The sequence below is a fragment of the Salmo trutta genome, chromosome 9 (assembly GCF_901001165.1).
Source record: "Salmo trutta chromosome 9, fSalTru1.1, whole genome shotgun sequence".
Classification (NCBI taxonomy): Eukaryota; Metazoa; Chordata; class Actinopteri; order Salmoniformes; family Salmonidae; genus Salmo; species Salmo trutta.
This window is the reverse complement of record NC_042965.1, coordinates 42,147,802-42,219,890: the sequence shown is the minus strand read 5'-3', so window position 1 is coordinate 42,219,890 and position 72,089 is coordinate 42,147,802. Positions and strand designations below refer to the sequence as shown.

General features: G+C 42.7%; 2 protein-coding genes and 1 pseudogene across 5 annotated transcripts; 1 reads left to right on the top strand and 2 right to left on the bottom strand.

Annotated features, from left to right (window-relative positions):
* Positions 1 to 1,078: 1,078 nt before the first annotated feature.
* LOC115200602 (39S ribosomal protein L1, mitochondrial-like) lies at positions 1,079 to 6,781 on the bottom strand (annotated as a pseudogene).
* Positions 6,782 to 19,484: 12,703 nt separating this feature from the next.
* LOC115200600 (CCR4-NOT transcription complex subunit 6-like) lies at positions 19,485 to 44,242 on the top strand. Of its 4 annotated transcripts, none has more exons than XM_029763774.1 (13): positions 19,485 to 19,709; positions 20,857 to 20,978; positions 30,048 to 30,234; positions 30,479 to 30,564; positions 30,732 to 30,821; positions 31,807 to 31,875; positions 33,746 to 33,903; positions 34,367 to 34,521; positions 34,950 to 35,101; positions 35,698 to 35,925; positions 36,103 to 36,305; positions 38,325 to 38,533; positions 41,276 to 41,690. In XM_029763774.1, the coding sequence occupies exons 2-13, from the start codon at positions 20,867 to 20,869 to the stop codon at positions 41,286 to 41,288; spliced, it is 1,662 nt and encodes a 553-aa protein (XP_029619634.1). In that variant the 5' UTR covers positions 19,485 to 19,709; positions 20,857 to 20,866; the 3' UTR covers positions 41,289 to 41,690. The 4 variants fall into 4 exon arrangements, with proteins under 4 accessions (XP_029619634.1, XP_029619637.1, XP_029619636.1 ...); XM_029763776.1 differs by lacking the exon at positions 41,276 to 41,690 and adding an exon at positions 43,241 to 44,242 and having other exon boundaries at positions 19,488 to 19,709; XM_029763775.1 differs by having other exon boundaries at positions 19,489 to 19,617.
* A 2,127-nt stretch (positions 44,243 to 46,369) lies between these two features.
* LOC115200601 (C-X-C motif chemokine 13) lies at positions 46,370 to 47,685 on the bottom strand. The gene is made up of 4 exons (XM_029763779.1): positions 47,541 to 47,685; positions 47,127 to 47,262; positions 46,730 to 46,810; positions 46,370 to 46,656 (listed from the first exon to the last, which is right to left on the bottom strand). Exons 1-4 carry the CDS (start codon positions 47,602 to 47,604, stop codon positions 46,581 to 46,583), a joined length of 357 nt encoding a protein of 118 aa, XP_029619639.1. The 5' UTR covers positions 47,605 to 47,685; the 3' UTR covers positions 46,370 to 46,580.
* Between the last annotated feature and the right edge of the window lie 24,404 nt (positions 47,686 to 72,089).

Below are 72,089 nucleotides of genomic sequence, written 5' to 3'. Positions count from 1 at the left end.
ATCTACTCTTCCTGGGGTTTATTATGGATCCCCATTAGTTCCTGCCAAGGCAGCAGCTACTCTTCCTGGGGTTTATTATGGATCCCCATTAGTTCCTGCCAAGGCAGCAGCTACTCTTCATGGGGTTTATTATGGATCCCCATTAGTTCCTGCCAAGGCAGCAGCTACTCTTCCTGGGGTTTATTATGGATCCCCATTAGTTCCTGCCAAGGCAGCAGCTACTCTTCCTGGGGTTTATTATGGACCCCCATTAGTTCCTGCCAAGGCAGCAGCTACTCTTCCTGGGGTTTATTATGCATCCCCATTAGTTCCTGCCAAGGCAGCAGCTACTCTGCCTGGGGTCCAGCAAAATTAAGGCAGTGCTACAATTTTAAAAACATTACATTCACCACAGAATTCACAACACATTAAGTGTGTGCCGTCAGACCACTACTCTACTACCACATATCTACAATACAAAATTCATGTGTTTGTATGCATGTGTCTATGTTTGTTGAAAATGCATATGGATACGAGTGATGGACAAACAAGTGTTGCGTTTCTCTTTCCATTTTGGCGACCCCCAAATCAAAATACATCACTCCAAAATGTAACTGACTGACTTCAGCAGGTTGTCCTCTGACCAGTGATGTAAACAATATTTCCAGTTTATTTTTCTCAATATATCAAACTGTTTCTGCATATTTATTATTGATTTGGACACTTCAAAATGGTGTTTTGACATTTGCCTATTTATCAAAAGTTGTTGTCAACAGGAAGCAGCGACAGCATCATTTTCAACTCATGTTTTATGAATATAAAATGGAACTTACAACATTAAATTGCCAATAGTATTCTACTTAAATCAGGTAAAAACTGCTGAATTAGTCCTGAAACGTGCTGTGATTGATTTATACCAGAAATCATCTAAAAACAGGTTGGCTCTGCTTACGTAGAGTTCCTCCAACTCCATAACTGCTGGCATAAACATTTTAAATTATGCACGACTATTGTATTGGCGATTCCCTAATGAACTGCCATTGGCACAGGAGAGAGCTTTCCATAACACGTCCACAATAAATCAGCTTTCCAAACATTATTCTTTTTGAGTGAAGTTCCCATTTATTGCACATATAAAATATAAAATTAGCTCCAAAACACATTCCTATAGAAAAAGGTGCCGAGAGATGCATTCTATAAGCTGTATCTGTGATACGGTAACAACTGTATGTCCTCACCTGTGCTAACCGTACACACACACACACACACACACACACACACACACACACACACACACGAACAGTGACCCATGACCTCAACATAGTGCCCTCTAGTGTCCAAAACAAGTAAACAGGCCAAAATGGCTCCTACAACTATGTTCTATGGCTACTACTAGTTCATTAATAATTACACCGTTGTTACTCTAGTACAGGTACATGTCATGTTATTAACAATGATGCGCTGGACAGTACTTGGATAATCTGACAGACATTAGTGAGGATTACACGTATGCTTTAAAGTTGTGGTGATTATACTGTAGGTCATTCCGTAATGCCTTCAGACTTACCGTTCCTACAGACTTACCGTTCCTACCCTAGTGATGACAGCATTCCTTCAGACTTACTGTTCCTTCATACTTACCGTTCCTACCATAGTGAGGACAGCGTTCCTTCAGACTTACCGTTCCTACCCTAGTGATGACAGCGTTCCTTCAGACTTACCGTTCCTACCCTAGTGATGACAGCGTTCCTTCAGACTTACCGTTCCTACCATAGTGAGGACAGCGTTCCTTCAGACTTACCGTTCCTACCCTAGTGATGACAGCGTTCCTACAGACTTACCGTTCCTACCCTAGTGATGACAGCGTTCCTTCAGACTTACCGTTCCTACCCTAGTGATGACAGTGTTCCTTCAGACTTACTGTTCCTACCCTAGTGATGACAGCGTTCCTACAGACTTACCGTTCCTACCCTAGTGATGACAGTGTTCCTTCAGACTTACCGTTCCTACCCTAGTGATGACAGTGTTCCTTCAGACTTACTGTTCCTACCCTAGTGATGACAGCGTTCCTACAGACTTACCGTTCCTACCCTAGTGATGACAGCGTTCCTTCAGACTTACCGTTCCTACAGACTTACCGTTCCTACCCTAGTGATGACAGCGTTCCTTCAGACTTACCATTCCTACCCTAGTGATGACAGCATTTCCTCAGACTTACCATTCCTACCCTAGTGATGACAGCATTCCTTCAGACTTACCATTCCTACCCTAGTGATGACAGCGTTCCTTCAGACTTACCATTCCTACCCTAGTGATGACAGCGTTCCTTCTCCACTATATACTCATGGCCAGTCTGGAACAACTCCAGCATCTTGGGAATGTCGACTCCAACCGATCCTGAAACAGCCAGAGAGAAACACGGTTATGTTATGAGTTCTCCTAACCAGGGTTCTCCTAACCAGGGTTCTCCTAACCAGGGTTCTCCTAACCTCTCCTAACCAGGGTTCTCCCAGGGTTCTCCTAACCAGGGTTCTAAACTAACTTTTTCCACTGGTGGCATTGCTACTACTAACTTATTCAGTTAGATGCACCAGCATATGATTTGGTTGCACACATTTTTTTTCTGACCCATGTCCCATACTGTACCTGTACTCCATCCAGAACCAGGCTAACAAATAAACTAGCCATCTTTTAAATTAGCATGCCCTCGCAGAGCTTGACATTCAGGTAAATTTGCCAGCGGCACACCGGGCCAGTGCCAAATGAAAACTACTAGCCTATAATGAAAAGAATACTGGCCCGGGAAAGCGGATGATGCGTGCATTATTGAAACGTTACCTATAATTTGCCGGCTATAATAACCTAGCCTCCATATACAAATAATTACATTTTTACATTGATTGTTTGGAGGGAGAAAATAAAACATTTGCGCAATCTGAAAAAGGGTGTTATTGTTTCGGTCACTCTACAGTTGTAGAACCGTATAAAATCAGTTATCTTTTGGCAAATTTCATTTTCCCGGTTTTATTTTTTCCCGGTTTCAGAGTTACCCAAATACCCTCTCAAAAATCACACTTTTAAATTAGAAAAACGACACAAATTTGATGCTTTATGCTTAAAAATCAAATCACAAGACCACTTTGCAGGTCTGGGAACAATTATTTGGCAGGTGTAGTTGCCCTTCCATTCAATTGCACACCTAGCAAGTAGACCATTGTGTTTGGCTAGTGGTGTTTTTGTACTGTACAATGTACCAGCTAGGCTACAAAAACAAAATGCTCTGTGATCGATACAAATTATCAAGATAATCATTCTGCCAAGTAGGCCTCGTTTGCAGTCAACTTTTAATTGGGAAGGTTTTTGGGGGAAGCCTTTAGAATGTTCCTTTAAACAGCACATGGGGGGGGGCTCCTCTCAGGGTCAGGTTCCTCTCAAGGTTTTGTTCCTAGGGTTTTTTTGGGTGTCAAAAGCATTTTGACAAATGTAAAAAGGACGATGTAAATTTGATTGATAACGGGAGTGTTGCCCACCTCTCTTGTTCTTGGGGAACTTCAATGCGTAGTTTGTTCTTCAGAGGCAGTAGTTTGGAGATGATGTCTAGTACCACTATGTAGAAGTCCACATCCACTTCATCATCCAAGATCTACATTACAAATAACAGAGAACACAGGAAATATTAACAAAAAGTGTGTGAGTGATGTGTGTGGAAGCGTGAGAGACAGAAACAGAAGGGGGAAAGATTGAATTTCCCCTCAGAGAGAGAAACTTGTGACACTCACTCTCTGCACAAGGTCGGCTCCTCCCACAAACGCTGCTCCGTTCTCCTGGGCTACTTTGGCTTGATCAGGATTCTGACAAGAACAGACAGAAACCCAGTGTCCTTCATTTATATTTACAGGAAAGGAAGACGCAGAGTTATCTCTGCTGCAGATGATAAGTTCATTAGAGGTTAACTGCACCTCAGAAATTGCAGCCCAAATAAATGCTTCACAGAGTTCAAGTAACAGACACATCTCAACATCAACTGTTCAGAGGAGACTGTGTGAATCAGGCCTTCATGGTCGAATTGCTGCAAAGAAACTACTACTAAAAGGACAACAATAATAAGAAGAGACTTGCTTGGGCCAAGAAACACGAGCAATAGACAGAGATTTTTGGTTCCAACCTCCGTATCTTTGTGAGACGCAGAGTAGGTGAACAGATGATCTCTGCATGTGTGGTTCCCACCGTGAAGCATGGAGGAGGAGGTGTGATGGTGCTTTGCTGGTGACACTGTCTGTGGTTTATTTAGAATTCAAGGCACACTTAACCAGCATGGCTACCACAGCCTTCTGCAGCAATACGCCATCCCATCTGGTTTGCACTTAGTGGGACTATCATTTGTTTTTCAACAGGACAATGACCCAAAACACACATCCAGGCTGTGTAAGGGCTATTTGACCAAGAAGGAGAGTGATGGAGTGCTACATCAGATAACCTGGCCTCCACAATCACCCAACCTCAACCCAATTGAGATGGTTTGGGATGAGTTGGACCACAGAGTGAAGGAAAAGCAGCCAACAATCGCTCAGCATATGTGGAAACTCCTTCAATACGGTTGGAAAAGCATTCCAGGTGACTACCTCATGAAGATGGTTGAGAGAGAATGTCAAGAGTGTGTAAAGCTGTCATCAAGGTAAAGTGTGTCAACTTTGAAGAATCTCATATGAAATATATTTGGATTTGTTTAACACTTTTTTGGTTACTACATGATTCCATATGTGTTATTTCATAGTTTTGATTTCGTCACTACTTTTTATTTTTGTCCAAACTTTTGACTGGTACTGTACATCACTGCCAGTTCTAGTTGACATACTGATTATATACAGTGCATTCGGAAAGTATTCAGACCCTTGACTAATATTTTGTTATGTTACAGCCTTATTCTTAAATTAAAAATAAATGTAAAAAAATCCTCAATCTACCCCATAATGACAAAGAAAAAAAAATGTTGCAAATGCATAAATACAAAAAAAACGGAAATATCACATTTACATAAGTATTCAGACCCTTTACTCGGGTACTTTGTTGAAGCACCTTTGGCAGTGATTACAGCCTCGAGTCTTCTTGGGCATGGTGCTACAACCTGTATTTGGGAGTTTCTCCCATCCTTCTCTGCAGATCCTCTCAAGCTGTCAGGTTAGATGGGGAGCGTCTAGCTGAGCCACTCAAGGACATTCAGAGACTTGACCATTCTACCATGTAGGCCTGATTGGTGGAGTGCTGCAGAGATGGTTGTCCTTCTGGAAGGTTCTCCCATCTCCACAGAAGAACTCTGGAGCTCTGTCAGTGACCTTTGGGTTCTTGGTCACCTCCCTGACCAAGGTCCTTCTCCCCCGATTGCTCAGTTTGGTCGGGCAGCCAGGTCTAGGAAGAGTCTTGGTGGTTCCAAACTTCTTCCATTTAAGAATGATGGAGGCCACTGTGTTCTTGGGGACCTTCAATGCTGAATACATTTTTTGGTACCCTTCCCCAGATCTGTGCCTCGACACAATCCTGTCTCGGAGCTCTACGGACAATTCCTTCAACCTCATGTCTTGGTTTTTGCTCTGACATGCACTGTGAACTTATATAGACAGGTGTGTGTCTTTCCAAATCATGCCCAATCAATTGAATTTACCACAGATGGACTCTAATCAAGTTGTAGATACATCTCAAGAATGATCAGTGGAAACAGGATGCACCTGAGCTCAATTTTGAGTCTCATACAAAGGGTCTGAATACTAGTGGTTAGAGCGTTGGGCCATTCACCGAAAGGTTGCTGGATCAAATCCCCTGAGCTGACAAGGTAAAAATCTGTCGTTCTGCCCCTGAACAAGGCTGTTAACCCACAGTTCCCCAGGTGCCAAAGACGTGGATGTCGATTAAGGCAGTCCCCCGCACCTCTGATTCATTGTGGTTGGGTTCAATGCGGAAGACATTTCAGTTGTACAGCTGACTAGGTATCCCCTTTTCCCCTTATGTAAATAAGGTATTTCAGTTTTTTTATTTTGCAAACATTTCTAAAAGCCTGTTTTTCGCTTTGTCATTATGGGGTATTGTGTGTAGATTGATGAGGGAAAAAAAGTTGATTTAATCAATTTTAGAATAAGGCTTTAACGTAACAAAATGTGGAAAAAGTCAAGAGGTCTGAATCATTTCCAAATGTACTGTATTTCCATGTATACATCACTGCCAGATCAACAAGGGATTTCAATAGAATGACTGATTAACATGTAAATGACTTAGGGACTCGGTAAGGTCCATCAAGGAAGACATAACATAAATCAACTGAATAAATTAGCTATTGATGTTGGAAACAGCACAGGAGATTAAAAAAGACAAAGAATAAAGGTTACTGTTAAGTCAGATAACTTACCTCTGTAAAAACTGAAACTTTGTTGACATCTGTCTTGAACAAGTATGGTAAATAAACTGTGCTGACAAAGAGATCCACTTTTTTCTGGAAGAGAAGATTCAAAACATGCATGTAAATATATTGCTGTGCTGCCTGCGACATCAAAGCCTACATAAAAAACAATATGTGGCAAGCAGATGAAGGAATCTGGATTTTACTCAACAACGTTTACCATCCTAGGTCAACATGACAACAAAATGTGTGCATCCCAAATGGAACCGCTACCCCCATTGCGCACGATGTGCACCTTTTGGGCTCTGGTCAAACGCAGTGCATGTTAATAAAATGTCAATATAAAGCCCTTTTTACATCAGCTGACGTCACAAAGTGCAATACAGAAACCCAGCGTAAAATCCTAAAACAGCAAGCAATGCAGAAGCACGGTGGCTAGGAAAAACTCCCTAGAAAGGCAGGAAGCTAGGAAGAAACCTAGAGAGGAACCAGGCTCTGAGGAAATAGGGTGCCATTTCAGATGCAACTAATGTCTTCTTTAATCAACTACTAAATTGTTTCCTCCCTGTTCATGTTTTACCAAGATGACTGCACTCAATTCATTATGTATTTCATCACCATATGCGATTACTACATCCATTTTTGGAATTTGAAGTTTATGATTAATTATTTTAGTGACCTTGATGGTATTTCAGCTATCCCTGAACGTGATTTAGCTTTGAGCCACTATGAAGAGGTCTTATCCAATACAATTGTGGATAATCATGCTCCCTTTAAAAAACGAAGGGTTAAAGACAGATTGAATGCATTGGTGCACTCTGGAATTATCAGAAGTCATTCATAAAAGAGATGATGCTTGGGTCAAGGTCAGGAGCACAGGCTTAGGCCCGGACTGGCAAGTTTTTAAACAACTGAGGAATCATTGTGTAATTGGAACACGGCTAAAATTCTGGAAACTTCCTCCTCTCTGCCACAAGAAATTAATTCAGACCCTGGCCTCATTACAAAAAAAAATGCCATCATTGATGCATTTAATCACCATTTTATTTCAGTGGGTTCTCTTTGAAATAACAAAAGTATGGAAATCAGCTGTTGTGCTGCCGCTCCATAAGGACGGGGACAGTAGAGATCTTCATCATTATCACACCATTTCAAGGCCTCCTTGTAGAGCTCCGATTCTTGAATCCTTATTAAATCTACAAGTTTGCTCTTTTTTTGTTTAAATCAGAGAAATGTATTTTGAATGTAAACCAATCAGGGTTTAGGCCTGGGCATCCAATCAGGGTTTAGGCTGACTGGACTGGACCATTACCGGCCTTACAACACTTTGTCAACTCATTGGAAGAGAAGAACAAGAACCGTATCAGGTTGACATTTGGCATCCTTGTGTGACAGAGTGAAAATACCTCACAACCAGGGCTCAAACTCACATACCCTCTGCACCCGAACTCAACATACTGTGGCCTAACACCTTAAATAAATGCTTGCAAACTAGGTATGTATGTAAATGATCATTCAGCAAAAAAAAAATACAAAAAATGTTTTATGTTCAATCAGTCTATGATGCGAAAGGAGAATTTGGAAAGCATTCGATGAGGGTGTGTGTGGGTTTGTGATGACTTACTTCTTCGTGGCAGCATAGATCCTAACAGGGAGATGTCTGGGTGCAGTCTGAGAGACACTTCCGTATGTTGGACCGCCAACCATCAGGAGATGTCTTTGGCATCCTGCTAAAACTAAGAGAATTGAAGCATAGCGAGTCAGTAAGTATCACAGCAGGACTTCACAGCAGTTCATTTGAATGCTGTTTGATTGCTTGAAGTATAGGTGCAATTTCACCACACAATCTGTAAAGCTTTAGCAAGTTAGATAAACATGGTACACATGAAATCAATCCAAAAGGCCTGCATAGTAGGTGAAGAAAACACGTACAGGAATCTGATTCAAAATAAGTCGTAGACGCAAGATACTGCGTTCAAACAGGTAGCCTAATTCTGATATTTTTTCCACTAATGGGTTTTGGACCAATCACATCAGATCTTTTTTCAGGGCTGATCTGATTGGTCAAAAGACCAATTAGTGAAAAGAAACATCAGATTAGGGCTGCCTGTCTAAACGCAGCCAGAGAGATAGTGATGTTACGTTTGATACCGGAGCTCCGAGGCACGCGTCGAAATGGCTAAGCAGTTTACTTCGATGCAGTGTGCCGATGCCTGTATCATTTTATCCGAAGCTTTGTTTGGTTGAACAACCACCCGATTGGTTTGGTACTGGTTTCAGGCAAAGATAATAATTAGCCACTAGTGTACACTGTTGACTAAAGCCTCGAGTGATTAACCTATTTGACATAATTGTCTGGAAAGCCTCAATGCTTCAGGATACTGTTTCCCCATCACTAGCCAGAGGGATAAACTGGGCCAGCAATCAAATCAAAATCAAAATCAAATGTATTTATATAGCCCTTTGTACATCAGCTGATATCTCAAAGTGCTGTACAGAAACCCAGCCTAAAACCCCAAACAGCAAGCAATGCATGTGAAAGAAGCACGGTGACTAGGAAAAACTCCCTAGGAAAAACTCCCTAGAAAGGCCAAAACCTAGGAAGAAACCTAGAGAGGAACCAGGCTATGAGGGGTGGCCAGTCCTCTTCTGGCTGTGCCGGGTGGATATTATAACAGAACATGGTCAAGATGTTAAAATGTTCATAAATGACCAGCATGGTCAAATAACAATAATCATAGTAGTTGTCGAGGGTGCAACAAGCACGTCCGGTGAACAGGTCAGGGTTCCATAGCCGCAGGCAGAACAGTTGAAACTGGAGCAGCAGCACGGCCAGGTGGACTGGGGACAGCAAGGAGTCATCATGCCAGGTAGTCCTGAGGCATGGTCCTAGGGCTCAGGTCCTCCGAGAGAAAGAAAGAGAGAAAGAGAGAATTAGAGAGAGCATATTTAAATTCACACAGGACACCGGATAAGACAAGAGAAATACTCCAGATGTAACAGACTGACCCTAGCCCCCCGACACATAAACTACTGCAGCATAAATACTGGAGGCTGAGACAGGAGGGATCAGAAGACACTGTGGCCCTATCCGATGATACCCCCGGACAGGGCCAAACAGGCAGGATATAACCCCGCCCACTTTGCCAAAGCACAGCCCCCACACCACTAGAGGGATGTCTCCAACCACCAACTTACCGTCCTAAGACAAGGCCGAGTATAGCCCACAAAGATCTCCGCCACGGCACAACCCAAGGGGGGGCGCCAACCCAGACAGGAAGACCACGTCAGTGACTCAACCCACTCAAGTGACGCACCCCTCCCATGGACGGCATGGAAGAACACCAGTAAGCCAGTGACTCAGCCCCTGTAATAGGGTTAGAGGCAGAGAATCCCAGTGGATTGACTCTCCAGTAGGCGGTGTTTCTTCGCTCAACGATGAGCGTCGAATTTGGTTAATCGAAAATGCAATGGCTTATTTGCTACGTTACTTGATTAAATAGAAGTTGTGTAATAATTATGTTGTTACGAGTGTACTGATTTAAGTAGGACTCAGGACATCCAGGAAACTTTTGAGGGGGTTGCGCCTGTTCCCTCTCATTGGCTAGAAAGGTCCCACCTGATCTTGCCTCCTCCTGACCGCCTTCCGTTCTTTAAGGAATGCATTTTCATTGTTAGAGCGGCCACTACAGTATCAGGTCAATATAAAAGGATAATCTGATGCAGCCCAAGAGTCAGACAAGCTGCGTTTACACAGGCAGATCAATTCTGAAGTCACCCCCCCCCCAAATTGGTCTTTGACCAATCACATCAGATCTTTTACAGATCGGATTGGTCAAAAGACCAATTACTGAAAAAAGATCAGAATTATGCTGCCTGAGTAACTGTAACATACAGACCAACATTGACACGGGACAGGTAAGCTTCGTTAACAAGATAGCTAGCTAGAGAATTGCCTGGAAACCCGACGTTGCATTGAATTGTACGACAGGCAGAAATGAGCATTTGAATCAGGAAAGTTTCCTCGAACGACCTCTACAAGCCAGAATGTTGAAAACAATTATATTTTAAAGTAGTGTACTGGTTGTCTGTGCGGTTGGTCCTTTTGGCGGTAGAAATGTGAGACAATATATCCACAGGAAAGTAGAATTACAAGAACTTTTCAAAGCACTGGTAGAGTGTTCAGATTTCAATCATCTGAAGCATGCGGAGATAAAAACAAGATAAAAACACATGCACAATTGCCGAGCTGGTGTTTACATGGTTCTCCACTTCATCAACAACTACGCAGAGGATAATCCAATAGTATTAGCAGGAAACAACACTTTGGTGGAAAGCTGCTGCCATCCCATGTGACAAAAGCAGCGGTGTGGTGTCTCGAAAGGAATCGATGACAACACTTGGTATGTGAAGCATAAACACAACATTTTGATTATTTTTTAATTTCACCTTTATTTAACCAGGTAGGCTAGTTGAGAACAAGTTCTCATTTGCAACTGCGACCTGGCCAAGATAAAGCATAGCAATTCGACACATAAAACAACACAGAGTTACACATGGAATATACAAAACATAGTCAATTATACAGTAGAACAAAAGAAAACAAAAAGTCTATATACAGTGAGTGCAAATGAGGTAAGATAAGGGAGTTGGGCAATAAATAGGCCATGGTGGCGAAGTAATTACAATATAGCAATTAAACACTGGAATGGTAGATGTGCAGAAGATGAATGTGCAAGTAGAGATACTGGGGTGCAAAGGAGCAAAATAAATAAATAAATACAGTATGGGGATGAGGTAGGTAGATAGATGAGCTGTTTACAGATGGGCTATGTACAGGTGCAGTGATCTGTGAGCTGCTCTGACAGCTGGTGCTTAAAGCTAGTGAGGGAGATATGAGTCTCCAGCTTCAGAGATTTTTGCAGTTCGTTCCAGTCATTGGCAGCAGAGAACTGGAAGGAAAAGCGGCCTAAGCAGGAATTGACTTTGGGGGTGACCAGTGAGATATACCTGCTGGGCGTGTGCTACGAGTGGGTGCTGCTATGGTGACCAGTGAGCTGAGATAAGGCGGGGCTTTACCTAGCAGAGACTTGTAGATAACCTTTAGCCAGTTTGTTTGGCGACGAGTATGAAGCAAGGGCCAACCAACGAGAGCGCACAGGTCGCAATGGTGGGTAGTGTATGGGGCTTTGGTGACAAAACCGATGGCACTGTGATAGACTGCATCCAATTTGTTGAGTAGAGTGTTGGAGGCTATTTTATAGATGACATCACCGAAGTCGAGGATCGGTAGGATGGTCAGTTTTACGAGGGTATGTTTGGCAGCATGAGTGAAGGATGCTTTGTTGCGATATAGGAAGCCGATTCTAGATTTAATTTTGGATTGGAGGTGCTTAATGTGAGTCTGGAAGGAGAGTTTACAGTCTAACCAGACATCCAGGTATTTGTAGTTGTCCACGTATTCTAAGTCAGAGCCGTCCAGAGCAGTGATGCTGGATGGGCGAGCAGGTCCGGGCAGTGATCGATTGAATAGCATGCATTTAGTTTTACTTGAGTTTAAGAGCAGTTGGAGGCCACGGAAGGAGAGTTGTATGGCATTGAAGCTCGTCTGGAGGTTAGTTAACACAGTGTCCAAAGAGGGGCCAGAAGTATACAGAACGGTGTCATCTGCGTAGAGGTGGATCAGAGAATCACCAGCAGCAAGAGCAACATAATTGATGTATACAAAGAAGAGAGTCAGCCAGAGAATTGAACCCTGTGGCACACCCACAGAGACTGCCAGAGGTCCGGACAACAGGCCCTCCGATTTGACACACTGAACTCTATCAGAGAAGTAGTTGGTAAACCAGGCGAGGCAATCATTTGAGAAACGAAGAATGTCGAGTCTGCCAATAAGAATGTGGTGATTGACAGAGTCGAAAGCCTTGGCCAGGTCAATGAATACGGCTGCACAGTAATGTCTCTTATCGATGGCGGTCATGATGTCGTTTAGGACTTTGAGCATGGCTGAGGTGCACCCGCGACCAGCTCTGAAACCAGATTGCATAGCGGAGAAGGTATGGTGGGATTCGAAATGGTCGGTAATCTGTTTGTTAACTTGGCTTTCGAAGACCTTAGAAAGACAGGGTAGGGTAGATATAGGTCTGTAGCAGTTTGGGTCTAGAGTGTCACCCCCTTTGAAGAGGGGGATGACCGCGGCAACGTTCCAATCTTTGGGAATCTCAGACGATATGAAATAGAGGTTGAACAGGCTAGTAATAGGGGTTACAACAATTTCGGCAGATAATTTTAGAAAGAGAGGGTCCAGATTGTCTAGCCTGGCTGATTTGTATGGGTCCAGATTTTGCAGCTCTTTCAGAACATCAGCTATCTGGATTTGGGTGAAGGAGAAATGGTGGGAGCATCGGTGGTTGCTGGGAGGGTGCCGGGCAGTTGACCGGGGTAGGGGTAGCCAGGTGGAAAGCATGGCCAGCCGTAGAGAAATGCTTATTGAAATTCTCAATTATAGTGGATTTATCGGTGGTAACAGTGTTTCCTAGCCTCAGAGCAGTGGGCAGCTGGGAGGAGGTGCTCTTATTCTCCATGGACTTTACAGTGTCCCAGGACTTTTTTGAGTTAGTACTACAGGATGCAAATTTCTGTTTGAAAAAGCTAGCCTTAGCTTTTCTAACTGCCTGTGTATATTTGTTCCTAACTTCCCTGAAAAGTTGCATATCACAGGAGCTATTCGATGCTAATGCAGAACGCCACAGGATGTTTTTGTGCTGGTCAAGGGCAGACAGGTCTGGAGTGAACCAAGGACTATATCTATTCCTAGTTCTAAATTTTTTGAGTGGGGCATGCTTATTTAAGATGAGGAAATCACTTTTAAAGAATAGCCAGGCATCATCTACTGACGGGATGAGGTCAATGTCATTCCAGGATACCCCGGCCAGGTCGATTAGAAAGGCCTGCTCGCAGAAGTGTTTTAGGGAACATTTCACAGTGATGAGGGGTGGTCGTTTGGTCGCAGACCCATTACGGATGCAGGCTATGAGGCAGTGATCGCTGAGATCTTGATTGAAAACAGCAGAGGTGTATTTGGAGGGCGAGTTAGTTAGGATGACATCTATGAGGGTGCCCGTGTTTACAGATTTGGGGTTGTACCTGGTAGGTTCATTGATAATTTGTGTGAGATTGAGGGCATCAAGCTTAGATTGTAGGATGGCCGGGGTGTTAAGCATATCCCAGTTTAGGTCACCTAGTAGCACGAGCTCAGAAGATAGATGGGGGGCAATCAATTCACATATGGTATCGAGGGCACAGCTGGGGGCAGAGGGAGGTCTATAGCAAGCGACAACAGTGAGAGACTTGTTTCTGGAAAGGTGCATTTTTAGAAGTAGAAGCTCGAATTGTTTGGGTACAGACTTGGATAGTAACACAGAACTCTGCAGGCTATATTTGCAGTAGATTGCAACACCGCCCCCTTTGGCAGTTCTATCTTGTCGGAAAATGTTATAGTTAGCGATGGAGATTTCAGGGTTTTTGGTGGTTTTCCTAAACCAGGATTCAGACACGGCTAAGACATCCGGGTTGGCAGAGTGTGCTAAAGCAGTGAGTAAAACAAACTTAGGGAGTAGGCTTCTAATGTTAACATGCATGAAACCAAGGCTTTAACCGTTACATAAGTCAACAAATGAGAGCACCTGGGGAGTGGGAGTGGAGCTAGGCACTGCAGGACCTGGATTAACCTCCACATCACCAGAGGAACAGAGGAGAAGTAGGATAAGGGTACGGCTAAAGACTAAACGAACTGGCCGTCTAGCACGTTCGGAACAGAGAGTAAAACAAGCAGGTTTCTTTCTCTTCGCATATCTTTCAAATATTTTCCTAAACCTCAACTTCTAAATATTCTCCTGCAACCTGCCTCACCCAATGTGGCGTGGATCTGTTTTTTTCCCTAAAGTATTTCTATTTACTTTGGATCTGGAATCCCTCAACTGAAGCTAGCCAGCGAACTACCTACCAGCTATCAGTCAGCAAACCATTGCTAGCAAACCAAACCATCAGCTAACCTATAGCTCGGAAAGCTCTCGCCAGTTCGAACAACGTGACTCAAACCAGAGCATAATTTAATTTACCTCCAACATGATTGGCACTAGTTTTATTCTTCTCACAGATTTTCTGTTACTTCCTGTTTAACAGCTTCGATTCTCTAGAGCCTGGTGTCGTCGCCAAGGACCGTTTGGACTCAGTCGGGACCAGGTTTCAGCTGCTACGCAATGCTGACATCCTTCCTCCCATAGATGGTCTGCCTGTTCAAGCACCACCTGGACTGGACACAGCTAGACAAACGTATATTTTTGAAAAGATCAGGGAGTTTTGCGACAAAGAGGATAAGAATATCACATGCCCTGCACCAAAGTCAAGGGCAGGACATTAACAGGCTCTCCGAATTCGTCGAACTACACTGGCTCTGGCGCTCGGATGTGGCAGGCTTTCAAACTATTACAGACTACAAAAGAACGCACAGCAACGAGCTGCCCAGTGACACAAGCCAACCAGACGAGCTAAACTACTTCTATGCTCGCTTCGAGGCAAGTAACACTGAAACATGCATGAGAGCATCAGCTGTTCCAGACGATTGTGTGATCACGCTCTCCGTAGCCGATGTGAGTAAAACCTTTAAACAGGTCAACATTCACAAGGCCAGACAGATTACCAGGACTTGCACTCCGAGCATGCGTTGACCAACTAACAAGTGTCTTCACTGACATTTTCAACCTGTCCCTGACTGAGTCTTTAATATCAACATGTTTCAAGCAGACCACCATAGTCCCTGTGCCCAAGAGCACTAAGGTAACCTGCCTAAATCACTACCAACCCATAGCACTCACGTCTGTAGCATGAAGTGCTTTGAAAGGCTGGTCATGGCTCACAACACCACTGTCCCAGAAACCCTAGACCCACTCCAATTTGCATACCGCCCCAACAGATCCAACGGATCCACAGATGATGCAATCTCTATCACTACCCTTTCCCACCTGGATAAAATTAACACCTATGTGAGAATGCTATTCATTGACTACAGCTCAGCGTTCAACACCGTAGTGCCCTCAAAGCTCATCACTAAGCTAAAGAGCCTGGGACTAAACGCCTCCCTCTGCAAGTGGATCCTGGACTTCCTGACGGGCCGCCCCCAGGTGGTAAGGGTTAGTAAGAACACATCCGCCACGCTGATCCTCAACACGGGGGCCCATTAGGGGTGCATGCTCAGTCCCCTCCTGTACTCCCTGTTCACTCATGACTGCATGGCCAGGCATGACTCCAACACCATCATTAAGTTTGCCGACAACGATGACACAGCCTGTAGTAGAGGTCGACCGATTAATCGGAATGGCCGATTAATTAGGGCCGATTTCAAGTTTTCATAACAATCGGTAATCTGCATTTTTGGACACCGATCATGGCCGATTACATTGCACTCCACGAGGAGACTGCGTGGCAGGCTGACTACCTGTTATGCGAGTGCAGCAAGGAGCCAAGGTAAGGTGCTAGCTTATCTAGCGTATCGTATAAAAAAACAATCAATCTTAACATAATCACTAGTTAACCTCTAGGGGCTAGGGGGCAGTATTTTCACGGCCGGATGAAAAACGTACCCAATTTAAACAGGTTACTACTCCGGCCCAGAAAATAGAATATGCATATTATTAGTAGATTTGGATAGAAAACACTCTGAAGTTTCTAAAACTGTTTGAATGGTGTCTCTAAGCATAACAGAACTCATATGGCAGGCAAAAACCTGAGAAAAAATACAAGCAGGAAATGAAAATTTTGTGGCTGTACTATTTTCAAGTCATTGGCAATAAAACACACAGTGACAAAGGATTCATTTTGCACTTCCTATGGCTTCCACTAGATGATCAACGATCTTTATAAAGTTGTTTGAAGCGTCTATGATGAACAGAGACCGAATGAGAAGGAAGGGAAGTTGACGTCCCTGGGATGTCGTCACTTCATTATTGTGCGCACATGCGCGTTCATGTGAGGCGAGACCTTTTTCAAAACTTGTTTCAAGACACAGGAGAGGTCGGGTTGAAATATTACTGATATTTCACATTAAAAATGGACCAAAAGACTGATGCTAAACAACGTTTGACATGTTTGAACGAACGTAAATAGATTTTTTTTTTTGTACTTTTCGTCGTGACTTTTTCCCTCCCGCGCCCTACATTTTGAGTAGCCTACCGAACGCGCTAACAACACGGAACAGCATGGAGTTATTTGGACATAAATTATGAACTTCATCGAAAAAACAACATTTGTTGTGGACCTGAGATTCCTGGAAGTGTCATCTGATGAAGATTGTCAAAGGTTAGTGCATAATTTTAGCTAGTTTTCTGCTTTTGGTGACGCCTGTCCTTGAATTGAAAATGGATGTGTGTACTTTTTTGGCTATGTACTGTCCTAACATAATCTAACTTTATGCTTTCGCCGAAAAGCCTCTTTGAAAAATCGGACAATGTGGTTCGATTAAGGAGATGTTTATCTTTTAATTGGTGTAAAATAGTTGATTGTTTGAGAAATTGAAATTATTAGATTTTTGATGTTTTGAATTTCCCGCCATGCTAGCGATCCCGTCACAGGGATTAGGTTACGCTCGATCCCACATGGTTGATGATATTACTAGTTTATCTAGCGTGTCCTGCGTTGCATATAATCGATGCGGTGCCTGTTAATTTATCATTGAATCACAGCCTATTTCGCCAAACGGGTGATTTAACAAGCGCATTCGCAAAAAAAAGCACTGTCGTTGCACCAATGTGTACCTAACCATAAACATCAACGCCTTTCTTAAAATCAATACACAAGTATATATTTTTAAACCTGCATATTTAGTTAATATTGCCTGCTAACATTAATTTATTTTAACTATGGAAATTGTGTCACTTCTCTTACGTTCTGTGCAACAGAGTCAGGGTATATGCAGCAGTTTGGCCCGCCTGGCTCGTTGCGAACTGTGTGAAGACCATTTCTTCCTAACAAAGACAGCCAACTTCGCCAAATGGGGGATGATTTAACAGAGCGCATTTGCGAAAAAAGCACAATCGTTGCACGAATGTACCTAACCATAAACATCAATGCCTTTCTTAAAATAAATACACAGAAGTATATTTTTTTAAACCTGCATATTTAGTTAAAAGAAATCCAGGTTAGCAGGCAATATTAAACTAGGGAAATTGTGTCACTTCTCTTGCGTTCATTGCACGCAGAGTCAGGGTATATGCAACAGTTTGGGCTGCCTGGCTCGTTGCGAACTAATTCGCCAGAATTTTACGTAATTATGACATAACATTGAAGGTTGTGCAATGTAACAGGAATATTTAGACTTATGGATGCCACCCGTTAGATAAAATACGGAACAGTTCCGTATTTCACTGAAAGAATAAACGTTTTGTTTTCGAAATGATAGTTTCCGGATTTGACCATATTAATGACCTAAGGCTCGTATTTCTGTGTTAATTATATTATAATTAAGTCTATGATTTGATAGTGCAGTCTGACTGAGCGGTGGTAGGCAGCAGCACGCTCGTACGCATTCATTCAAACAGCACTTTACTGCGTCTGCCAGCAGCTCTTCGCAATGCTTCAAGCTGTTCATGACTTCAAGCCTATCAACTCTCGAGATTAGGCTGGCAATACTAAAGTACCTATTAGAACATCCAATAGTCAAAAGGTATATGAAATACAAATGGTATAGAGAGAAATAGTCATATAATAACTACAACCTAAAACTTCTTACCTGGGAATATTGAAGACTCATGTTAAAAGGAACCACCAGCTTTCATATGTTCTCATGTTCTGAGCAAGGAACTTAAACTTTAGCTTTTTTTTACATGGCACACATTGCACTTTTACTTCTCCAACACTTTGTTTTTGCATTATTTAAACCAAATTGAACTTGTTTCATTATTTGAGACTAAATAGATTTTATTGATGTATTATATTAAGTTAAAATAAAAGTGTTCATTGCTCATTCAGTATTGTTGTAATTGTCATTATTACACATACATACATACATACATATTGGCCGATTAATCGGTTTCGGCTTTTTTTGGTCCTCCAATAATCGGTATCAACGTTGAAAAATCATAATCGGTCGACCTACAGAGGGTAGTGCGTAAGGCCCAGTCCATCACTGGGGCCAGGCTTCCTGCCACCCAGGACCTCTATACCAGGCAGTGTCAGAGGAAGGCCCTAAAAATTGTCAAAGACTCCAGCCACCCTAGTCATAGTAATCCTCAAAGTAATCATGTCGTTTTTCAAAAGTATCTAATGTGATTACAATATTTTTGCTGGTAATCTAACTCTGGTAGTAAGTAAGGGCTCCCGAGTGGCGCAGCCGTCTAAGTCACTGCATCGCAGTGCTAGAGGCGTCACTACAGACCTGGTTCGATTCCAGGCTGTATCACAACCGGCCTTGATTGGGAGTCCAATTGAGCTGCGCACAATTGGCCCAGCGTCGCCCGCGTTAGGGCTTGGCCTTCATTGTAAATAAGAATTTGTTCTTAACTGACTTGCCTAGTTAAATAATACACTTTTTTTTTTTTTTAAAGGAGTTGAAAAGTTGCTAATTAGCTAAAATTGTCTGTGATGAGATTTAAACTCGCAACCTTTGGGTTGCTAGACGTTCTTGTTATACGCACGACTTTAGTTTTTGCCTTAAGTAACCACCAGTCTTATGTAAGTAACCATGCCAAACGTAACATATCACTCTAATTTAAGTATCCAATCTTACTTCTGGTGTAAGAGACCACGCTGAGTTATTGAACTCTACTAGCTAGCATCAGTAGTTAGAACATTAGCTTGCTAGCTACATGAGTGGCACTGGCAAAAGGCTGCTAGCTAACTAGCTACGTTTGCTAACGTTAGCTACTGGCCCGAGTTGGTCTGAGTCGACAGCTAAGTACAGTATGCAACATAAATACATTGGCTATGTATCATCATGTGGACAGTTTATTCTAAACCTTGAACTGCAATTGAATTTAAGAAAAAAATATATAAATAATAATTTTGTAGAACTGACCTTTTTCAATCCTCTTCGTGCAGGTTGCCATGTTTAAGGTGACTTACCTACTACGTTAAATTCGTCACGTCTAGAAACAACGCAGGCAACTTCTTTGCTGCCGGTTTGGGCACACTGATGGGGCAGACGGTACGAGCGGTAGCCATGTTTGTTGTTCTTCCAACCGCCACTTCGGAGTTCGGTACGTTCAGGGTCTGAACGTTCAAGGAACTCCCGTCTGCATGTCTTTAACAATATCGCCACTAAATATTCTCTACCACCCCCCGAATGCAGGTAATACATGTTTTATTGTTCATAGTTGCAGTGACAATTTGTATCGACGAATATGTCTCTCTTCGTATTTTCTCCCGTCCGTTTTACCTCACCTCTTTCCCAAGGTCCAAGTACCAGAGCTAGCTAGCTTGTTAGCGCAGGATAGGGTGTGCTCTCAGGCCCGCCTGTCAAATTACTCAAGACCCATGCTTCAGCCTTTTTGGTATATTTACTTTAGAAAGTAACGGGACAACACGTTAATAAGTTGTGTGTTCAAGTTATTAAAACTGCTGAGATGTATTTGTAGCTAGGTGCTGTTGTTGCTCAAGTACAAATGTGTCATGCATACCATTGAATGGTTTTGACAGCCATTGAATGGTTTTGACAGCTGGCAAGTAAACTTCTCTTGCAAAGCAGGCCCGGTGTTGTTGCATAGCTGTTTTAGACTTTTGACATTTAGCAATACTGTCGGATAACAAATAAACACGCAATTGTCACTGCGTTTACAATCATCGGTAGTTGAATAATTGAAAATGAGCTATGTAACGTTATTGAAATGTAGCTAGTTTGGTTGGTTACTAAAGTGTTGTAGTTACTGTGTCATTATCAAAGACACAAATTGGCTGTGTAAGCAGCTGTCAATGGACCTCGAAAAGATATTCTCGGATGACAGCCGGTGTTTATTTCTTAAACCCGGTAACCAGCCAAGGAACGAACCCTATTGAATCCCGTGGTGGTGGTGTTGTTGCCACTATCACTGGTTCAGAACGTGTGGCCGACTTGTGTTTAGACAGATAAACAGATTATGTAACTACTAAACCAGCTCCAAACGTCTTCCCTGATAGCTACACTTCAACTTTGACATTCTAAGTATCTGCGTTACTAATTCTTACTTCCTCTGTAGCTTGCAAGCTTTGAAATGCCTTTCCCATGTCACTGACACCAGAATGCTTTCTCAGTGAGACATCTGCACAATATAACTAAAATATCAATGTGGATCCACAATTAAATATATTAAAGATGGACACCTCCTACAGACAGGAGGCACCCCAGGAGACCATGTGTAATTCAAACCTTGGTGAATCAACATGTCTTGTGTAATAATCTGGCTTGTTGGTGTGTGTGTCTACTAGGCATTTGACCTGGCTCGTTGGTGTGTGTTCCTCAGATTAACAGGTATGCCAAAGGAAAAATATGATTCCCCGGATCCTCGCCGATTATACACCATCATGTCAGCCGAGGAGGCAGCCAACGGGAAGAAGTCACACTGGGCCGAGCTGGAGATATCAGGTCAGTCAGTCACAGTCAGTTAGCTGGAGATATTTGGGTCAGTTTGTCTGTCAGTTAGCCGGTGACATCAGGTCAGTTTGGCAGTCAGTTATTTAGCTGGAGATATCAGGTTATTCAATTAGCCAGAATGACAATAAATTTTTTTTTTTTAAAGCGAATAAAATGCACATCTGTCCTATGAAGTATGGATGGGCACGAGTACTCGAAATGACGTCAAAACTCCATCTTTAATCAGAGGTAATAAAAGCTATTTGGTCAAAATTTTGTCTTGAAGAAAACATTCATTTGTTTTGACTCTAGTGTTTTGTTTGTCCATGTGCCTTTTGTGGGACAAAACAAAAAATAAACAAAGCCAAGCATCACACAGTTGTTATAAAAAAATCTTTGGTTCTGCTCCCTAAATTCTCTTTCCCCTCTGTGTGTGTCTCACTCACTTAATTGCGTTCTGACCGCTCCTTCTACACATACAATGGCTTGTGAAAGTATTCACCCCCTTGGCATTTTCCTATTTTGTTGCCTTACAACCTGGAATTAAAATGTATTTTTTGGTGGGGTTTGTATCATTTGATTTACACAACATGCCTACCACTTTGAAGTTGCAAAATATTTTTTTATTGTGAAACAAACAACAAATAATACCAAAAAACTGAACTTGAGCGTGCATAACTATTCACCCCCCCCCCAAAGTCAATACTTTGTAGAGCCACCTTTTGCAGCAATTACAGCTGCAGGTCTCTTGGGGTATGTCTCTATAAGCTTGGCACATCTAGCCACTGGGATTTTTGCCCATTCTTCAAGGCAAAACTGCTCCAGCTCCTTCAAGTTGGAAGAGTGCTGTACACCAGCGGAAATCTTTAAGTGATACCACATTCTCAATTGGATTGTGGTCTGGGCTCAATCACATTCCAATACATTTAAATGTTTCCCCTTAAACCACTCGAGTGTTACTTTAGCAGTATGCTTAGGGTCATTGTCCTGCTGGAAGGTGAACCTCCGTCCCAGTCTCAAATCTCTGGAAGACTGAAACAGGTTTCCCTCAAGAATTTCCCTGTATTTAGCGCCATCCATCATTCCTTCAATTCTGACCAGTTTCCCAGTCCCTGCCAATGGAAAAACATCCCCACAGCATGATGCTGCCACCACCATGCTTCACTGTGGGGATGGTATTCTCGGGTTGATGAGAGGTGTTGGGTTTGGCCAGACATAGCACTTTCCTTGATGCCAAAAAGCAAAATTTGTCTCATCTGACCAGAGTACCTTCTTCCATATGTTTGGGGAGTCTCCCACATGCCTTTTGGTGAACACAAAACGTGTTTGCTTATTTTGTTCTTTAAGCAATGGCTTTTTTTCTGGCCACTCTTATGTAAAACCCAACTCTGTGGAGTGTATGGCTTAACGTGGTCTTATGGACAGATACTCTAATCTCCACTGTAGAGCTTTGCAGCTCCTTCAGGGTTATCTTTGGTCTCTGTTGCCTCTCTGATTAATGCCATCCTTGCCTGGTCTGTGAGTTTTGGTGGGCGGCCCTCTCTTGGCAAGTTTGTTGTCGTGCCATATTTTTTTCCATTTTTTTTATAATGGATTTAATGGGGCTCCGTGGGATGTTCAAATTTTGGGATATTTTTTTATAACCCAACCCTGATCTGTACTTCTCCACAACTTTGTCCCTGACCTGTTTGGAGAACTCCTTGGTCTTCATGGTGCCGCTTGTTTGGTCGTGCCCCTTGCTTAGTGGTGTTGCAGACTCTGGGGCCTTTCAGAACAGGTGTGTGTATATACTGAGATCATGTGACACTTGCACACAGGTGGACTTTATTTAACTAATTATGTGACTTCTGAAGGTAATTGGTTGCCCCAGATCTTATTTAGGGGCCTCATAGCAAAGGGGGTGAATACATATGCACACACCAGTTTTCTGTTTTACATTTTTTTTGTAATTTTTTTTAAACAAGTTCTTTTTTTCAATTCACTTCACCAATTTTGACTATTTTGTGTATGTCCATTACATGAAATTCAAATAAAAATATATTTAAATTACAGGTTGACCAGCAACAAAATAGGAAAAACGGCAAGGAGCATGAATACTTTTGCAAGGCACTGTGCGTGCTAAGTGTGCATACAGATATAAATGCTTATAAAACGTATTTAACTGAAGGGATACACAAGCTACATTCCTTGCCGAATCAAATTTTATTGCTCTCACACACGTATTTAGCAGATGTTATTGCGGGTGTAGCGAAATGCTTGTGTTCCGAGATCCATCACTGCACTAGTATCTAACAATTCACAACAATACACAAATCCAAAAAGTTAAAGAATGGAATTAAGAAATATATAAATATTAGGACGAGCAATGTCGGAGTGGCATTGACTAAAATACACTACAATACAGAATATACATATGAGATGAGTAAAGCAGTATGTAAACATTATTAAAGTGACTAGTGTTCCATTATTAAAGTGGCCAGTGATTCCATGTTTATGTATATTGGGCAGCAGCCTCTAAGTTGCAGTGTTGAGTAACTGGGTGGTAGCCGGCTATTGATTTGATTGCTATTTTACAGTCTGATGGCCTTTTAGATCGAAGCTGTTCTTCAGTCTCTCTGTCCCAGCTTTGATGCACCTGTACTGACCTCGCCTTCTGGACATCGGGTGCTGTAGGTTTCCTGGAGAGCCCTGCAGTTGCGGGCAGTGCAGTTGCCGTACCAGGCGGCGAAACAGCCCGACAGGATGCTCTCAATTGTGCATCTCTAAAAGTTTGTAAGGGTCTTTGGTGCCAAGCCAAATTTCTACAGCCTCCTGAGGTTGAAGAGGCACTGTTGTGCCTTCTTCATAACACTGTCTGTGTGGATGGACCATTTCAGACTGTAGTGATTGATGTGTATGCCGAAGAACTTGAAGCTTTCCACCTTCTCCACTGCGGTCCCATCGATGTGGATAGGGGTGCTCCCTCTGCTGTTTCCTGAAGTCCACGATCAGCTCTTTCATTTTGTTGACATTGAGGGAGAGGTTATTTTCCTGGCACCCCTCCGCCAAGGCCTTCACCTCCTCCCTGTAGGCTGTGTCATCATTGTTGGTAATGAGGCCAACTGCTGTTGTGTCGTCTGCAAACTTGATGATTGAGTTGGAGGCGTGCGTGGCCACTCAGTCATGGATGAACAGGGACTACAGTTTCTACCTTACCCACCTGGGGGGTGGCCCGTCAGGAAGTCCAGGACCCAGTTGCACAGGCGTGGTTCAGACCTAGGACACAGTGCTTAATGATGAGCATTGAGGGTACTATGGTGTTGAAGGCTGAGCTATGGTCAATGAACAGCAGGTATGGAATAAGGTATTCCTCTTGTCCAGATATGATAGGGCAGTGCAATGGCGATTGCATCGTCTGTGGATCTATTGGGGTAGTAAGCAAATTGAAGTGGGTCTAGGGTGTCAAGTAAGATTGAGGTGATCCGATCATTAACTTACCTCTCAAAGCACTTCATGATGACAGAAGTGAGTGTTAGGGGGCGATCGACATTTAGTTCAGTTACCTTTTGCTTTCTTGGGAACAGGAACAATGGTGGACATCTTGAAGCAAGTGGGGACAGCGGACTGGGATAGGGAGAGAATGAATATGTCCGTGAACACTCCACCCAGCTGGTCTACGCATGCTCTGAGGACGCGGCTAAGGATGCTGTCTGGGCCGGCAGCCTTGCGAGAGTTAACAAGCTTAAATGTCTTACTCACGTCGGCCACAGAGAACGAGAACCCACAGTCCTTGGGAGCGGGCTGCGTCAGTGGCACTGTGTTATCCTCAAAGCAGGCGAAGAAGGTGTTTAGCTTGTTTGGAAGCAAGACGTCGATGTCCACGACGTGGCTGGTTTTCCCTTTGTAATCTGTGATTGTCTGTAGACCCTGCCACATACATTTCTCATGTCTGAGCTGTTGAATTGCGACTCCACTTTCTCTCTGTACTAACTTTTTTCCTGTTTTGATTGTCTTACGGAGGAAATAACTACACTGTTTGTATTCAATCATATTCCCAGTCACCTTGCCGTGTTTAAATGCGGTGGTTTGCGTTTTCAGTTTTCCACGACGCTGCCATCGATCCACTGTTTCTGGTTTGGGTAGGTTTTAATAGTCACCATGGGAACAACATCCCCTATACACTTCCTGATGAACTCAGTCACTGTGTCCGTGTAAGCGTCAATGTTATTCTCAGAGGCTACCCAGAATATACAGTTCGGAAGTTTACATACACCTTAGCCAAATACATTTAACCTCTCTGGGCTATGTGGGACGCAAGAGTCCCACCCCTGGTACACCCTATCAACAACAGGTGAAATATCAAGAGCGCCAAATTTGAAAACAATTAAATGTCATAATTCAAATTTCTCAAACATACAACTATCTTACACCCTTTGAAAGATAAACATCTCCTTAATCTAACCACGTTGTCCGATTTCAAAAAGGCTTTACGGCGAAAGCATAAAGTTAGATTATGTTAGGACAGTACATTGAAAATAGCTGTGTGTAATGTTTTGTCAATGCAAAGACACGCGTCACCAAAAGCAGAAAACCAGCTAAAATTATGCACTAACCTTTGACAATCTCCATCAGATGACACTCCTAGGACATTATGTTAGACAATACATGCATTTTTAGTTCATATTTATATCCAAAAATAGCGTTTTACTATGGCGTTGATGTTGAGGAAATATTTTCCCTCCAATACCGCCAGTCAAATCAGCACAACAAATTAAATCATTACTATTCGAAAACATTGGTAAAATATTATATTGTCATTCAAAGAATTATAGATTTGCATCTCTTGAACGCAACCGGATTGCCAGATTTAAAAATAACCTTACTGGGAAATCACACTTTGCAATAATCTGAGCACTGCGCCCAGAAAAATACGCTTTGCGATACAGACTAACCGCCATGTTGGAGAGATCTAAAATCGAAAATACTATGTAAATAATCCATTACCTTTGATTTTCTTCATCAGATGTCACTTCCAGGAATCCCAGGTCCATAACGAATGTAGTTTTGTTCGAAAAAGCTCATAATTTATGTCCAAAAAGCTCCGTGTTAGCACATGATCTAAGCCCGCCGGACTTCTCTTCATGAAAGAGGGGAGAAAAAATATTTACGTTCGTTCAAACATGTCAAACGTTGTATAGCATAAATCATTAGTGCCTTTTTCAACCAGAACATGAATAATATTCAAAGCGGACGATTGCATTCTCTTTTAAAACGTATTGGAACGAGAGTACCCAACATGAACTCGCACGCCAGAGTCTTGTCGGCCACCACCGTTCCAAGGCTCTTGTTCGTTCAGATCTCACAGTAGAAGACTCAAACAACTTTGTAAAGACTGGTGACATCTAGTGGAAGCCATAGGAAGTGCTCAACGATTAATAAGCCCCTGTGTGTTTCAATGGCATAGGCTTAAAGGTAATTCAACACATCAGGTATCCACTTCCTGTCAGAATTTGTCTCAGGGTTTTGACTGCCATATGAGTTCTGTTATACTTACAGACACCATTCAAACAGTTTTAGAAAATTCAGAGTGTTTTCTATCCAAACCTGAACAATAATATGCATATTCTAGCTTCTGAGTTGGTGTAGGAGGCAGTTAAAAATGGGCACATATTTTTTTCTAAATTCTCAATACTGCCCCCTATCCCCAACAGGTTTTAACTCAGTTTTTCACAATTCCTGACATTTAATCCTAGTAAAAATTCCCTGTCTTACGTCAGTTAGGATCACCACTTTATTTTAAGAATGTGAAATGTCAGAATAATAGTAGGAAGAATGATTTATTTCAGCTTTTATTTATTTCGTCACATTCCTAGTGGGTCAGAAGTTTACATGCACTAAATTAGTATTTGGTAGCATTGCCTTAAACAATTTAAACTTGGGTCAAACGTTTCAGGTAGCCTTCCACAAGCTTCCCACAATAAGTTGGGGGAATTTTGGCCCATTCCTCCTGACAGAGCTGGTGTAACTGAGTCAGGTTTGTAGGCCTCCTTGCTCGCACACGCTTTTTCAGTACTGCCCACAAATTTTCTATAGGATTGAGGTCAGGGCTTTGTGATGGCCACTCCAATATATTGACTTTGTTGTCCTTTAGCCATTTTGCCACAACTTTGGAAGTATGCTTGGGGTCATTGTCATTGTCCATTTGGAAGGCCCATTTGTGACCAGGCTTTAACTTCCTGACTGATGTCTTGAGATGTTGCTTCAATATATCCACATAATTTTCCTACCTCATGATGCCATCTATTTTGTGAAGTGCACCAGTCCCTCCTGCAGCAAAGCACCCCCACAACATGATGCTGCCACCCCAGTGCTTCACAGTTGGGATGGTTTTCTTCAGCTTGCAAGCCTCCCCCTTTTTCCTCCAAACATAACAATGGTCATTATGGCCAAACAGTTCTATTTTTGTTTCATCAGACCAGAGGACATTTCTCCAAAAAGTACGATCTTTGTCCCCATGTGCAGTTGCAAACCGCAGTCTGGCTTTTTTATGGCGGTTTTGGAGCAGTGGCTTCTTCCTTGCTGAGTGGCCTTTCAGGTTATGTCAATATAGGACTCGTTTTACTGTGCATATAGATACTTTTGTACCTGTTTCCTCCAGCATCTTCACAAGGTCCTTTGCTGCTGTTCTGGGATTGATTTCCACTTTTTGCACCAAAGTACATTCATCTCTAGGAGACAGAACGTGTCTCCTTCCTGAGCGGTATTTTGGCTAGAAGGTCCTATGGTGTTTATACTTGCGTACTATTGTTTGTACAGATGAACGTGGTACCTTCACTTGTTTGGAAATTGCTCCCAAGGATGAACCAAACTTGGGAGGTCTACAATTTTTTTTCTGAGGTCTTGGCTGATTTCTTTAAATTTTCCAAATGATATCAAGCAAAAAGGCACTGAGTTTGAAGGTAGGCCTTGAAATACATCCACAGGTACACCTCCAATTGACTCAAATGATGTCAATTAGTCTATCAGAAGCCTCTAAAGCCATGACATCATTTTCTGGAATTTTCCAAGCTGTTTAAAGGCACAGTCAACTTAGTGTATGTAAACTTCTGACCCACTGGAATTGTGATACAGTGAAATAATCTGTCTGTAAACAATTGTTGGAAAAATTACTTGTCATGCATTTTTACATTTTACATTTTAGTCATTTAGCAGACACTCTTATCCAGAGCGACTTACAGTAGTGAATACATACATTTCATTTTCATTTCATGTATTTAAAAAAAATAAAAATGTTGTACTGGCCCCCTGTGGGAATCGAACCCACAACCCTAGCGTTGCACTCACCATGCTGGCGTTGCAAACACCATGCTCTACCAACTGAGCCACAGGGAAGGTATAAAAGTGCACAAAGTAGATGTCCTAAACAACATGCCAAAACTATAGTTTGTCAACAAGAAATTTGTGGAGTGGTTGAAAAACACGTTTTAATGACTCCAACCTAAGTGTATGTAAACTTCTGACTTCAACCTGACCTTTTCCACTTTTTTATTATTTTTATTCTAAAATTGATTGATTACCAAAGCAAAAACTGGATGGGGAGCGTTGCTGCACAGCTGTTTTCAGGTCTCTTGAGAGAGGTTCGATCGGGTTCAAGTCTAGGCTCTGGCTGGGCCACTCAAGGACATTCAGAGACTTGTCCTGAAGCCACTCCTGCGTTGTCTTGGCTGTGTGCTTAGGGTCTTTGTCCTGTTGGAAGATGGACCTTCACCCCAGTCTGAGGTCCTGAGTGCTGTGGAGCATATTTTCATTAAGGATCTAACTGTACTTTGTTCTGCTCATCTTTGCCTCGATCCTGACTAGTCACCCAGTCCTTGCCGCTGAAAAACATCCCCACAGCATGATGCTGCCAACACCATGCTTCACCCTCGGGATGGTGCCAGGTTTCCTCCAGACGTGACGCTTGGCATTCAGGCCAAAGAGTTCAATCTTGGTTTCATTAGACCAGAGAATCTTGTTTCTCATGGTCTGAGTCCTTCAGGTGCCTTTTTGGCTAACTCAAAAAGGTCTGTCATGTGCCTTTTTACAGAGGAGTGGCTTCCGTCTGGCCACTCTACCATAAAGGCCTGATTGGTGGAGTACTGCAATGATGGTTGTCCTTCTGGAAGGTTCTCCCATCTCCACAGAGAAACTCTAGAGCTCTGTTAAAGTGACCATCGGGTTCTTGGTCACCTCACTGACTAAGCCCTTCTCCCCCGATTGCTCAGTTTGGCAGGGTGGCCAGCTCTAGGAAGGGTCCTGGTGATTCCGAGCTTCTTCTTCCATTTATGAATGATGGAGGCCACTGTGTTTTTGGGGACCTTCAATAATGCAGACATTTTTTGGTTCCCTTCCCCAGATCTGTGCCTCGACACAACCCTGTCTCGGAGCTCTACGGACAATTCTTTCGATATCATGGCTTGGTTTTTGCGCTGACATGCACTGCCAACTGTGGGACTTATATAGACAGGTGTGTGCCTTTCCAAATCATGTCCAATCAATATAATTTACCACAGGTGGACACCAATAAAGTTGTAGACACATCCCAAGAATGATCAATGGAAACAGAATGCACCTGAGCTCAGTTTCAAGTCTCATAGCAAAGAGTCTGAATACTTATGTAGATAAGTTATTTCTGTTTTTTGTTTTTAATAAATAAATAAAACCTGTTTTCGCTTTGCCATCATGGGTTATTGTGTGTAGATAGATTAAGGGGGGGAAAACTATTTAATCCATTTTAGATTAAAGATGTAATGTGGAAGCGGGTCTGAATAATTTCCGAATGCACTGTATATGAGGCAATTTAGCAATTAGGATTTGTTATCTGTTATGATAAATTAGGCATTGTTGCTCAGTGTTGGCATATAGTTAAATGAGCACATATATTTTTTTCAGTACAGCCCGTGTTAAAAAAGTACTCAAGTACTTGAAAATAAAATCATACGAGTACTCGAACAGTCAAGATCTAATGCCCATCCCTACTGTGAAGAATGCAATATTGGAAGCCTTATCTGTAGCATTTAGCGCTAACAAGTGGCACATCCATTTCACCCATCTCTCCTCCAGGTCGGGTCAGAAGTCTGAGCAGTTCTCTGTGGACCCTCACCCACCTGACGGCTCTACACATCAACGACAACAACCTGAGTCGCATCCCGCCCGACATCGCCAAGCTGCCACACCTGGCCTACCTGAACCTGTCGTCCAACAAGCTCCGTAGCCTGCCCGCCGAGCTCGGAAACATGGTGTCTCTCAGGTAAGAGCTCCTATGTGGTTGTGTATTCCTGAAGTGGTGCTGGCAACTCTAAGGTTGTGGGTTCAATTCCGGTTGGGATCACAAACACTTAACTGAAAATGTATGCACTCACTGTACTGTAAGTTTCTGTTTATAGAAGCATTTGCAAAGTAGCTTAAGACACCACCATTATGGTGGAGGTTTTCCGCTTTCTACAGACTTTTCTTTCTTCACGCTGTGTTCCCTATCACTTTTTCCCCCCCAGGGAGTTGCTTTTAAACAACAATCTTTTGCGAGTTCTACCTTACGAACTCGGGCGGCTGTTCCAGTTACAAACCCTGGGGCTAAAAGGTATGTCTTAGTTTGGTAACGCTTTACTTTTAAGGTTACCTTTATAGTCCTATAAAGGGTTTATAATGACTTAATTCATTATTAATGAAACATTTATAGACACAAACAGTTAAGTGTGCAGGTAACCACAGTGTTAGATTATTAAGGCTTATTGTATCTCTGTGCAGGTAACCCTTTGTCCCAAGACATCCTCAACCTGTACCAGGAATCAGACGGAACCAGAAAGCTCTTGAACTACATGCTTGACAATCTAGCAGGTAAATGGTTAAACTATACATGCTTGACAATCTAGCAGGTAAATGGCTAAACTATACATGCTTGACAATCTAGCAGGTAAATGGTTAAACTATACATGCTTGACAATCTAGCAGGTAAATGGCTAAACTATACATGCTTGACAATCTAGCAGGTAAATGGCTAAACTATACATGCTTGACAATCTAGCAGGTAAATGGTTAAACTATACATGCTTGACAATCTAGCAGGTAAATGGCTAAACTATACATGCTTGACAATCTAGCAGGTAAATGGTTAAACTATACATGCTTGACAATCTAGCAGGTAAATGGCTAAACTATACATGCTTGACAATCTAGCAGGTAAATGGTTAAACTATACATGCTTGACAATCTAGCAGGTAAATGGCTAAACTATACATGCTTGACAATCTAGCAGGTAAATGGCTAAACTATACATGCTTGACAATCTAGCAGGTAAATGGTTAAACTATACATGCTTGACAATCTAGCAGGTAAATGGCTAAACTATACATGCTTGACAATCTAGCAGGTAAATGGCTAAACTATACATGCTTGACAATCTAGCAGGTAAATGGCTAAACTATACATGCTTGACAATCTAGCAGGTAAATGGTTAAACTATACATGCTTGACAATCTAGCAGGTAAATGGCTAAACTATACATGCTTGACAATCTAGCAGGTAAATGGTTAAACTATACATGCTTGACAATCTAGCAGGTAAATGGTTAAACTATACATGCTTGACAATCTAACAGGTAAATGGTTAAACTATACATGCATCTAGCAGGTAAATGAGTCAACCGATTCACGTCACAACAAAACAAGATACATATTGAGTCTCTAAACTTGACTTGAGCACTTGAATTGTCATATTTTCTTCTCCTGAACCAAATATCATTAAAGGCCTGTTTCCCTTTCTAATTAATCAATTAGTTCATTTGTTTATGAGTTGTATTTTATTGTGTCCTTCCTTTGTTTAGTGCACCCAGAACAACTCCCCCAGAGACCTTGGATCACCTTGAAGGAGCGAGACCCAATGATCCCCACAGGTACTTTAAGATAACTCCCAGTGGTAGCAGCAGGTACTTTGGGATCGTGGTAGCAGCAGTAGTAGTATTACAACTATTATTAGTAGTAGTATTAGTAGTAGTACCGTAGAATAATAGTGAAGACATCAAAACTATGAAATAACACATATGGAATCATGTAGTAACCAAAAAAAGTGTTAAACAAATCAAAATACATTTTATATTTGAGATTCTTCAAAGTAGCCACCCTTTTCCTTGATGACACCTTTGCACACTCTTGGCATTCTCTTAACCAGCTTCATGAGGTAGTCACCTGGAATGCATTTCAATTAACAGGTGTGACTTGTTAAGTTAATTTGTGGAATTTCTTTCCTTAATGCGTTTGAGCCAATCAGTTGTGTAGTGACAAGGTAGGGGTGGTATACAGAAGATGGCCCTATCTGGTAAAATACAAAGGTCCATATTATGGCAAGAACAGCACAAATAAGCAAAGAGAAATGACAGCCCATCATTACTTTAAGACATGAAGGTCAGTCAATACGGAACTTTTTCTTTAAAAAAAAAAAAGTGTTTTACCAAGTCACTTAAGAACAAATTCTTATTTTCAATGACGGCCTAGGAACAGTGGGTTAACTGCCTTGTTCAGGGGCAGAACGACAGATTTATACCTTGTCAGCTCGGGGATTCAAACTTGCAACCTTTCGGTTACTAGCCCAACGCTCTAACCACTAGGCTACCCTGCCGCCTTTCAACATTTCAAGAACTTTGAACGTTTCTTCAAGTGCAGTCGCTAAAACCATCAAGTGCTATGATGAAACTGGCTCTCATGAGGACTGCCACAGCAAAGGAAGACCCAGAGTTACCTCTGCTGCAGAGGATAAGTTCATTAGAGTTACCAGCCTCAGAAATTGCAGCCCAAATAAATGCTTCAGAGTTCAAGTAACAGACACATCTCAACATCAACTGTTCAGAGACTGCGTGAATCAGGCCTTCATGGTTGAATTGCTGCAAAGAAATCACTACTAAAGGACACCAATAAGCAGAAGAGACTTGTTTTGGCCAAGAAACACGGGCAATGGACATTAGACCGGTTGAAATCTGTCCTTTGGTCTGATGAGTCCACATTTGAGATTTTGTTCCAACCACCGTGTCTTTGTGAGATGCAGAGTAGATGAACGGATTATCTCTGCATATGTGTGGTTCCCACAGTAAAGCATGGAGGAGGAGGTGTGACGGTGCGTTGCTGGTGACACTGTCAGTGATTTATTTAGAATTCAAGGCACACCTAACCTGTATGGCTACCACAACATTCTGCAGCGATACGCCATCCCATCTGGTTTGCGCTTAGTGCGACTATCGTTTGTTTTTAAACAGGACAATGACCCAACACACCTACAGGCTGTATAAGGGCTATTTGACCAAGAAGGAGAGTGATGGAGTGCTGCATCAGATGACTTGGCCTCCACTATCACCCGACCTCAACCCAAATTAGATGTTTTTTTGATGAGTTGGACCGCGGAGTGAAGGAAAAGCAACCAACAAGTGCTCAGCATATGTGGGAACTCGAAGACTGTTGGAAAAGCATTCCAGGTCAAGCTGGTTAAGAGAATGCCAAGAGTCTCCAAAGCTGTCATCAAGGCAAAGGGTGGCTACTTTGAAGTGTCTAAAATATATTTTGATTTTAACACACTTTTTTTTTTTTGGTTATTACATGATTCCATATGTGTTATTTCATAGTTTTGATATTTTCACTAGTATTCTACAATGTAGAAAATAGTAAAATAAAGAAAAACCCTTTTAAATAGTAGGTCTGTTCAAACTTTTGACTGGTACTGTATGTCATTGAGTTGTTGATGGTGTATTGAATATTCCCCCTGCCTCCCTCTCCCAGCCATGTTCACAGTCATGTGTTACAACGTGCTGTGTGACAAGTACGCCACCCGTCAGCTGTACGGCTACTGCCCCTCCTGGGCCCTCAACTGGGAGTACAGGAAGAAGGGCATCATGGAGGAAATCACACACTGTGACGCTGACATCATCAGTCTACAGGTAGGGTCTGACATCATCAGTCTACGGGTAGGGGCTGACGTCATCAGTCTACGGGTAGGGGCTGACGTCGTCAGTCTACGGGTAGGGGCTGACGTCGTCAGTCTACGGGTAGGGGCTGACGTCGTCAGTCTACGGGTAGGGGCTGACGTCGTCAGTCTACGGGTAGGGGCTGGCGTCGTCAGTCTACGGGTAGGGGCTGGCGTCGTCAGTCTACGGGTAGGGGCTGGCGTCGTCAGTGTGTGATGACATGTTTGTGGACCCCAGGAAGAGTATCTGATGGGATTATACCAGTTAATTGGTATACAAAAAAATCAGTAAACCTCCACACATCAAGAGGTCGTTTTAGCCCAGTGTGTTGGATGTGTTCAGTAGAACCCATTCAGACCCAGGCCTGCGTCTTTTACACCGGAGCAAAGTAAACATCCACTAAAACTATTCTAACATGACGGTCGTGTGTCCTCAGGAGGTGGAGACGGAGCAGTACTACGCCCTCTTCCTGGAGACTCTAAAGGACCATGGGTACGACGGGTACTTCTGCCCAAAGTCTCGTGCCAAACTGGTCTCAGAACAGGAGAGGAAGCACGTGGACGGATGTGCTGTATTCTTCAAGACTGAGAAGTGAATACGTTTAATCAATTACATTTATTTTCTAAAGCCCATTTTGCATTAGCAGTGCTTTACAGCAAAGTATACCCAGCCTAAAAGTGAATAAGTCCTAATAATTTACCTGTACTTGATGGAACTTGCCTCTTGCAATGGGAACCTATAAAAAAGTGCAAACCCCACCCACAATTCACTCCAGGCAGGGTAAATCAATTCACTCCAGGCAGGGTAAATCAATTCACTCCAGGCAGGGTAAATCAATTCACTCCAGGCAGGGTAAATCAATTCACTCCAGGCAGGGTAAATCAATTCACTCCAGGCAGGGTAAATCAATTCACTCCAGGCAGGGTAAATCAATTCACTCCAGGCGGGCTTAAATCAAATGCTCAAAGTATTTAAAATAATTTAATTGGTGTTTGAACCCATTTCTGGTTATGTTTCAGATTTACTCTGGTGCAGAAACACACAGTGGAGTTCAACCAGGTTGCCATGGCAAACTCTGAGGGTTCAGAGGTCATGTTGAACAGGGTCATGACCAAGGACAACATCGGGGTCGCTGTCCTGCTGGAGGTCAACAAGGACATGTTCTCTGGTGGTGAGGAACCTGTTAATCAGTCAGTCATCAATCAGCCAATCAATCAAAAATATAATGCCCTTTTAGAGTAAGAGCTGTTTGAAAAGACCGGCTGAAATGTCCTCCTGTTTTGGTTGGATGGAGTTTTGGCTTGCCTGGTGACATCACCAGGTGGTCAATTAGTTCATAGACCAATGCTCTGGATAAGAGCGTCTGCTAAATGACCAATAAGAAAGAGTTTCAAACCTCTGTGCGAATAAAAGCTTGTTTTCACCACTTCCAGACAGTCCTAGCAAAATTCTTGCTTGAGAAATTTGCTCTTAACAGCATCTGCTAAATGATGAAAATCAAAAATGAAACTTCAACAGTATTCTCTCCCTATCCTAGAGATCACCATCATTTGTTTTTCCCTGAGATGTCTGTGGTTTTTACCAGTACCTAACTCTACCAGTAGATGGCAGTCCCTGCTCCAAAGTCCTAAACATTTACATGATACAACTTTTTAGTTTGATTTAGTTTTGGCCTGATACAATGCAAACAAGTCCACTACTTTTTAGGTTTCATGGTCACCTGAAAAAGGAAAATGGACAATAAAGTATTTGTCTTCTGTTTGTCAGGCATGAAGCCTCTGCAGGAGACACAGTTCCTTCTGGTGGCTAACGCCCACATGCACTGGGACCCAGAGTTCTGTGACGTCAAGCTGATCCAGACCATGATGTTCCTGTCTGAGCTGAAGAGCATCACAGAGAGGGCGCTGAGCTCCGTGGCAACAGGCTCCCCGACCTCCGACCCCACCTCCATCCCTATCGTGCTCTGTGCTGACCTCAACTCCCTGCCAGACTCTGGTAAGGATCTGACCTTTGACCTGGCTCAGAACTAACCCTTTTCACTGAAGCAAATCTGTGTTCCATATTATCTTTTATTCAGGTACTCTAATAAACTAGAAAACAGAGGTTAACTGTTTCAATGCCCCTTCGTTCCCCATCCAGTATTAACTGTTTTAATGTCCCCCCTCCCACCAGGTGTAGTGGAGTACCTGAGTAACGGTGGTGTAGCAGAGAACCATAAGGACTTCAGAGAGCTGCGCTACAACGAAGCTCTCAGCAACTTCAGCTGCCAGGGGAAGAACGGCCCTTCTGACGGCAGCATCACACACAGCTTCCAGCTGAAGAGCGCCTACCAGGGCAGCCTCATGTCTTATACCAACTATACGTATGACTTCAAGGTAGGTTACACCTGTTAGGTACTAAATGAACCTAGTAAAAACGAATGGACTACTAGGAAAAGCTCAAACCAAGTTTATTCACCCAATGGGTCAAACAGGTGAACAGATAAAGGCATGTTCCCATCAGCACAAGTGTGTTTACAGTTGAAGTCGGAAGTTTACATACACTTAGGTTGGAGTCATTAAAACTCTTTTTTTCAACCACTCCACAAATTTCTTGTTAACAAACTATAGTTTTGGCAAGTCGGTTAGGACATCTACTTTGTGCATAAGTAATTTTTCCAACAATTGTTTACAGACAGATTATTTCACTTATTCACTATCACAATTCCACTGGGTCAGAAGTTTACAAATCAATCCCAGAACAACAGCAAAGAACCTTGTAAAGATGCTGGAGGAAACCGGTACAAAAGTATCTATATCCACAGTAAAACGAGTCCTATATTGACATAACCTGAAAGGCCGCTCAGCAAGGAAGAAACCACTGCTTTAAAAACGCCAGACTATGGTTTGCAACTGCACATGGAGACAAAGATTGTACTTTTTGGAGAAATGTCCTCTGGTCTGAAAAAACAAAAATAGAACTGTTTGGCCATAATGACCATTGTTATGTTTGGAGGAAAAAGGGGGAGGCTTCCAAGCTGAAGAACACCATCCCAACCGTGAAGCACGGGGGTGGCAGCATCATGTCGTGGGGGTGCTTTGCTGCAGGAGGGACTGGTGCACTTCAGAAAATAGATGGCATCATGAGGCAGGAAAATGATGTGGAAATATTGAAGCAACATCTCAAGACATCTGTCAGGAAGTTAAAGCTTGGTCGCAAATGGGTCTTCCAAATGGACAATGGCTTAAGGACAACAAAGTCAAGGTATTGGAGTGGCCATCACAAAGCCCTGACCTCAATCCTATAGAAAATGTGTGGGCAGAACTGGAAAAAGCGTGTGCGAGCAAGGAGGCCTACAAACCTGACTGTTACACCAGCTCTGTCAGGAGGAATGGGCCAAAATTCACCAACTTATTGTGGGAAGCTTGTGGAAGGCTACCCGAAGCGTTTGACCCAAGTTAAACAATTTAAAGGCAATGCTACCAAATACTAATTGAGTGTATGTAAACTTCTGACCCACTGGGAATGTGATGAAAGAAATAAAAGATTAAATAAATCATTCTCTACTATTATTCTGACCATTTCACATTCTTAAAATAAAGTGGTGATCCTAACTGACATAAGATAGGGAATTCTTACTAGGATTAAATGTCTGGAATTGTGAAAAACTCAGTTTTAAACTTATTTGGCTAAGGTGTATGTAAACTTCCAAATTCAACTGTATTTACCCCACTTTAGGTGAGGTCTCCTTTTCTCTAAACATGACGTCTTTATTGCTAGGCAGGAAGTTTTGTGATGTGAGTAATAAGCTGTTCCTTCTCCCTTACTGTGACCTGATCTGACCTCAGCCCCCATTCCCTCTAATTCACAGCTATCCACACGCATCAGTGACCACAACCATGTGATTACCTTTCCCTTACTCAGTAACATCAAGCCCACGTATCCAACCTTAATTGACCCCCACCATATACATTGCTGCTATAGATAACCATTCACTTCTGCTGTAGCAAGTATTTCAAATTACAACCCAACAACTGAAGCCAGACTGTGGGCCTTCTCCTTTCCATAGGATACCTGATGTCAATCAATAACATGTTCTGACAGAATGTAAACATTCTGCATTCCCCTCTCTCCCTCAGTACCGTGAACAAGAATATTCCATAGTTCAAGTTTAGAATTCAGAACCCATCACACCTTAATACACCAACTATATACGTATGACTTCAAGGTAAAACTGAACTGCTCTGGAATCGGATCTGTCTTCAGTTGAGCGCTCAAAGTTTGTCATGTTTCGGCCAAGTTAGACAAGCCTAGGAACCCCTTGACCAGCAATAGTAAAGACAATCTCTCTTTCATTCTTTCTGTTTCCCCCTCTCACCTTCTCCCCCTCTTCCCATCTCACCCTCCTTCCGCAGGGCGTGATCGACTACATCTTCTTCTCCAAGACTCACATGTCTGTAGCTGGCTTGCTCGGTCCCCTGGAGTCTCAGTGGTTAACGGACAACAACATCACCGGCTGTCCCCACCCCCACATCCCCTCTGACCACTTCTCTCTGCTCGCCCAGCTGGAGCTCCACCCGCCCGTCACCACCTCCCTCAACGGCCTGCACCTGCCCGTCCACAGGTAGTGGGGCCCCAACCTCTCACCCGTGATCCTTGACCTTTGAACCCCTAATGCCCTGCCCCATCTCTACCGAACAAACAAACCCAGACAGGCCATCCCCCAAAGGAGTATTCACCCCTTCTGCTCCTCTTTTAACCTCCATTTTGCACACTGATTGGATTTCTGTTTGTTTTGTTTGTTGTCTTTCTTTGTCTACATGAACGGCTTGATACCAAATTAGGGTTGGGATTTGTGTTTTGTGTTGTTTTCTGGTCACATTACATACCGCTGCTCTTCTCCTTGGAAACTCCCAAAAGTGCGTCTGAAATAGCAACCTATTTCCTAAATAGTGCACTACTTTTGACCAGGGCCCTATGTGGGTCTTGGTCTAAAGTAGTGCACGATATGGGGAATAGGGTTCCATTTGGGAGGGAGCCCCAAGTTCAGGTCATCCTGATCTGATGTCAGTGTTTTTTTGCCTTAAACCTGGTTTGGATGGGGGCGGCTTTTTGTCACATAACCTTCTATGTGACGATTTTGAGGAAACCCAATCCTCAAGACAACTACTTAACATATTTTACAAATATGACATCGAAAGTTCTACTGAATTGTATTTTATGATCATGTTAAGTCCTATCATTTCAACATAAATGTTACCCCAACACGTTTTGTTCTTCTCCTAAATCACAAAGGATGGGGTGTGGGACTTTTCAGTATTGCTCTATTTGGAGTAAAGTAAGAGGACAGATGTGGTTTTTATCACTTTATCACGTCATTATATCAGTCGAAGATAAAATGTAGATTTTCAATATGGAAATCAAAATGTGAAATGGCATCTTCGTGTGGCTTCTATGGAAACCTATAGGAACGATCGTTGGAACAGGATCCCAGCCCTACTAACTAAAACCCAGCATCCGTGTCAACTGACGTTGCTTTCACCTCATGTTGCTATTTATGTTGACACTACGCACTGATTTCCCCTCGCCTGTTTTGAGTTGCTTGCGAGTGGTGTGATCCCCTGACCCAAACCAAAATGAACTTATGGATTGCAGTCATTTTAGTTATGTCTTTGACCAACTTATCTTGTTAATCATTATGATTTGGTCTTTAGCTTTTAAACTGCAGTGCATTTAACACCTTTTAAAGTCATAAGTCTTAAGCCCAACTTCCCCGAGGCTCATAGATAGCCCAACTTCCCCGAGGCTCATAGATAGCCCAACTTCCCCGAGGCTCATAGATAGCCCAACTTCCCCGAGGCTCATAGATAGCTCAACTTCCCCGAGGCTCATAGATAGCCCAACTTCCCCGAGGCTCATAGCCAAGAGTCCTCATAAATCCATCAATGTTTGATTGGTTTTGGGAGGATTCTTCAATGAATCTATCAATCACATTTGCTTGCCATGTGTTGCGTTATCTATGTATTAAGAGGCATGAGAAAGGATTGGTGTGTTTCCAAGCCAGATGTCATTATAAGGAAGTGGTCATGTCCTGCCATTGATTAATGCTTAGCTGAATGTATTTCTAATCGAAAGGCTCGCAACAACCACAGTGGGTTTTAGCTCAATTTTATATAGCAGTAGCTTCTAAACCATTGGAAATGTGTGTCTCTTAGGTAAAAATAATAGTTTACGTCCCAAGTGTCAGCCTATTCCCAATATAGTGCACTACTTTAGACGAGAGCCCTATTACCTATATAGTGCACTACTATAGACCAGAGCCCTATTCCCTACATAGTGCACTACTTTAGACCAGAGCCCTATTCCCTACATAGTGCACTACTTTAGACCAGAGCCCTGTTCCCTATATAGTGCACTACTATAGACCAGAGCCCTAATCCCTATATAGTGCACTACTATAGACCAGAGCCCTATTCCCTATATAGTGCACTACTTTAGACCAGAGCCCTATTCCCTACGTAGTGCACTACTATAGACCAGAGCCCTATTCCCTATATAGTACACTACTATAGACCAGAGCCCTATTCCCTACATAGTGCACTACTATAGACCAGAGCCCTATTCCCTATATAGTGCACTACTATAGACCAGTGCCCTATTCCCTACATAGTGCACTGCTGTTGTCCTGGGCCACATGGTTCTGGTCTATAGTAGTGCGTCATGTCTGTGATTACACAGGCTGCCAAACTCTGATCTTTTTTTTCAACTAATTGGTCTTTTGACCAATCACATCAGAAATTTCACATGACATATTTTTTAGAGCTGGTCTGATTTCGTCAAAATAACAATTAGTGCAAAAATAATATCAGAATTGGGCTGCCTGTGTAAACACAGCCTGAGTGTAGGGTATGGGGAGCCATTTGGGACATAAGCTAAACTCAATGTGATGGCCGCTTACTGCGGTGGAACCCCAGGGGGTGTACTATGCATTCAAAAATACCTCTTCATTTCATGACCAAGACTAGAGTAGCGTCCTCCGCTTTTTGAGAAGCTGTTGTTTTGTGAAGGCTTTCAAATCCCTAGGTCCGTAACAATGACTTGGATAATGTATGTTACACATACATTCATGTTCAGTACAGGCTATAGGCTATATAGCTGACACAGGTTTGTCTGACAGAGTTTAGGGGTAGCACCCTGCAATAGGTTATTACTGAGTAATTACCATTTTTACCATGTCATCTCTTAAGTACCTGGTCATTTCTATAACTATCTAAAGTGGTATTTGAATGAAAGAAGCCATATATTTATGGGGATTTAAAGGTTGAAATATGTTAACTTTCTCAAAACTCAAATTTTTTTCCCCCAGAAATCCTTGTTAGAACATTCCCTGAATCAAGAGGGAATAAGCAGGAAATCCAGGAATCCTCCAACCAAAACCTGTGGATTTTGGAAAAGTTAGCTGAATTTTTTTTGTTGCAACCCTAATGGGGATACAATAATACCATGGCAACGCTGTACTGTGTGTGTGCAGGTTGAAGCTGCGTTGAGTCGACGTAACATAACGTTATAACATGCCTTCTTGACAACATTGGCTTTGCTTTATTTGCACATGATTATCTAACATGCTATGCCTCCAATTTCAATGACTTCTGTGAGACCAGCCTGCCTGAGAGAGTGAGAACGGGGGGCATTTCTGGGCCCATACTCCCCCACATATCTTCATTTAGTGGGGTACGACTATTTTTATGGCAGTTGTATATTAAACCAGATATATTATCGTCTTTTTTGACTGTCTGATCACAATAACTGCTTTATATCCGTTGGGGGTAATGTACAATTTTTCTAGCCTGGTCTCAGATACACTATATATACAAAAGTATGTGGACCCCTTCAAATTCGTGGATTCGGCTATTTCAGCCACACTGTTGCTGACCGGTGTATAAATTCGAGCACACAGCCATGCAATCTCCATAGACAAACATTGGCAGTAGAATGGCCTTACTGAAGAGCTCAGTGACTTTCAACGTGGCACCGTCATAGGATGCCACCTTTCCAACAAGTCAGTTAGTCAAATTTCTGCCTTGTCAGAGCTGACCCCGGTCAACTGTAAGTGCTGTCAACTGTATGTGCTGTCAACTGTATGTGCTGTCAACTGTAAGTGCTGTTATGTGAAGTGGAAACGTCTAGGAACAACAACGGCTCAGCCGTGAAGTGATAGGCCACACAAGCTCACAGAACGGGACCACCGAGTGCTGAAGGACTCTGGAGCAGTGGAAAAGCGTTCTCTAGAGTGATGAATCACGCTACACCATCTGGAATTTTGACAGACGAATCTGGGTTTGGCGGATGCCGGGAGAACGCTACCTGCCCCAATGCATAGTGCCAACTGTAAAGTTTGGTGGAGGAGGAATAATGGTATTGGGCTGTTTTTCATGGTTCTGGCTAGGCCCCTTAGTTACAGTGAATCAAAATCTTAACGCTACAGCATACAATGACATTCTAGACTATTCTGTGCATCCAACTTTGTGGCAACAGTTTGGGAAAAGCCCATGACAATGCCCCCGCGCACAAAGCTAGATCCATACAGAAATGGTTTGTTGTGATCGGTGTGGAAGAACTTGACTGGCCTGCACAAAGCCCAGACCTCAACCCCATTGAACAGCTTTGGGATGAATTGGAATGGCGACTGCGAGCCAGGCCTAATCGCCCAACATCAGTGCCCATCCTCACTAATGCTCTTGTGGCTGAATGGAAGCAAGTCCCAGCAGCAATGTTCCAACATTTAGTGGAAAGCCTTCCCAGACAAGTGGAGGCTGTTATAGCAGCAAAGCGGGGACCAACTCCATATTAATGGCCATGATTTTTTGTATTGAGATATTGGACCAGCAGTGTCCACATACTTTTGGTCATGTAGTGGATGTTTGTTCTGTCTTGCCAACTCTTATGGTCATTTGTTTTTGCGACAAAGCAAACCGATCTGGGGCCAGGCTACAATTTTCTTACTAGAAGGGTTATTTAGATTTTGACACAAGTCCAAAGTTTGTCAATCTGATCTGTATGCCCAGTCAGTGTGCCACCATTTGTGTGTGACACAGCTCAACACAGTACAGACAGCAGTATATGAACCAATGCTTCAATTCGAAGCTTGTTTTTAAACTATGAGCATTTTTGTCTGTGATCTAAATGCAGTCTATAAATTGGTACTTTTGTGTGAAAACAGTAATTACAAGCTTTTGAAAAGAGATTGTCGTTAATTGGTTTTATTAAGACTGAAATGTTTTATGTCGACTCTTTTCTAAATCCATATTTATTTTTTTGTCCCTTTTTTCAGCTGATGATGATCTCCTAGGACTTTTTATTTTTGAACAAGGACTCCCACTCCCAAACACCATAATAATTTCCCCCAACTTCAGCTGTATCCCTCTTCCTCCCCTCTTCAGCACCCTTCCCCTGCACCCCTCCACATATCTAATTTAATATCACAGCCTTTTTCTCTCTCTCTCTCTCATGAACACATCCACTCGTACTTTACATCTGTATCAAAGTTAGTTTTGTAGTGCACACCTCCATTTTCTGACTACATCAAAAACAACGTGCCTCGTTTGTACAGTATACAACCTCTCCAACAGCAGCACTGCCTAGGAAAATACGTTTGCGTTTACACAGGCAGACCAAATCTGATCTTTTGCCCCTAACTTTTGACCAATCAGATCAGAATTTGTTTTGCCAATAATTTGTCAAAAGAGCAGAATTGTCTGCCTGTTTTTAAACCCAGCCTGAGTAGCTCAGACTAACCATGAGCCAACATCTATCTATCCATCCTTCCCTCCATTCATTCATCCCTCCGTCATCCCTCCATCCATCCATCCATCCCTTCATCCATCCATCCATCTCTCCATCCATCCCTCCATCCATCTCTCCATCCATCTCTCCATCCATCCATCTCTCCATCCATCCATCTCTCCATCCATCCATCCCTCCCTCCCTCCTTCCATCCTTTTTCTCTTCTATCATCCCCTGCTCCAACCTCAGAAGGTATATGAAAAGTGAAGTTAAACGTAGATGAGGTACAGGGACGACACGCAGTGTCACCAGAACCCTCTCGTTTCATACCTCTCGGGTTGCTCTCGTTTCATACCTCTCGGGTTGCTCTCGTTTCATACCTCTCGGGTTGCTCTCGTTTCATACCTCTCGGGTTGCTCTCGTTTCATACCTCTCGGGTTGCCCTTCTGTTGCAATTCACATCGAAGTTAACTGAAATTCTAATTCAATAATTGAAAAAATGGCATCTATTTGCAATGTTTTTCTCAATAAACTGAAGCTATTTATTTGACTTTATTTATTTATTTTTTGAATGGAATTACTTTTCCTGATTTTAGATGTTTTTGGACAGGGGGTGCAGGATTTTGTTGCCTGATTTTAACTATGCATCTGCTTATAATTTCCAACATTTTGGTAGGCTATTTGTTAGTCAACTATAATTAGATACTTGCTCACCAGAGTAATGTCATCAAATCAATAGAATGAATTCTTCAGTGTAGTTGACATCGGTAAACTTTTCTCTGTCATCTCTGCTTCTTTCGTGGAGCAAAGACATTCAGGGACCGGGGAGAAAATGCAATAACTGGAGATTTAAAAAAAACAATTAAAAGGGAAACCATTTTCTGTGCAGAATTTCCAAATTACGTCAGTTTGACCGGTTGAAAGGAAATAGAAATCTGTGAAAACAAAACCAACATGTTTCTGATTAAGATTTTAGGTTGGCTTGGATGCAAATTTTATTTGGTTGAAATACTATCCATTTTTATGATGCTAATTAAAGATGGCAGCTCTATAGATGGTATCTAAATGAGCATTCACATTCTGTCAAGATGCTGAAATAAATAAATAATATTTCTCCACTCCAGTTCCAGAGTAAAAATGTTGCATACATTTGGTTGATAATTTTACTGCTAGATATGCTTTTATTTGTTTCTGCAGGAGTTCCTATTAAGGCCCATGTGAGAGGTTATAGACCTACAGTCGGTGTCCAGATTTGAGTTTCCATTCAACCCATCTGAACAGTAGGCTACAGTTCCGTTGACGTGACCTGTCAAATTTTTATATAGCTTCTCACAATCATCACACACATAACGTAGCCACCGCAGCGGCTATGATCCTCTTTCAACACTTCACCAAATATTTCCCAAACATTACATTTCTAGTCCTCACTTCGCTTTCTTTTTTAATCAACTCTGTATTTCTCAGCTCTTCTGTTATTGAATTAAACTCCGACATTGTCTTTTTTTTCCCCTCCTTGGATCAACATTAACTTTTTTCTGCCCATTCCCAAAAGCATCTGGTGATACGCTGTAGGCTATTTGGCCCGCTTAGGCCTTAAGTTTTAGGTTTTATTCACTAATGTCAGATAGTGCCTCAGTGTAGCATATAAATTGAGCAATAATTATAGATTTTCTTCTTTCTCAAGCCAGCCCACGCCCTTCATCCACACAATATTTCATGACCCTAATCCTCCCCGCTCCACTGATATAACCGGATGGACTGCAGGTTATGAGTCAACCCGTGTGTCACTAGTAGGAACGATCATTCAGTTGCTTGTGTCAGCCATATTGACAGTGCCCACTGGTAGCCCCTCGGAGACCATTCTAGACCCATAGAGGGTTTCATATCTACGGCTAGACCGGAGGCTCAAACAACTGCTGCACACGTTCCGGTGGGTTTCTGAATGTAGAAGGTTTTTATTTGATTTCAATTTTGTTTTTATTTGTTCCTTCGGGTCATAATTAGGTAGACTTGTCACAGAGCGATCGAATTGCTAGAGGTTTTGTTAGCAGACATCTTTTGAATAGTGAACTCTAGACTTTGGTGAATATCACTTGGTCTTTTCAGACCTAAGCCACTTTTTTTAGAAGAGAAATGTTAGCATCTATAGTATGTTAATTCAGGTTTAAAGCTGAATGCCATTGCTAGGTCATCGTTTTCGTGTGATTTAAAAAAGAAAGCACTTTTTAAATATGTGATTGTCTTAGTTTATCTGACCCTTATGCATCCATCCCAGCCTTCCATCCTACATGGTGTACCTAAAACTGGTGGATTTCAATGTTTTACCTATAATCATAAATCATATTTGACAGAGTATGGACAGAGGGATTGTGGTCAATGTGGTCGTGTCAATACGTTCATACTAACCATGTGATCAAGGACAACTACGACCAGGAAGTCCCCAAAGAGCAAAAGGGTTTAAGTTGAGTAAACTACGACCACCCTAGTCCCACCTCCTGCTGGGAGTGGAATCTGTCAACCAATCAGGTGGAGGTGCTAACTTTTTGTATTACTCTGAAAACAGTGTTTAGTTTTATGGATTTATTTGGGGTAATAATGTTCATATAAAAAAAATATATATATACACGCTCATCAGCAATTGTATAATTGTCCGTCGTCAGGCAATAAAATTGTCATTTTAAAAAAGTATGTCTTGTAGATCTTTATTTTTCTGGGTTAAAGACAATACATTATAAGGACATGAAATAATAACACATAATACGTACAGAGGTTATTTCAGAGAAACTAAATCATTTGTTATTACAAATGAATGCATTGGTATTACATAAACTGGTGTTGTGTTCATTCCATTTTGCTTCAGATTGAAGGATTTGATGATGTTTACAATTTTACTGTAGCTGTTCCACTATCGTGTTGATGCTGTCCTTAGTGGTTGAAATGGGGACACCTGCACTTGCCTTGTTCCTGTTGAAAGAGATGGTCTGTGTTTTTAAAAAGTTACAGTCAACAAAAGTGTTGGTGTGTGTGATGTATTTACCTTTGTAACAGGGCAATGACTTTGTTGATCCATCTCGCCTCTGGATTCACACAGACGATGGTCTTGTCCTTCTTGGTAACGCTGATGAATGGAGGGGGATACATTACAGCCAAGGAGAAGTCCAACTACCATAGAAATATATATCTGAGCTTTGCCATGAAAATGGCATAATTTATTGTAGCCTGTTGTGTGAAGTGGGAGACTTGAACTCTTCAGTGACTTCTAATGGGTTTGGATGTAAGACAGTAATGTGATTATTTATTTTTTTTCCACTACTTCCTGTCTTCCATACTTTTCATACATGCATTTGAAAACTGCCTTTTAGTGCTTCACCCAGGCCCAGTGACTCCATGGTTTCATTAGAATATGTTGAAATAGTGACATTCTGTTGACTCACATGATCTCAATGCGACTACAGTGGGATCCTGCTGGTAAGATCTCCAACTTGTGAAACCGCATAGGAGAGATGAAGGCAGAGGACGTCCGGATGCAGCGACACGTCAGACGTGGAGCAAAGCCACCCATGGGAAACGCTGCAGGGATGAAGAGGAAGACCATAATAGGTAAAGCAAAGTAAATCATTTAACATTTACATTTAAGTCATTTAGCAGACGCTCTTATCCAGAGCGACTTACAAATTGGATAAATGCAGGTCAAGTCAAATCCTTAAAACCAACTGATAGATTAACTTTAAAGGGAACATTTTGTTATGAAAAACATTACTATGCTACGTTTTAGGTCCTATTGCAATAAAACAAAAAATGTTTACTGCAAACTATTTAAGGAGCTTTTTAACAGATCTGTATCTCACCGTGAAGAGCAGCAAAGCAGCAGAGAGTCAGGACGACCAACAAGTAGTGTGGCTTGAAGGACATCTTGGGTATGGGTTGGCTGTGGTCGGCTGAGGTTAAAGAACAAGACCGGTGTGCCCTGAGAGTGAGTGATGGAGCTGATGTGCATTCTGGGTTTATATTGCCGCAAATAAGGAAATAATTAAATAAGGAAGTGGGTTGGGGAATCCCTCATCACAAAAATAACGGATTCATTAGATTTACCGACATTTAATCTATTTGAGTCGGTGTTGGTGGGTATACCTAATATTGTAGCTGTAAGCTTTTTTTTTACACCTCAGAACATGAAAATGTTACCTAGATATGTAATCTTGTATTGAGATGCTTAAATTAAATGTACTTGTTTTGAGTTAATTTAGCTTACCCAGTTATTTGGTTGATTACACTTGATTTCACATGCAGAAAATGCTTTAAGATCTGCAGTCATTTTATCAAAAATCTAGGTATGATTTGCATTTTTGGCAGTGTAATTAAAGTACCATTTCAATTACAATCAGATTTTTGCAGTAAATGAAATTCTACTTTCCTACATTAACCTTAAATTCTACTGTAACCTTATAATGAAACATCTGAAACTGAACAGAAGCTGTCTTCATATCAGAAACATCTAGACAAAATTAGTCATACATAGAGCAACAAAGATATATATATATATATATATCACCTTTCTCTCCCCCCCTTCTTGCTCTCTCCCTCTCGATCTCATTCTCATTCTGTTTTATACATAAATGATTAGTCTTTAACAGGGCTGTAAAGGTTACACCGTCATTTAAGCAGCAGTTGAGGCAGATTGATGTTTATGTCATTACAGTTCCAAATGGAATGTACTGACACACTCTTGGCCACTCTACATAAAGTAGAAATGAGCTTCAGCCGTCGTTGACATTGCAGATAAAGCAAACTACTGCCTTAACTGGAGGAGGGGAGACTACAGTAGCTAGGTGGGTGAAGAGATAACAGCCTTCTATCATGATAAGGTTGATCTTTTCGTGATGCATTGATATGCTGTCAACATTGAGAATAATCCTTTATTGATAAAGATATGTGAGTTTAACATCTGAAGATTATAGTGTGATGTATAACAGGCAGTGTGTATCATGCTAACAGACAGATTATCTATAGAGACTAATCCATGCAGTGTGTATCATGCTAACAGACAGATTATCTATAGAGACTAATCCATGCAGTGTGTATCATGCTAACAGACAGATTATCTATAGAGACTAATCCATGTCGTGTGTATCATGCTAACAGACAGATTATCTATAGAGACTAATCCATGCAGTGTGTATCATGCTAACAGACAGATTATCTCCACACTATCTATAGAGACTAATCCATGCAGTGTGTATCATGCTAACAGACAGATTATCTATAGAGACTAATCCATGCAGTGTGTATCATGCTAACAGACAGATTATCTATAGAGACTAATCCATGCCGTGTGTATCATGCTAACAGACAGATTATCTACAGAGACTAATCCATGCCGTGTGTATCATGCTAACAGACAGATTATCTCCACACTATCTATAGAGACCAGTGGCAGTCGATGCCTTTTAAGACGAGGAGGACGATACATTTTTTTTTAAATGAGAATGGCCTTATTTATATTACAGTAATATTGGATGACTGTCGTTCATATTCCATTCACCCAGTTCAATGTAACATCGACAGGTTTGGCTACTACATGAAACTCAAATTGTCCCTATATCCACCATGATGTTGCTACAACCTAGCATATGAATGAACGTTTACAACATACAGTGAAGAAAGAAGATTTACAGCCTTTGGAGAGTATTTAGAACCCTTGACTTTATCCACATTTTGTTACGTTATTCTAAAATTGATTAAATAAAACAATGTTGGCAGCAATCTATACACAATACCCCATAATGATTTTGCAAATCTATATAAAATTCTTTAAAAAAAAGTATTTATTCAAACCGTTTACTATGACACTCAAAATTGAGCTCAGGTGCATCCTGTTTCCATTGATCATCCTTGAGATGTTTCTACAACTTGATTGGAGTCCACCTGTGGTAAATTCAATTGTTTGGACATGATTTGGAAAGGCACATACCTGTCTATATATGGTCCCACAGTAGACAGTGCATATCAGAGCAAAAACCAAGCTATGAGGTCGAAGGAATTTTCCGTAGAGCTCCGAGACAGGATTGTGTCGAGGCACAGTTCTGGGGAAGGGTACCAAAACATTTCTGCAGCATTGAAGGTCCCCAAGAACACAGTGGCCTCCATCATTCTTAAATGGAAGAAGTTTGGAACCACCAAGACCACCTAGAGCTGGCCGTCCGGCCAAACTGAGCAATCGGGGGAGAAGGGTCTTGGTCAGGGAGGTTACCAAGAACCCGATGGTCACTCTGACAGAGCCCTGGAGTCCCTATGTGGAGATGGGAGAACCTTCCAGAAGGACAACCATCTCTGCAGTACTCCACCAATCAAGCCTTTATGGTAGAGTGACCAGATGGAAGCCACTCCTCAGTAAAAGGCACATGACAGCCCTCTTGGAGTTTGCTAAAGGCACCTAAAGGACTCAGACCATGAGAAACAAGATTCTCTGGTCTGATGAAACCACGATTGACCTTTTTGGCCTGAATGCCAAGCGTCACGTCTGGAGGAAACCTGGCACCATCCCTACGGTGAAGCATGGTGGTGGCAGCATCATACTGTGGGGATGTTTTTCAGTGGCAGGGACTGGGAGACTAGTCAGGATCGAGGCAAAGATGAACATAACAAATTACAAAGAGATCCTTAATTTTAATGAAAACCTGCTCCAGGGTGCTCAGGACCTCAGACTGGGGCGAAGGTTCACCTTCCAACAGGACCACACAGGAGTGGCTTTGGGATAAGTCTCTGAATGTCCTTGTGGCCCAGCCAGAGCCCGGACTTGAAGCTGATCGAACTTCTCTGGAGAGACCTGAAAATAGCTGTGCAGCAACGCTACCCATCCAAACTGACAGAGCTTGAGAGGATCTGCAGAGCAGAATGGGAGAAACTCCCACATTACAGGTGTGCCAAGCTTGTTGCGTCACACCCAAGAAGACTCGAGGCTGTAATCACTGTCAAAAGTGCTTCAATAAAGTACTGAGTACAGGGTCTGAATGTAAATTTCATATTTCAATTTTGTATTTTTTATAAATTAGCAAGAAAATCTAAAAACATGTTTTTGCGTTGTCATTATGTGGTATTGTGTGTAGATTGATGAATAAATAAAACAATTTAATACATTTTAGTATTGTAACCTAACAAAATGTGAAAGAAGTCAAGGGGTCTGAATACTTTCCGAAGGCACTGTAGGTGCACAGTTTGAGTGAAATTTGAGTGATCAAGGTGACAGACATTGTGCATGGCGGTATTGAATGAGTCAATCTTGCATCTAGCTAAGCTAGGGTATAATCATTAGTCCAACAGTTGCAAATGAGAGTTTCTATTGGACATATTCAGGTATGTTTATTCCGTTTGCTTCCGTTTATGAAATGAAGAGCCTCCCGAGTGGCACAGTGTCTAAGGCACGGCATTGCAGTGCTAGCTGTGCCGCTAGAGATTCTGGGTTCAAGTCCAGACTCTGTCTCAGCCGGCCGCGACCGGGAGGCCCATGGGGCGGCACACAATTGTCCGGGTTAGGGGAGGGTATGGCCGGCAGGGATAACCTTGTCTCATCGCGCACTAGCGACTCCTGTGGCGGGCCGGGCGCAGTGCATGCTGACATGGTCACCAGGTGTACGGTGTTTCCTCCGACATATTGGTGTGGCCGGCTTCCAGGTTGGATGGGCATTGTGTCAAGAAGCAGTGCGGCTTGGTTGGGTTGTGTTTCGGAGGACGCATGGATCTCGACCTTCGCCTCTCCCGAGTCCGTACGGAGTTGCAGCGATGAGTCAAGACTGTAACTACTACCAATTGGATAGTGAGAAAAAAGGGGTGATAAATAAAAAAATGGGTGGAATGAATACACCCCTGATCGCATTCAAACACAGTTCACTTTCATTTCACATATAAACAGCATGATCCCTTTGATCGTTGGATAATTCCTTCTTGCATCTACGCTGTCTCCTCCTTTCACCTTTTCCCTTCGCTTTTGGACTTCAGTGCACAACACATCAGCTGTCTGTGACCAGGTGATTAAACCTCTCCAAGCCAAACCTTTGTATCATAACCACTAAATGTTACACACAGCCTACATCGTGGTCACCATATTAGCTAACGTCAAGTCAACATGGCTAATAGAATTAATGTGTTAGTACACCCGCTACAATCATGCAGTACAGTTAGCAAGCAGTTTAGCAGTTACACTGATGGGCCCCGGTGGCAATCGACCTTCATTGCAAAACAGTGTGTTTTAATCAATTATTTGGTGACGTGGATATATTTTATTATAGTTTTATCTAAAAAATACAACTTTTTTAATGTTTCACTTTTTTCCCCATGAAACTCACTGAGGAGGATGGTCCTCCCCTTCCTCCTCTGAGGAGCCTCCACTGATAGAGACTAATCCAGACAGTACGTATCATAATAACAGACATATCATCTCCAGACTATCTATAGACACTAATCCATCCAGAATATTGAGGTAGGCTATATTGCAAATAACTAAGTTAAAATGTCTATTGATACCTACAGTACAATAGTTGATTTGGCGTTATATATCATGTAGACTAGACCATCTAAATACATCTGTTCTGAGATTAAAGCCTTGTTCACTTAGATTACGCAAAGACAACCTCAATACATTTTCCACTGAGTTAAACTAGGATGTGGTTATAAGGGGGAAGGGGGGTTTTACAAGGGAGAGGGGTGAATTACACAATGCACTGCTGAAAGCTTACTGTAAACCAGGACGATACCAGTGAACTAATGCTCATTGTATTTACTGCCGAGCATCCAGATAAAACATCCTACAGCTTCCTGACACCATATGCTGTCTAGATGAGGTGCATCTTTCAGGAAGCATTATCTGATTATGCTTAAGTTATCATCTGAATGGAGAGCGGTGCATTTAGAGTGTTACATACGGTTCCTGAAGATTATTACAGAGACATTAACTTGTCTAGTGCTGTAGACTAGGGCCCTCAGATCCTCAAAAGGTTATACAGCTGCACCATCGAGAGCATCTTGACTAGCTGCATTACCTGTTTGGTATGGCAACTGCTTGACAGCCGACCGACCGCAAGGCGCTACAGAGGGTAGTGCGTACGGCCTAGTACATCATTGGGGCCGAGCTCCCTGCCATCCAGGACCTCTTCAGTCACTTTATCCCTACCAATATGTACATACTGTATGTAGCCTATGTGAACATGTAGAAAGTCAGTAGTAAAGATTTGACATTATCTTACTGTTTCATATATACTCTATTTTACTGCTGTGGTAGCCTAGTGGTTAGAGCGTTGGGCCAGTAACCGGAAGGTTGCTGGATCGAATCCCCGAGCTGACAAGGTAAAAATCTGTCGTTCTGCCCCTGAGCAAAGGTAGTTAACCCACTGTTCCCCGGGCGCCGAAGACATGGATGTCGATTATGGCAGCTCCCCGCACTTTTCTGATTCAGGGTAAAATGCGGAAGACACATTTCAGTTGAATACATTCAGTTGGACAACTGACTGGGCATCCCCCTTTCCCTTTATTAATTAACTTATAGTAACGTCCAGTACATCTCAAATCCTCCTGTCATTTTGGCACACAAGGCTCATATCTTCATATCACTCTTGTTAAATTTAGATTAATTTCACTTGATCAGACACAAGGAACCCAGAATGAGGAACAGAAACATGCTAACAAGCATTAAATATGCCAGATAATATTTTCTATTAGTAGACTGACTGAAAGAGTTCTATATTGGCAGTGAATGCCCCGTAAATGTTGCATAACAGCTTATTTTATATTAATCCTGACTAAATAAAAGCAATTTTATTTAAATGTATATAAAATTATAATAATTCTTATCATTGCTCAATGTAAAGACAACATATTATAACCTTTTATAATAAGATAAAGGCTAATACAATCTTATAGCAACTAATAAAGTTATTAATTGGGTTTTCTAGTAATCAAATCAAATTTTATTGGTTACATAGACATATTTAGCAGATGTTATCGCGGGTGGAGTGAAATTCTTGTGTTCCTAGCTCTAATAATGCAGTAGTATCTAACAATTCACAACAATAAACACACATGTAAAAGTATTACAACATTACCATAGTTTAATACCCCCAGACTGACACTGAGTTGAGTAGATAAGGTAGTAAGTATCCTAGTATCATCATTGGCATTAACTTCAGGTTATTTTGTTGGCTTTGCAGAACCAAAACTCCAGAATCTACCAAAAGACTTTCCAACTTCTCTGAATCAGAATAGCAAATAAGCCAATATAATGAAACTTACAGTATGGGTGGGATAACATGAGTGGAACAGCATGCAGCCATGCTCTGCTGACGAGTATTTTTCTCCGCCCATACAGGAGTAATAATGGCCTAGTTCACACATTCTTTGCTTATATTAATGATTTTGTTAATGAGTGATTTATCAGGGGGTGCTGCAGGTTACTTCCAGAGCAATGTACCCGCCTGCAATTGCTAATAACTAATCCACAACTGCATTACTGTAATAAAGTGAAAATATGAGGCCCCCGCCTGATCCTAAACCACTATATAGAAAATGCACTGAAGGCAACAGTCAGATACGGCGAAAATAGTTTTTTAACAGGGGGTGCAGGATTTTTTTGCCTGAATTGGATATGTTTCTGCTTAGAATTTCCCACATTTTAGTAGGCAATGTATTAGTCAACTTGTCTATAATTACATACATGCATCTCCTCTTCAGTCATTACACTGTTATGTCCACTGTATGTACATTGTATGTACACTACCCTTAACCTTGTTAACACAAAGCTTTCTTAGTGTCCAACAAGCTTTCTCTGCCCTTAACCTTGTTCTGAATACCTCCAAAACAAAGGTCATGTCGTTTGGTAAGAAGAATGCCCCTCTCCCCACAGGTGTGATCACTACTTCTGAGGGTTTAGAACTTGAGGTAGTCACCTCATACAAGTACTTGGGAGTATGGCTAGACAGTACACTGTCCTTCTCTCAGCACATATCAAAGCTACAGGCTACAGTTAAATCTAGACTTGGTTTCCTCGATCGTAATCGCTCCTCTTTCACCCCAGCTGCCAAACTAACCCTGATTCAGATGACCACCCTACCCATGCTAGATTACGGAGACATCATTTATAGATCGGCAGGTAAGGGTGCTCTCGAGTGGCTAGATGTTCTTTGCCATTCGGCCATCAGATTTGCCACCAATGCTCCTTATAGGACACATCACTACAATCTATACTCCTCTGTAAACTGGTCATCTCTGTTTACCGTCAAAGACCCACTGGTTGACGCTTATTTATAAAAACCCTCTTAGGCCTCACTCCCCCCTATCTGAGATATCTACTGCAGCCCTCATCCTCCACATACAACACCCGTTCTGCCAGTCACATTCTGTTAAAGGTCCCCAAAGCACACACATCCCTGGGTCGCTCCTCTTTTCAGTTCGCTGCAGCTAGCGACTGGAACGAGCTGCAACAAACACTCAAACTGGACAGTTTTATCTCAGTCTCTTCATTCAAAGACTCAATCATGGACACTCTTACTGACAGTTGTGGCTGCTTTGCCTGATGTATTGTTGTCTCTATCTTATTGCCCTTTGTGCTGTTGTCTGTGCCCAATAATGTTTGTACCATGTTTTGTGCTGCTACCATGTTGTGTTGCTGCCATGTTGTTGTCATGTTGTGTTGCTACCATGCTGTGTTGTCATGTGTTGCTGCCTTGCTATGTTGTTGTCTTAGGTCTCTCTTTGTGTAGTGTTGTGTTGTCTCTCTTGTCGTGATGTGTGTTTTGTCCTATATTTATATATTTTGGCTTTTGGTAGACCGTCCATTGTAAATAAGAATTTGTTCTGAACTGACTTGCCTAGTTAAATAAAGGTTAAATAAAATAAAATGTTGCCTAGAAGACTAAATAGACCCTTGCTCACCAGAATAATGTCATAAACTGACTTCAGTCTAATTGGCAACAGTAAAGTTTTCTCCATCAACTCTGCTTTTTTCGTGGAGCAAAGACATTTAGGGACCGGGGAGAAAATGCAATAGCTCAACAACAACAAAAAACAGGAACGATTTTCTGTGCAGAATTTCCAAATGTTATCACTTTGACTAGTTGGAAGGAAATAGAAGTTGTAAAAACGACCCAACATGTTTCTCATGCGAATTAAGTTTGGCTTGGATATTTGTGACCCGTTTCAAGAAGCTAGGCGTATGTTGCAAGTTACTACTTCACAGGAGAGGTATTTAAAAAAAAAATTGTACCATTTTTTTTTTAATCAAGATGTGTTTTTGGGCAGAAATATACTACGTGACCAAAAGTATGTGAACACCTGCTCGTCAAACATATCATTACAAAATCATGGGCTTTAATATGGACTTGGTCCCCGCTTTGCTGCTATAACAGCTTCCACTCTTCTGGGAAGGCTTTCCAATAGATGTTGGACATTGCTGCTGGGACTGCTTCCATTCAGCCACAACCACATTATTGAGGTTGGGCACTGATGTTGGGCGATTTGGCTTGGCTCACAGTCTGCATTCCAATTCATCCCAAAGGTTTTCAATGGAGTTGAGATCAGGGCTCTGTGCAAACCAGTCAAGTTCTTCCACAACGATCTCGACACCATTTCTGTATGGACCTCGCTTTGTGCGCAGGGGCATTGTCATGCTGAAACAGGAAAGGGCCTTCCTCAAACTGTTGCAACAAAGTTGGAAGCACAGAATCGTCTAGAATGACATTGTATGCTGTAATGTTAAGATTTCCCTTCACTGGAACTAAGGGGCCTAGTCCAAACCATGAAAAATAGCACCAGACCTTTATTCCTCCCCCACCAAACTTTACAATGTGTGGCTGCTCGGCCATGGAAACCCATTTCATGATGCTCGTCAGTTCTTATGCTGACGTTGCTTCCAAAGGCAGTTTGGAACTCGGTAGTGAGTGTTGCAACCGAAGACAGACGATTTTTATGGGCTACGAGATTCAGCATTCAGAGGTCCCATTCTGTGATTATTTTGTATGGCCTACCACTTTGCGGCTGAGCCGTTGTTGCTCCTAGACATTTCCATTTCACAATAACAGCACTTACAGCTAACCGGGGAAGATCCAGCAGGGCACCTGGTTGGAAAGGTGGCATCCTATGACGGTGCCATGTTGAAAGTCCCTGAGCTCTTCAGTAAGGCCATTCTACTGCCACTGTTTGTCTGTGGAGATTGCATGAATGTGTGCTCGATTTTATACACCTGTCAGCAACGGGTGTGGCTGAAATAGCCGAATCCACTAAAGGGATGTCCACATACTTTTGTATATATAGTGTACCTTCTGGAATATGTAAACTTTTATGTGCCTTAATAACAAACTTGTATGCTCTCTGTGAATACGAATACAATTGTTAAATTACAAGCCTAGTTGGTTTAGCCAGGGAAAAATACAGGAACCTTCCCGCTAGCCATGATATAATGGATGGGCTGGACATGCCTAGAGATGAGTTCGGATTGGTCTGCCATGTTGCATGCTTCTGTCTTGTCACGGCTGTCGTGGAAGATAGAATGGGACCAAGGCGCAGCGGGTTGCGTGCTCAATATATTTATTATAACAATGAGAACACCACGAAAAAACAATAAACAAACTAACGACAGGAACAGAGTAGCAGGCTCAACAAAAAGCAATGCTAACAAATAACTACCCACAAGTGACAAACAAAACACACACCTACTTATTGGACTCCCAATCAGAGGCAACTAGAAACACCTGCCTCCAATGACCGAAAATAACTTCTAGACATCGGGACTGCGATTACTCTCCACAGACTCGCAGAATCCTTTTTCTTCTTTCAAGACTCTGATGAGCCCGAGGCAGAGGATATACAGCTCCCTCGGGAACATGACCCCCATGATCTGCGTGAAGAGGAGGCATAGAAAGAGAGGCTGGAGAGCGGGCTGCCTTCTGAGAATTCGAAGGCGATGGAAGAAACCCCCACTTCCCTCAATTCTGCTAGCAAACATGCAATCTTTGGACAATAAAATTGACGAGTTACAGGGAAGATTAAACTACCAACGGGACATTAAAAACTGTAACATCTTATGCTTCACGGAGTCGTGGCTGAACGACGACAATATCAACATACAACATACGGTTTTACGATGTACCACCAGGATAGAACAGCAGTATGACAAAAGGGTGGTGGACTATGTATTATTGTAAATAACAGCTGGTGCATTTTAACTAAGGAAGTCTCAAGCTATTGCTCGCCTGAGGTTAAGTATATCATGATAAGCTGTAGACATCACTACCTACCGAGAGAATTCTCATTTGTATTCTTCGTAGCTGTTTGCATACCACCTCAGTCAGAGGTTGCATTGTATTCCGCCATAAGCAAAAAAGAAAACGCTCACCCAGAGGCGGTGCTCCTAGTAGCCGGGGACTTTAACGCAGGGAAACTTAAATCAGTTTTACCAAATTTCTATCAGCATGTTAAATGTGCAACCAGAGGAAAATAACTCTGGACCACCTATACTCCACACACAGAGACGCATACAAAGCTCTCTCTCGCCCTCCATTTGGCAAATCTGACCATAATTCCATCCTCACGATTCCTGCTTACAAGCAACAAATAAAGCAGGAAGCACCAGTGACTAGATCAATAAAAAAGTTAGCAGATGAAGCAGATGCTAAACTACAGGACTGTTTTGCTAGCACAGACTGGAAGATGTTCCGGGATTCCTCCGATGGCATTGAGGAGTACACCACATCTGTCATTGGCTTCATCAATAAGTGCATCGATGACGTCGTCCCCACAGTGACCATATGTACATACCCCAACCAGAAACCACGGAATACAGACAGCATCCGCACTGAGCTAAAGGCTAGAGCTGCCACTTTCAAGGAGCGGGACTCTAACCAGGAAGCTTATAAGAAATCCCGCTATGCTCTCCGACGAACCATCATACAGGCAAGCATCAATACAGGACTAAGATCGAATCATACTACACCGGCTCTGACGCTCGTTGGATGTGGCAGGGCTTGCAAACCATTACAAACTACAAAGGGAAGCACAGCCGAGAGCTGCCCAAGGACACAAGCCTACCAGACGAGCTAAACAACTTCTATGTTCACTTTGAGGCAAATAACACTGAAACATGCATGAGAACACCAGCTGTACCGGAAGACTGTGTGATCACGCTCTTCTCAGCCGATGTGAGTAAGACCTTTAGACAGGTCAACATTCACAAGGCCGCAGGGCCAGACGGATTACCAGGAACGTGTACTGTGAGCATGCGCTGACCAACTGGCAAGTGTCTTCACTGACATTTTCATCCTCTTCCTGTCTGAGTCTGTAATACCGACATGTTTTAAGCAGACCACCATAGTGCCTGTGCCCAAAAACACTAAGGTAACCTGCCTAAACAACTACCGACTCGTAGCACTCATGTCTGTAGCCATGAAGTGCTTTGAAAGGCTGGTCATGGCTCACATCAGCACCATCATCCCAGAAACCCTAGACCCACTCCAATGTGCATGCCGCCCCAACAGATCCACAGATGATGCAATCTCTATTGCACTCCACACTGCCCTTTCCCAGCTGGACAAATGGAACACCTATGTGAGAATGCTGTTCATTGACTACAGCTCAGCGTTCAACACCAGACTGCCCTCAAAGCTCATCAATAAGCTAAGAACCCTGGGACTTAACACCTCCCTCTGCAACTGGATCCTGGACTTCCTGATGGGCTGCCCCCAGGTGGTAAGGGTAGGTAACAACACAGCCGCCATGCCGATCCTCAACATGGGCTCCTCAGGGGTGCATTCTCAGCCCCCTCCTGTACCCTCTGTTCACTCATGGCTGCATGGCCAGGCACGACTCCAACACCATCATTCAATTTGTAGATGACACAACAGTGTTAGGCCTGATCACCGACAACAACGAGACTGCCTATAGGGAGGAGGTCAGAGAACTGGCCGTGTGGTGCCAGGACAACAACCTCTCCCTCAACTTGATCAAGACAAAGAAGATGATTGTGGACTACAGGAAAAAGGAGGACCGAGCACACCCCATTCTCATTGACGGGGCTGCAGTGGAGCAGGTAGAGAGCTTCAAGTTCCTTGGTGTCCACATCACCAACAAACTAACATGGTCCAAGCACACCAAGACAGTCGTGAAGCGGGCACGACAAAACCTATTCCCCCTCAGGAGACTGAAAAGATTTGGCATGGGTCCTCAGATCCTCAAAAGCTTCTACAGCTGCACCATTGAGAGCATCCTGACCGGTTGCATCACTCCCTGGTATGGCAACTGCTCGGCCTCCGACCGGTAAGGCACTACAGAGGGAAGTGCGAACAGCCCAGTGCGTCACTGGGGCCAAGCCTCCTGCCATCCAGGACCTCTATACCAGGCGGTGTCAGAGGAAGGCCCTAAAAATTGTCAGACTCCAACCACCCAAGTCATAGACTGTTCTCTCTGCTACCGCACGGCAAGTGGTAGCGGAGCGCCAAATCTAGGTCCAAGAGGCTTCTAAACAGCTTCTACCCCCAAGCCATAAGACTCCTGAACATCTAGTCAAATGGCTACCCAGACTATTTGCATTGACCCTTCCCGTCTCCACACCACTGCCACTCTCTGTTGTCATCTATGCATAGTCACTTTAATAACTCTACCTACATGTACATACTACCTCAACTAACCGGTGCCCCCTGCACATTGACTCTGTATAGGCACCTCCCTGTATATATTGTTATTTTTTACTGCTGCTCTTTAATTGCTTGTAAGGTCTACACGTGTTGTATTCGGCGCATGTGACGAATACAATTTTATTTTATTTAGTAATGTAGCCTGCGTTTGATGTATCATATTACTAGAAGAAATGTGCAGGAGTTCATATTAAGTCTATGTGAGCAGTACCTACAGTCCAGAAGAGGCTGATGGGAGGAACGGAGTAAAACACGTGGTTTGATAAGGTCCATTTAATCCCATTCCAGTCATTACAATGAGTCCATCCTCCTATAGCTCCTCCCATCAGTCTCTTCTGCTACAGTCAGTGTCCAGATATCAGTTACCATTTAACCCATCTGAACAGTAGGCTACAGTTCCGTTGACGTGACCTGTCAAATTTTTATATAGCTTCTCACAGTCATCACACACATAACGTAGCCACCGCAGCGGCTATGATCCTCTTTCAACACTTCACCAAATATTTCCCAAACATGACATTTCTAGTCCTCACTTCGCTTTTCTTTTTAATCAACTCTGTATTTCTCAGCTCTTCTGTTATTGAATTAAACTCCAACATTGTCCTTTTTTCCCTGCTTGGATCGACATGAACTTGTTCTGCCTGTTCCCAAAAGCATCTGGTGATTGGCTTGTAAGCTATTTGGCGCACATATTGTTAGATCCTAAGGCTTATGCACTAATGCCAGATAGCATAAAATAATGAAAGAAAAACCTCAATGTAGCCAATAGAAATAAATTGCACAATATAAATTAAACTTTATTCAACCTGCCGGCCACTAACCCGCGGTTCATGCACACACTATTTCATAACCCTAAACCCGTCGTTTCCGCGGGGACTGTGGTTTATGAGTCAACCAGCACATCACTAGCCTACAGTAACCCTCACCTCATATCAGCTAGGCCATAGCACTAACCATGAGAATCACAATATTCCAGGCAGTAAAATGCGGAAGCTGTTAGAATTGGTATTCGAGCTATCTCTTATAGATGTTTGTTGTCTGGTTTCCATTGTAAATTAGTGTGCCTAGCTTAGGACCATGTCTATGTTCCCTCAGCCCTATGTTCCCTCAGCCCTATGTTCCCTCAACTCTATGTTCCCTCAGCCCTATGTTCCCTCAGCCCTATGTTCCCTCAGCCCTATGTTCCCTCAGCCCTACGTTCCCTCAGCCCTACGTTCCCTCGGCCCTATGTTCCTTGGGCCCTATGTTCCTTGGGCCCTATGTTCCCTCAGCCCTATGTTCCCTCAGCCCTATGTTCCCTCAACTCTATGTTCCCTCAGCCCTATGTTCCCTCAGCCCTATGTAGGTTTTCCCACAAGGAACCACTAAGGAACCTACAAGGAACCACTAAGGAACCCACATGGAAACACAAGACTGCACTCAGAAGGTTCAACTGTGTGATGCTTCTGTCTGGTGTGTTTGGCCTATATTGTGATAAGGGAGAATTCAGAGTGTCTAGGTGTGTATGGGTAGAGATCAGTCTCCCTTGGAGTTCCTGTTGTCATGAGCTCTGGTTTAATTTAATCAGCTGGTTTAATCAGCAGGCTTATTCATCTGTTTATTCAGATGGTTTAATCAGATGGTTTAATCAGATGGTTTAATCAGATGGTTTATTCAGATGGTTTAATCAGATGGTTTAATCAGATGGTTTAATCAGATGGTTTATTCAGATGGTTTAATCAGATGGTTTAATCAGATGGTTTATTCAGATGGTTTATTCAGATGGTTTATTCAGATGGTTTAATCAGATGGTTTATTCAGATGGTTTATTCAGATGGTTTAATCAGATGGTTTAATCAGATGGTTTAATCAGATGGTTTATTCAGATGGTTTAATCAGATGGTGTATTCCCGCGGTTCATGCACACACTATTTCATAACCCTAAACCCGCCCTTTCCGCAGGGACTGTGGGTTATGAGTCAACCAGCAGTAAAATGTGAAAGCTGTTAGAATTGTTAATCGAGCTGTCTCTTATAGATGTTTGTTGTCTGGTTTCCATTGTAAATTAGTGTGCCTAGCTTAGGACCATGTCTATGTTCACTCAGCCCTATGTTCCCTTAACTCTATGTTCCCTTAACCCTATGTTCCCTTAACTCTATGTTCCCTCAGCCCTATGTTCCCTCAGCCCTATGTTCCCTCAGCCCTATGTTCCCTCAGCCCTATGTTCCCTCAGGACTATGTTCCCTCAGGACTATGTTCCCTTAACTCTATGTTCCCTTAGTCCTATGTTCCTTGGGCCCTATGTCTCCCCAGCCCTATGTTCCTTGGGCCCTATGTTCCTTGGGCCCTATGTTCCCTCAGCCCTATTTTCCTTGGGCCCTATGTTCCCTCAGCCCTATTTTCCTTGGGCCCTATGTTCCCTCAGCCCTATTTTCCTTGGGCCCTATGTTCCCTCAGACCTATGTTCCCTCAGACCTATGTTCCCTCAGACCTATGTTCCCTCAGACCTATGTTCCCTCAGACCTATGTTCCCTCAGACCTATGTTCCCTCAGCCCGTACGGGAGTTGCAGCGATGAGACAAGACTGTAACTACTACCAATTGGATACCACAAAATTGGGGAGAAGAAAGTGTTGAAAGAAAAAATAAATAAGGAAATTAGCGTGCCTAGCTTGGGACCATGTCTATGTTCCCTTAACCATATGTTTAATTTAATCAGCTGACTTCATTCACACACTATTTCAGCTAGATTATTCAACTAGATTATTTAGCTGGTTTATTTAGCTGGTTGATACAGCTAGTTTATTCAGCTGAGAAAACTGCATTTTTCTCTGTAGGACTTGAAAATGTACAATCAGTTTAATAGGCGTAGACTTTGTTTTTTTTCTATAGACTTTGTGGTGTGATGGTAGTCAGTGAAATAGTGATGGTGAGGCTGAGCAACACTGACAGAATGACACATGATATTAGCGCCCTCTAGTGCTTGATGAAAACCCTTACACAATAAAAAATGAACACTACCCTAGACAGCCAGTAGAGGGATAGACTGCCACTGGAGATTGTGTATGTTAGAACAAAATAGCCTGTGTGGAAAAATTGTCCATGTGTGGATATAATTACTATGATACTTTAGGCTGTTTGACCAGTTGACTGACAACAACATGTCCATTGAATGTTGATGAGAACAAGTCAATCAAGCCTATAGAATAATACACCTTCCAGAACCAGGGAGGGAGGGGGCCAGAGGGAGGGAGGGGGCCAGAGGGAAGGAGAGAGACCGAGGGAGGGAGGGAGACGGACTGAGGGAGGGAGACGGACGGAGGAAAGGAGAGGGACCAAGGGAGGGAGGGAGGGAGATGGACAGAGGGAGGGAGGGAGACGGACAGAGGGAGGGAGGGAGACCGAGGGAGGAAGGGAGAAGGACGGAGAAAAGGAGAGAGACCGAGGGAGATGGACAGAGGGAGGGAGGGAGGGAGGGAGACGGACCGAGGGAGGGAGACGGACCGAGGGAAGGAGAGAGACCGAGGGAAGGAGAGAGACCGAGGGAGGGAGGGAGGGAGGGAGACGGACAGAAGGAAGTAGAGAGACCGAGGGAGGGAACGGACCGAGGGAAGGAGAGAGACCGAGGGAGGGAGGGAGACGGACTGAGGGAGGGAGGGAGAGAGACGGAGGGAGGGAGAGAGACTGAGGGAGGGAGGGAGACGGAACGAGGGAAGGAGAGAGACCGAGGGAGGGAGACGGACAGAAGGAAGGAGAGAGACCGATGGAGGGAGACGGACAGAAGGAAGGAGAGAGACCGAGGGAGGGAGGGAGACGGACCGAGGGAGGGAGACGGAGAGAGACCGAGGGAGGGAAGGAGACGGACATAGGGAAGGAGAGAGACCAAGGGAGGGAAGGAGATGGACGGAGGGAGGAAGAGAGACCGAGGGAGGGAGGGAGGGAGATGGAAAGAGGGAGGGAGATGGACAGAGGGAAGGAGAGAGACTGAGGGAGGGAGATGGAAAGAGGGAGGGAGACGGACAGAGGGAGGGAGGGAGATGGACGGAGGGAAGGAGAGAGACCGAGAGAGGGAGACGGACGGAGGGAAGGAGAGAGACCGAGGGAGGGGGGGAGACGGACAGAGGGAAAGAGAGACCGAGGGAGAGAGGGAGACGGACAGAAGGAAGTAGAGAGACCGAGGGAGGGAGGGAGGGAGACGGACAGGAAGAAGGAGAGAGACCGGGGGAGGGGAGAGACAGACAGAGGGAAGGAGGAGCATGGAGGACAGGAGGCAGTCATTCATAAACAACTTTTAAATTTAAAGCAGCAGGTACATTTCTGGGACTGTTATTAGCACAGGGTGTGTTTCATTGAGAGTGATGTGTGATGAAATGAACGAGTGGGTGGCATGTGACAACATGTGGAGAGGCATGGTAACTCCCAGAGAGGGAGAAGTACCTGTAAACCATAGACATGTTTCCTGCCTGCATATGTGGATATGATGAGGTGATAAGACAGGGTGTGTTGAGATAATATTGTTTCCTACAATTGTCCCCTGAGCGGAAGGTTCACTTATGAAGTGTGCAGCAGTATGATTTTCTCAAGCACTGAACTGAGGTCCAATAGTTTCATCTATCTTCTTATTCAAATAAATACAATGGGCTTCGTACAATGTCTATCAAATGGTTTCATTTATGAATCTTTATTGATCAAGGTTAGCTCACGACGATAACATAGTTTTAATGCATTATGACAGATCTGGTCCTAGACAGATGCAGGTTCAACGGTTTTACATAAGAGACCACACTTCCATTACACTACACATGGAAAACAATCCAACAAGTAAAAAATGAAGGTACAATTCAACAACGGAACAACCCTGTGAAATAACAATTGTATTATACTTTTAATTTACTTACTGCCTAGAAAGTTAAAGGATGATAAAAGCTTTTAACCTTGAAGGCAAGGCTGCTGCAAACAGAAGTTTCATATTGTTTGTTTACGTTTTTTATTGTGGTTGTTCCACATCAGAGCATCTGAATGGGAGATCCGTTCCCCTGTTGAAACCTGCTCAGGGAAGAAGCCTCAGTATCTGTTTAAAGATATTCTTTCATCAGGTAATTCCAGAGAGGATTTTAATGTTGATACAGGCCTTGGTAATTACCACTGTAGCGTTGAAATAAATCGACTCCTTTCTAATTACATTGTCAGGAGGAGAACTAAAGTACTTCATCAGAGCATCTGAATGGGCGATCCGTGCCCCTGTTGAAACCTGCTCAGGGAAGAAGCCTTAGTATACAGACAGGTATTTAATGGTAATACAGGCCTTGGTAATTACCACTGTAGCGTTGAACCTCAAGCACAACTAAAGTACCTCAATGAGTCTAAAGTACCTAAAGGAGAACTAAAGTACTTCAAGGAGAACTAAAGTACTTCAAAGAGCCTAAGGATCAGCAGGGTGGAGATGTTGTTTCCTACCCTCACCACCTGGGGGCCGCCCGTCAGAAAGTCCATGACCCAGTTGCACAGGCCGGGGTCGAGACCCAGGGTCTCGAGCTTAATGATGAGTTTGGAGGGTACTATGGTGTTAAATGCTGGGCTGTAGTCAATGAACAGCATTCTTACATAGGTATTCCTTTTGTCCAGATGAGATAGGGCAGTGTGATGGCGATTGTGTCGTCTAAGGACCTATAGGGTATCAGGTAGGGTGGAGGTGATATGATCCTTGACTAGTCTCTCAAAGCACTTCATGATGACAGAAGTGAGTGCTATTGGGTGATAGTCATTTCGTTCAGTTACTTTGTTCCATTTCCCAAGTAAGCTAATGGTGGCCATCTTGAAGCATGTGGGCACAGCAGACTGGAAAAGGGATTGATTGAATATGTCCGTAAACACACCAGCCAGCTGATCTGCGCATGCTCTGAGGACGTGGCTACGGATGCCGTCTGGGCCAGCAGCCTTGCGAGGGTTAACACATTTAAATGTTTTACTCACGTTGGCCACGGTGAAGGAAAGCCCACAGGCTTTGGTAGCGGGCCGTGTCAGTGGCACTGTATTGTCCTCAAAGCGTGCAAAGAAGTTGTTTAATTTGTCTTGGAGCAAGACGTCGATGTACGCGACAGGGCTGGTTTTCTTTTTGTAATCCGTGATTGACTGTGGACCCTGCCACATACGTCTCGTGTTTGAGCCGTTGAATTGCGACTCTCCTTTGTCTCTATACTGACGCTTAGCTTGTTTGATTGCCTTGCGGAGGGAATAGCTAACAGTTTGTATTCGGTCATGTTTCCAGTCACCTTGCCCTGATTTAAATGCAGCGGTTCGCACTTTCAGTTTTGTGCGAATGCTGCCATCATACCGTGGTTTCTGGTTAGGGAAGGTTTTAATAGTCACAGTGGGTACATCATCACCGATGCACTTGCTAATAAACTCGCTCACCGAGTCAGCATATACGTCAATGTTGTTGTCTGAGGCTACCAGGAACATATCCCAGTCCACGTGATCGAAGCAATCTTAAAGTGTGGAATCCGATTGATCAGACCAGCATTGAACAGACCTGAACGCGGGTGTTTCCTGTTTTAGTTTCTGTCTATAGGCTGGGAGCAACAAAATGGAGTCATGGTCAGACTTGCCGAAGGGAGGGCGGGGGAGGGCTTTGTATGCATCGCTGAAGTTAGAGAAGCAGTGATCCAGAATGCTACCATCTCGTGTCACGCTGTCGATATGCTAATAGAATTTAGGAAACTATGTTCTCAGATTAGCTTTGTTAAAATCACCAGCTACAATAAATGCAGCCTCTGAGGGGGGGGGGGGGGGGATATACACAGTTGTGACTATAATCAAAGTTAATTCTCTAGGTAGATAATGCGCTTGGCATTTGATTGTAGGAATTCTATGTCAGGTGAACAAAAGGACTTGAGTTCCTGTATGTTGTTATGATTACACTATGAGTTGTTAATCATAAGGCATACACCCCCGCCCTTCTTCTTACCAGAGAGATGTTTGTTTCTGTCGGCGTGATGCGTGAAGAAACCAGGTCGCTCACATCGGCTAGCGGAAGCAGTGGGTGGTGTGCTCGCCTTCTAAGTCTGACCAGTAGGCCGCTCCGCTCCGTCTGTCCAGGTTGGAGGTCCGAACGAAGGATCCGCTTCGGGAAAGTCTTATTCCTGGTCGTAATATTAGTAAGTTGACGTTGCTTTTATATCTAGTAGTTCTTCCCGGCTGTAGGTATTAATACTTGAGATTTTCTGGGCTAACAATGTAAGAAATAATAAGCGAGGCGTCCATCTCTGTCGGCGCCATTGCTGTACATCTGAGTCTAAAGTACTTCAAAGTGAACTACAGTACCTCAAGGAGTCTAAAGTACCTCAAGGAGAACTAAAGCACCTCAAGGAGAACTAAAGCACCTCAAGGAGAACTAAAGCACCTCAAGGAGAACTAAAGCACCTCAAGGAGAACTAAAGTACCTCAAGGAGCACTAAAGTACCTCAAGGAGTCTAAAGTATCTGAACTCAATGATGAGACAGCAGAGAAAGACAACAAAGTTACATTTACATTTAAGTGTTGGTAATTTAGCAGATGCTGTTATCTAGAGCGAGTTGGTCAGTTTCCACCATCATTACATAGTTTGGGTCATTATGTCTGGGTCAGTTCTTCAAGACCCACTCAGTCTGTGTCTTCTTACCCATTTCAGAGTCTGGATTCAGACAGACTTTTCTTGGTGGTTTTCTGAACTTCACTCTGTGGAGAAAAGGTAAGTACAGTAATGGCAAGGTATTTACTTAGGCCTACATGTCATGATAAAATGGTACTTCACAATAATAACGTATGAACAATTTAAAAGTAACCCATAAGTTAATATGCCAAGGAAATTAAGAAACAATGTATTTAGTGTTGTGCCATGAAATAGTAAATTCCCCCTTTCTGATTGTCTCTACTTTTGCATGTTTTTGATACTGAATGTTACCAGATATCCAACCAATACCTAATATTAGATAAAGGGAACCTGAGCACTTTTTTAATACTTATTTTATTTATTTAATTAACAAAGTTATGCAACACCCAACACCCAATTCTCCTGTGTGAAAAAGTAATTGCCGCCTTACGCTCAATAACTGGTTGTGTGACCTTTAGACGCAATGACTGAAACCAAACCCTTCCTGTAATTGTTGATTTTTTGAATTTTGGCACACTCTTCCATGCAGAACTGCTGAACCTCAGAGACATTTGTGGGTTTTCAAGCATGAACTGCTCATTTCAGGTCCTGCCACAACATCTCAATTTGGATTAGGTCTGGACTTTGACTAGGCCATTCTAAAACTTCAAATGTGTTGCTTTTTAGCCATTTTCATGGAGACTTGATTGTGTGTTTTACGATTATTGTCTTGCTGCATGTCCCAGCTGCGCCTCATCTTCAGCTAACAGAAGGATGGCCTGACATTTTCCTGTAGAATTCTCTGATACTGAGCAGAATTCACGGTTCCTTCTATTAAGGCAAGTTGTCCACGTCCTGAGGCAGCAAAGCATCCTCAAACCATCACGTTACCACCACTATGCTTGAACGTTGGTATGAGGTTCTTACTGTGGAATGCAGTGTTTGGTTTTCGCCAGACATAAATGGGACTCATCTCGTCCAACAAAGTTGACTCAGGTTTGCCAAAAAAAGCACCTGAAAGCACCAGGATGATCATCAAGACTCTTGGAAGAATGTTCTATGGACAGATGAGTCAGAAGTATAACCTTTTGGACGACATGGGTCCCAACCCCAGGGAAACCCCTGTTATAAAGTAGATTGTGTGTAGTATCCGAGCGGTGGCAACCTGTCATTCAGGGCAGCTCCACCTGTTTTGCATCTTATTTTGGCATTAATATGTGTCACATATCAGTTTGCAAACAATGTAAAAATAAATAAAGAATTTACTTAATAAAGCTGCGTACACACATGCAGTGGTGTACAGTACTTAAGTAAAAATACTTTAAAGTACTACTTAAGTAGTTTTTATACTTTTACTTCACTACATTCCTAAAGAAAATATTGAACTTTTTACTCCATACATTTTCTATGACAACCAAAAGTACTCATTACATTTTCAATGCGTAGCAGGACAGGAAAATAGTCAAATTCACGCACTTATCAAGAGAACACGTGGTCATCCCTGCTGCCTCTGGCCTGGCTGACTCACTAAACACAAATGCATCTTTTGTAAATAATCTCTGATTGTTGGAGTGTGAACCTGGATAGCCGTACATTTTAAAAACAAGAAAATGGTGCGGTCTGCTTTGCTTAATATAAGGAATTTTAAGTGATTTATAGTTTTACTTTTACTTTTGATAGTTAAGTATATTTTAGCAAATATATTTACTTTTCATACTTAAATATATTAAAAACCAAATACTCTTAGACTTTTACTTAAGTAGTATTTTACTAGCTGACTTACTCAAGTAAAAGTTAATCTTTCTATTAAGGTATCTATACTTTTACTCAAGTATGACAATTGGTTACTTTTTCCACCGCTGCACACATGGTCTATTTTTGTTGATTGACTAAGGCAGCTCCAAAATGCAGGTGTTTCAGCCTAGCTTCGTGCTTTCTGTGGTGGTGGGGCAGCCAGCGGAAAATACAGAGGGGTTGGTAATTTTCTCGAGTTGCGCCGTTCTTGGCTCAGTGTTCTGTCACTCATGGGGACACTATGTCAACACAAAATCTACAGGGAGAGCTTGAAAATTCAAGCCCCTTGTGTGCTGCCATAGAGTTACATTAGAATCATCCTAGAGGGCTTAAGGTCATTGGCCACAGATAAAAGAACGTGAAATCACATATCTACCTTAGCTTTGATTGGACTGATCATGTCAACATCCTACTTTCAAAATCTTAGCTAGCAAGCTAGCAATCATCATCATGTATCAGGTCAACAATCTACTGGCAAATCCTTTTCAATCCTTGTCATATGAAGAGAAAATATGAAGATAAATTATTGTTAAAACGTATCCTTGCTCATCGGTCATTGGACATAAACATAACACAACAAGTTGGAAATCGCATATTGAACAATGAGTGGTTTGGAAGGAATCAGTGTCTAACTGCAAGCATTTCAAAGCAATCACTAGCCTGCTATTCAGTGGAGTGGGTGTGTGGTCCAAGTCTGGGTTTAAGGGTCTCTTTTCCAAGCTTAAAAGGATAAACATTCAACATTGGCCATGCTGTCAATCCAGCTTGACTTCTGCCACGTTCAAAACAACTGTTAACTCGGAACTGGGTAATCTCAGACTTCAGTGAGTTCAAGGAAACTGGGAATTTGGAAATAAACAAGCTCCGACTGTGAAAATACGTTTGAATGGTCATCCAACTCGGAATTCCAAGTCGGGAACTCTGGCCTCTTTCTAGAGCTCCAATCTGAAGATCACTGACCTCATGATTCGACCTTGTTTTTTTTCCAGAATTCCCAGTTGTCTTGAAAGCACCATAAATACAGAGAATGCCAGACTTTGATGACAAAGTTTGATGACAAAATTTGCCCACGAAGGACCGCCGTGCCACCTTCCTTTTGAAGTGAGCACATCACAACTTGGCAATTCCAAAAATGTATTGTATGCTGCTGCATAAATTATGTACTGTAATATGCAAGGGAGACGTATACTGTAGCTAAGAAAGTAATACTAAGTGTATGTTGTGTAGTGAGCTGTTAGTAGCCCATGTGCCTCACCCTAATAATTTGGTCCCTTTTCCCCTCAAAACTTAGCCTACTGTTCTGACTTGGTGGTGCTCATGTAGCCTATAGCCTGTTTTAGAGAAATGTCATCATGGAATATTGTAAGAGCTTTCATTGTCTGCTTATATGCCCCCTTTATTTATCTTACGGTTCTGACTTGGTGTACAGGGAGAACACTGAATTCTGTCACTGTACATTTCAAAAGTGCTGAACAAATAGTTATATTGACTACATCCGTCCTAGCTCGCTCATTAATGTCTTAATCGAAATTAGTGATTGCCTCTAATCCGCTTGTCGTCCCCTTATTACATAGTTTGTACATCTCAATTGTCAGTAGAAACCACATTTTTTAAGCAAGTCAGCCATATCAGCTATGTTTTTTTAAAATGCATTAAATGAGGCTGAATGAACTGTTTCACTGCCAGACAAGGATCAGCTGATAGCCAGGTGTAGCAGTGGTAAGGTGTTGGGACTGTTGTTGGGACTCTGCTTTTGGGACAGCTTTATGTAGGCCCTAACAGCTTGTGGGCATTGTTTGTCACTGTTATAGTGTAATTAATGTATTGTTTAGTGTTGTGTTGTGTAGTGGCTTTGCCCCACCAAGATTTACATGCTAAAATTGCCACTGTGTCTGCCTGCAGCATACCACTCTGCATTCCATTGCTGGCTTACCTCTGAAGCTAACTAGGGACAATCCTTGTTGGTCCCTGGATGGGAGACCAGAGGCTGCTTACAGTGATGCTGGAGGGCCAGTAGAGGACACCCTTCCCTCTGGTTTAAGGAGATTGTAGCCTTCCCAGTGGCTCAGTTGGTAGAGCATGGTGTTTGCAACACCAGGGTTGTGGGTTCGTTTCCCATGGGGGGCCAGTACAAAAACAAAAAATGCATCAAATGAAATGTATGCATTCACTACTGTAAGTCACTCTGGATAAGAGCGTCTGCTAAATGACTAAAATGTAAATGTAATGCCACAACGCAGTGAAGAAGACATTGCCCTGCGTAAGGTGCAGCCTTTTGGATGGGAGGTTAAATGTGTTGTCCTGACTCTCTATGGTCACTGAAGA

Bases quoted from the DNA above. Each gene is read 5' to 3' on its own strand.
- LOC115200600 (XM_029763774.1), top strand. From the start codon at position 20,867: ATGCCAAAGGAAAAATATGATTCCCCGGATCCTCGCCGATTATACACC. The intron at 30,235-30,478 runs GTAAGAGCTCCT...TTTCCCCCCCAG, and splicing joins GGAAACATGGTGTCTCTCAG to GGAGTTGCTTTTAAACAACA. The intron at 35,926-36,102 runs GTAAGGATCTGA...CCCTCCCACCAG, and splicing joins CAACTCCCTGCCAGACTCTG to GTGTAGTGGAGTACCTGAGT.
- LOC115200601 (XM_029763779.1), bottom strand. From the start codon at position 47,604: ATGTCCTTCAAGCCACACTACTTGTTGGTCGTCCTGACTCTCTGCTGC. The intron at 46,811-47,126 runs GTGAGTCAACAG...TCCATTCATCAG, and splicing joins TGTAGTCGCATTGAGATCAT to CGTTACCAAGAAGGACAAGA. The intron at 46,657-46,729 runs GTAAATACATCA...CTCTTTCAACAG, and splicing joins GTCATTGCCCTGTTACAAAG to GAACAAGGCAAGTGCAGGTG.